Here is a 72089-nt window from a genome sequence, read left to right on the forward strand (position 1 = left end):
TGGCGCGGGTGTGAGCTGTCCCAGCCGATCCGTTGGCCGACGTCACCGCTATCATTCCGTGGCATGTCCCTGACCGCCGAATTCTCCCCTCTGCATACACCGCCACCATTCCTGTTAGACTATCGCTTCTCTCCGACTGGACGCTTCCCACGTGTCGATTTCCCATCTTTTCGACATAACCAAAGCCGTTCGGATCCAACGAGGCCATTGGACTGGTTGTGGTGGCCAGTTGAATGGCTACCCGATTTGTTCAATCCGTTCATTCTCACAGTCATGCACATTTAGAGTAATGCTTATGTAATTTGACGAAATAAGGTTAGGCACTTACCTGTGCGGCCATGGAAGTGGGTTTTCTCAGGCTTCAGGACGGGGAATGTTCGATCTGCTTGCTGCTGCTTCGTGCATGGGTGCTGGAGCTCCTCTTCCTTGGCTGCTGCTGGCTACGAGACCTTGAGACCTGATTTCCTGGTGGTGAATGCTGCATGCACCGGCTTCATGAGCTGCTGGTGTCTTCATGGTATGTTCTCTAGCCGGATCAGCTGCTACAGGATTCTTGTAGGACATCCTGTAGCTGTTTCTCCTCCTGGGGTGCATGCCGAAATAATTGAGTCACGTTCATAGGTGCAGGGTCCTGAGATCACCTTGATAGGTATAGTGTGCGAGCCTCTGCATGCTTTATTTCCCACTTAAAAAATTTTCTAAGAAAACAAAGCGCTGGTATGATTGTGCAGGTATATTCGACCATATGGCAGCAATGGTGGTGAAAGGAGGTGACACAAGTGGAGGATGGAGGAAAAGAGTGGTTGCATGCCTCCTCAACGGTCTTCAAGCTTCAAATTCCTCTTCATAATCGAACCTGGCCCGCGCAAAGGTTCTATAGGATGTTTCCTGTAGAAATACAGAACTTCCTGTAGAAAGTCTTGTAGCTTCCTGTAGAAGGCTAAACCATGACCAGATTGTGTCCAAACCTTGGAAGAAATGAGTGTTCATGGAGGGAGTGTATGTGAGGTTTCCTGGTAGCTTGATAGGGATCCTTGTCTTTGAGTTGAGAGGCCTCCTTTTTGCATTGTGTTCCTGCAACCTGCAACCATTTCCAGAGATTAAACCTGTTTTTTTTCTGTCTCTTCTTTTTTCTCTTTTTTCTTTTTTTTCTTCTTTTTTTTTTTTTAAGAGACAGCAGGGGCGCCTCAATGAGGTTTTCACCCCTACTATCTGCCTTGGGTGCCTCAGAAAGGTTTTCACCCCAGGATCTTTTTATTCCAATTCTTTTTCAGAGAGACAGCAGGGGCGCCTCAATGAGGTTTTCACCCCTACCATCTGCCTTGGGCGCCTCAGAGAGGTTTTCACCCAAGGATATTTTTTATTTGCAATTTTTTTTTTTTTTTTTTTTTTCTTAATGATGCTCAGCGTATGCCCAAAACAGAGGCAGAACCCTTCTCTATGACCAGCACCGATTTTTCCACAGTTTTGATGAACTCTTGCCTCGAAAGAGGTTTCCTGTAGATCTTTAGTCGATTCCCATTGACGAGCATTGGGATGGCTTCTTCATCAATGGTACTGATAAGGACAGAACCATTGTCATTACACTTCTCCACTACATATGGTCCTAGCCATCTTTTCCTCAACTTCCCCTTGAAATCCTTATGTCTGGAATCATACAACAGCGCCCAATCTCCCGGCTGGAACTGTTTTTCATTGAGGTGCTGGTCATGCCATATCTTCCTCTGAAGTTGAACCACTTCTGAGTGGAGAAGGGCCTGCATTCGGTGTTCATCTAACCCATTCAGCTGCAATAACCTTTCTTGTTGGGCATGGCTGAGATCTAGGTCCAGCGGAGCTGCCATCCTCAATGTTTTGTACTCGAACTCAATTGAAGGCAAAGATCTCTTCCCATAGACCAGCTCATAAGGTGTGAAGCCGGTTGTGGTCTTCCAAGTGGTGTTGTAAGCCCAAGTGGCCTCAACCAGGTGATCTGCCCAATCCTTAATGCTGCTGCTCACCACCTTAGTCAAAATCCCTTCTAATGCTCTATTGGTGACTTCCACCTGCCCATTTTCTTGAGGATGATAGGGGGTGGAAGTCCTATTCTTGATCTTGTGATGAGCGAGCAAGTCTTCAATTAAGTTGGAGGTGAACTGGCTTCCTTGATCGGTCACTAACTATCTTGGGTAGCCAAATTTGTAGAAGATGTTTTCTCTTAAAAACTCAGCCACCTTTTCTTCTGTCACTGCTTTGATTGCCTTGGTTTCTGCCCACTTTGTCAGATAGTTCGTGCACACAATGATGTAAGACCTTTTCCTTGAAGGAGGGTTGATAGGACCCACAAAATCCATACCCCACTTCTCAAATGGCTCAAGAGTCACTTGAGGTTGGAGAGGCATTTCGTCCCTTGGAGTCGGTTTCCCCATCCTTTGGCATCGGTCACATTGGCTGATATATCTTCTGACAACTTGATGAATTGTGGGCCAATAGTAGCCTGTCTATAGAATTTTGAAGGCAGTTCTCTTGGCTGCAAAATGTCCTCCAAAAGGCCCATCGTGATAGGTTAGGAGGATGTCAAAGACTTCCTCCTCCCTTACACAACGCCTTAAGATCTGATCGGGGCCAAGTTTGAACAGGTTACCCCCGATCCAAGTGAATGAGGCACTTTTCCTCACGATTCTGCTCTTTTCCTTTGAGGATATATGCGGAGGGAACTGTGCTGAGACCAGGTAGTTTGCTATGTCTGCAAACCAGGGAGAGAGTACTGAGATAGTGAAAAGATGTTCATCTGGCATCTGGTCATCCATTGTTCCTTCTTCACCTGCAGGTAAATCCAATCTAGACAAGGAGTTAGCAACGACATTTTCTTTACCTAGTTTGTCAACGATAGTCAAATCAAACTGCTGCAACAAAAGTAACCATCTAATAATACGAGCATTCACATCAGGTTTATTCATTAAATATCTAATTGCAGCATGATCAGTATGTTCAAATGTTTGATAGCCAGTGATGTAATGTCGGAACTTGTTTAGGGAACGAACCACGGCCAAGAATTCTTTCTCAGTTACAGTATAATTCATTTCTGCCTTGGATAAGTTTTTGCTGACAAAGTATATGGCATATGGAAGTTTTTGTTCAACTTGTCCTAAGGCTGCCCCTATGGCTTTGTTCGAGGCATCAGTGTGGATGTGGAAAGGTAGGGCCCAATTTGGACCTCTCAAGATAGGGGCAAACACCAACTTATCCTTTAATTCGTTCAGAGCCCTCTGACAGTCGTCAGTCCATTTAAACTCAACATCTTTTTCTAAGAGGCCGAACAATGGCGAGGCTAGCTTACTGAAGTCTTTAATGAATCTTCTATAATATCCTGCTAAGCCTAAGAAACTCCGAACATCTCTTACCTTCTGAGGAGGTGGAACCTTTTTGATGAGAGCAATTTTGTTAGGATCCACCTGTAATCCTTGGCGAGAGATGGTATGTCCTAGCACGGTCCCTTCAGTAATCAGGAATTCACATTTTTCAGGACTGAGGGACAGGTTCATCTCAATGCACTTGGTTAGAACCTTTCCCAGATTGGATAATGCTTCCTGGAAGTTGGACCCATAAGGAGTGAAGTCATCCATATAGATTTCCACCGAATCATGGACCAGCTCAGAAAAGATGCTCAATACTGCTCTCTGGAAAGTGGCAGGAGCGTTGCATAGCCCAAAGGGAAGGACTCGGTAAGAAAAGGTACCCCAAGGACAAGTGAAGGTGGTCTTATCTTGGTCTTCCAGGCTGATTTGGATCTGATTATACTCGCTAAACCCATCTAGGAAAGAGAAAAACTTCTTTCCTGCCAGTCCATCCAACACTTGATCTATGAAGGGCAGAGGGAAGTGGTCTTTCTTGGTGGCTTTGTTCAGTTCTCTGTAGTCCACACAGATTCTCCACTTCCCATTTTTCTTGGGAACCAACACCAGAGGGGAAACCCATTCGCTATCTGACATGGGGTAGATGAATCCTGCATCCAACAATTTTTGCAATTCTTCTTTGATAATGTCCTTAAGGGCTGGATTCATTCTCCTCTGAGGTTGCCTAACTGGTTTACAATCCTCTTTAATGTAGATGTGATGGGTACAGACCGAAGGATGGACTCCTTTCATCTCCTTATAGCTCCAAGCAAAAGCATCTAGATGACTGGCCAGCAAGCTACACAGCTCCTTTTCCTGGGAAGGAGATAGGGAGGAGTTGATCTTTAAAGTTCTCTCGGGGCCAAACTCCACATTCTTAACTCTCGGAGAGGTTGGATCAGTCACACAGAGGTCCACTAAGGTACTGGCTTGAGTATCCTCCACCAATTTCTCCAAGGACAATGCACTGGGAGGCGGATTCTGAATCAAGGTCTTAATCAAATCATCCTCGGTTTGAGGACCTCCCCTGGTGGTTTCTAAGGTGCACAAGGGTGCAGAGTACACCTCATCCTCTTCTCCTTCTTCCAACCAAAGTGGTAAGTCATGCTCTAACAGAGGTTGGGCAGGAGGGTATAGGACTAGCTTCTTGGACATAGGACCATTTTTTATGGTCATGTTTCCCGCTCGGCAGCTTTTGTAAGCATCCGCAGTGGATAACCAAGGCCTTCCCAAAATAAGGGGGTATCCAGTAAGCTTTGCCTTTGGTTGAAGAACTAAGAAGTCCGCAGGATACTCCCAAGAGTCAACAGAGACCAAGACATCCTCCACAATCCCTTCGGGAGTCATGGTGGAGCGATCTGCCAACTACAGGACTGTCGAGGTCTTCCTTAAGGAACCCTGGAGGTTGAGTTTGAGCATGGTGTCCCTGGCCATCACGTTAATGGCAGCCCCTAAATCAATCAAGGTGTGGGGTATGATGGTGCCATTGATGTGGACATCAACTACAGAACTCCCAAGATCCAAATACTTTGGACAAATTACTTGCCCCAACATAAGATCATACAGTTGTCCTATGACATTGATAGTTGAGGCATCTCTTTTTCGCCTGTCTGGGTGCCTGAAACACTTTTCCTTAACCAATTTGTTGTATATCGGTACATCTTTGATGGCCTGGAGAAGTGGTATTCTCACACACAACTGTTTGAGTTCTCCCTGAAGTTCATTCTCTTCTGGGTTGGGTTGTGTGGTTACTGTTAGTCTCTCAGGAAAGGGTGGAATGGCTTTGGGTTCACTTTCCTGTTTATCTTCCCCATCCTCTGGGGGAGGAGGTTGGCGATCTGGGAGAGTCTTCTCGGATCGCAGGTTGATCTCCTGGATCTCCACAGCATAGGTAGGGCATGTTGTTTCCCTAGTATATGCCTGCTGGGCCTGTCGGTTGTTGGGGTTCGGGTTCGGTTGAGCAGGCATTTGAGGTTGTCTTGGAGGAGCAGGAGGTAATGGTTGTGGTTGAGCTGGTGGTGGAGGAAAAATGGCGGGAGGAGTGTTGTACTGGGGCCTCCACCCCGGTTGAGGTGCATTCCGCTGAGGCTGTGGCTGGACATGTGAGTGAAATGAATGAGTAGTGGGTTGAGTATGGTATTGAGGTGGGTAAGACCATGGAGGAGGTGCAGACCAGGAAGGATGAGCAAGGGGACCCCAAGAAGGCATAGGAGCAGATTGGTTGGGGCTATAATAAGCTTGGGATGTCCCTTGCATCCCCTACTGGTAAGGTCTAGGTCCAAGCGACCTCCTTTGGTGGAGGAAGTAGAGAGGTTCAGTGGGTGCCTCAGTCCCTTGGTATATGGCTTTAAATCCTGGTAAGGTTGGGCATTGGTTTGTGGGGTGGTCCTCCTCACAAACGAAACATACCTCTACCGAGTGTAATGGACACTCATTCTTAGGGTGCTTCCTCGTACACCTAGGACAGAAGATGGCCAAAGCCCTCTCAGCTTCCTCTTTCTTTTGCTGGATTCAGAATGTATCAAGTTGCATGGCAATGGTCTGTCTCACCTCACTTTTGAGGTCCTCCAGCTGATTAGCAAACTCATGCTTGGAGAAAGTAGTACTAGCTGAAAGTGGGTTTCCCCTACCTCTTTTACGGGCTGCCCTAGAGTGGTTTCTAAACACAGTCTTTATATCCTCATAAGGTAGTTGGTAAATATCTCCTCCAGCTAGCATGTGAAGGGTATCTAGAAGGTCTTCAGGGACTCCTCGGAGCAGGACCAACTTGAGAGATTCAGGGTCAAGTGTGCACCTGGCCCGTTTATAGCTAAGTTGGAACCTTTCCTCGTAATCTTCTAAAGACTCATTGTTTCCCATGGTCATCCGAAAGATTTCTCCCTTGGCTTCCTTGGACCTACAGTAGTCCCGGTATTTGGTATTGAAAGCTTGTTGCATCTGAGCCCAAGTGGTGATACTGTTTCCAGGTAACCCCATGAACCAGCATAATGCTGCATCCTTGAGGGTAGAGGGAAAGAGTTTCAATTTTTTCTCATCTTCTGTATAATCATAGGTTCGACAAAGGATAGCAAACTCAAACATGAAGGTATCAGGGTCTTCAGTAGTCAATCCATGGAAGTGAGGTAAAGCGGAGGGGCTTATGTTTTTCATTTTCATGTCTCCATTGGTCTCTCGAATGGGAAAGGCACCTTCTATTCTCTCATCTTCTCTTCTACAGTTTCGGTTTTCATCCATGGCTTCAGATGGAGTGTTCTCTAAGTCTTCTTCTGTTATAGGATCTTCGTATATCTCAGGAGGTTCACCTATAAGTTCTTCTGGATCACTGTCACCAAAGAAGAGAGAAGGGTGACTCAGTGAAGTGGTGGGGGTGTTGGGTAAGAATTTTTCGGTTTTATCTCTGTTCCTACGAGGCATGAAACGGAGAGACTTTTGATTGCTTTTGTTTTTTTTTCTTCTGGTACCTGCAAAACTAAAATAGATTGAATTGCAACTAACTACCTTGCTGAAATGAAAATGCGGAATTGAAAGGAAAGCATGAAAGGACTAAGGACTAATCTATCTTGCTCAAATGAAATTGCAGGAATTAAATGCTAGTCTACGCTTGCTGAATTGAAATGCTAATCTACACTTGCAGAATTGAAATTGCGAAATTGAAATGCTAATCTATGAAAGCAGGAAATATCTACCTTACTTTTGTGGAAATGAAATGAAATAAACTAATTAGCAGAAGGTTGTAGGAGAAAATAGAAGAAAAGCAACAATCACCAATACTCTGACGCTTCCCCGGCAACGACGCCAAAAAGATGGTGGGCTCCAGTATTGCAGCAATAGTGCTGCAACTCCTGGGACTCCCGTCTTTACTTTTTATCAACCCGGTAGTTCGTAACAAACTTGGAAGCGACGGTGTTGTATGCACAAGTACTAGCTCTTGCTGTAGCTGTCACTTGGTCAGTTGGCACAAGTCTGCTAGGGGCTTAAGCCAACTTCTATGAGCTCTTAGAAGAAGCATTTTAACTAATGGATGAAAGCTAACTCAAAGGAAGCTAATCTACTTGCGGAAAGAAACTGAAAGCCAAAAGTAACGCAAACCCTAGCAAACCCTAATTCTACCAGCTAGTCCTACTGATGCAAAGGAAAGAATGCAAACTACTGAATGAGATGCCATTACTTCTATGAAGCTAAAATAAATGTGTCTATACTACCTCTATCTGAAGAAAACATCTTTTTGTATTTTTGAATAAGTTATTAGAATTATCATGCATGTGCTTTTAACTGGCTTTTTACTGTGCACGGGTGGATCAAGGAGGAGAAATTCTTGGGAAAGGTTGGGAAGGTTCAGAGATGGTCTAAGGAGTCCCTAACACCCTTCCAGAGAGTTTCACGGAGTTTGGCTATCAAGAAACCTCATTTGTGAGCTTCTACAGGAAGTATGCAGGGGTTCTACAAGATGTTTCAGGAATTTCTACAGGATGTTCAGAAATTTCTACAGGATGTTTAAGCATTGGATTTTGGAGGATGGGTGAGTGAGGGAAGATGCATGGATGGATATGGAGGTAGGATAGGGGTCTGAAGTGGCCCAGGGAGCGGTGGATGGAGTGGTGAGGAGGTGTAGATGGCTAAATTGGCTCAAAGAAAGCTGAAACAATGATTGCAAAAAAAGTTAGGGTGTACGTGGGCAAGAGGATAAATGTGAGATGAGGAACCTGGCTAGGAGATGGATCAGATGGCTCTGATGAAGCTTAGGTGGATGAGAGAGTGGAAGAGATGCCCTGCACAATGTACACTTAACCGAATCAACGAAATCCTACAAATAATCAAAGTCCTAGCTAATCTGATCTAACTGTCAGTGAGACAAATGAACAACATCTTTATTTGGAAAGAAAACCATGTACATCAATCATGCAAAGAAACATTTCAGAGATTTGAACCCATAACTAACTTCTGCAAATGAAAACAGTACACTAAGGATTGCATGGTCAAGCAAACTAGTGTTTTTGTTGGGGCAGCACTGTTTCTTCAATTCCAGCCCCTGATCCAATAAGGACGAGGTGAAACTGAGAGTGTTGTTGACCCTTTTCTTGGAGCTTCTTTCTGTTATTATCCTACCAATCTATTCTAAACATCTGAAGCAATTCTATTCATGACCAGTGACCTATTTAATCAACACAACTAAATCTGTCCAACAGAAATACGTTTCAAATGCATAAAAGGAAAACAACAATGCATAAAGGAAAGGTAACAGTACAAAGAAGGAGGCCCTAGGCTCTCAGGTTGGGCCCAACCCTGAGATCTATGGCTCCTATAGAAAACTCATAGTTGATATAAAATCGGACTGCTTCTCATTATCAAAAAATAGTCATAAGTCAAGAGTTATGCCAAAAATGGCTACAAGAGAACAAAATAGAGCTAGCAGCACTGTAGTGCAAAATATGCAAGAGTTTCCAAAAGTCCCTCACGAAGGCTGAGGCCTTAACATTTATACACCACGAGGGCCCTAGCTAGCCTCCTAAATCTATGAGACTTGGCTGCCCAAACTGTGAGTAGACAGCTCCTTCCAAAATCTGTTTGGCTGCCTTCTAGATCCGGTTTCGGTGGCCTTTGTAGCTCGGAGTTGGGGGTGAGGATCTCGAGGAAGGCTATTTAATGCCATAGACAACCCCCCTACGAATCCTCAAACCAAGCTTGGCTGTCTTCTTAGCCCATGATTGCTCGGTTTTGCTCCAACATGTGTCAAAAAACCTGAAATGAGCACGTGTTAGCCACCTAGGAAGAGTGACTACCCTTATTCGTACAAATGACATAAACATACTAAAAAATAATGCATAAGCTATGAAAAATGAAGGATTGAACAAGGATAATTAGGCCAAATGAGCCCAAAATGTTACCTAATTTGGGGCTCATCAGTGGCCCCTGTGGAAAGAAAACAACAACTGGGAGAGTTTTGGGTTGTGTTATATTCTTTCCATGACTAGCCCACTTAGTTAACCTGGGGGTTAGAAGGGGGGCGGAGCCCCTCCTTCGTTGCACCGATTGCGTAGCAGGGGGAGTCACAAGGGGTTTGAGGGGTGCAGGTAACCCCACTCTATGGGATCCGGGGTAGCGCCGCGGAAAATTTTGGTTTTGGACCCTATATTAGGTTGGGTGGACCTACCTATGGATTTGTGCATGATTTTTGCACATGGTTTTGGACGCGATGGTTTTTGGTCCATGGTTTTGGACGCGATGGTTTTCGGTCCATGGTATTGGATGCTTCGACATGTATAAATATGTAGTGTAACATTGAAAGGAATATAATGAAAAATCAATCTGCTAGTCCCAGTTTTGGGATCCAAGGGAAAATCTCTATGTATATGTGTTTTATGTGTAATGCTCTCGCATTGTTTATTTTCTTTGTTTTAGAATTCGTATGCAGGTAATTTCTGTACGGGGTTAAAACCTACAGATATCGATCGAGCACTTGAATGGATCGATTGAGCCATTGTTTTTTCCACCAAAACATAACCTATTTCACCAAAAAAATTAACCTAGCTCCATTCGGATGGTCCATTGTGATACATTGATATTGTAGGGGGGTGATAACTCTTATATAAAACGGTATCAAAGTAAGAAGAGCCTATGAAATGGGAGGAATAAAATAAAAATGAGGAAGCAAATGTTATGTTAATAGAGGATAAGATGATGTTGCATAAGGAAGATTTGTTGCTAGACTTGTTGGAAATGTAATTAGTTTCGGTCTTCATAATTGTTGTTGTACTCATTTCAATATGTATTTTATGTAACGAATAAGAGATGAAAAGAAAAAGTTATTATTTTAAAGCATAGGTTTCATGCTCATTATTGATGGTATTCTAGGTAAAAGCATGTTCGTCATGCTTCTAGGGTTTGTTAGGTCATAGGAGTCACTGTCATGAGTCAAGAAAGTCAACATCATGTTTATAAGACCCTTCTAGGAAAAATGTAATTAAATAAGGAATTATTTTTTAGTCTAGAAAGTCCTGGAAGCTCCAAAAGTACAAGTCGGCCCTGATAGCTTCAAGTCAGCATAAAGAAGGCAATTCAACCCCTTGGAAAGGCTATAAATACAAGTACTTTGACCCCATTTGTGACTCACTCACTCACAAATTCAATTTCAAGAAGGAAGTTGGATCTATAGGTGGGAAGCAAGAGAAAAAGACAGTGGAGGCCTAAAAGAAGAAAGGAAGGACGGAAATCTTGTGTTTGGGCTCTATCTCTCACACACATGCAAAGGATTAGGGTTTTTGCAGCTTCCAAGAAGGAAAAAAATGCAGGTTCGAGTTCCAGTATCAATTAGCTAGGAGAGAAAGATATTTTGGTTTGACTTCATTGATCTTGGAAGGAGATGCCTTGATCAAGGAAGAGTTCTTGAAGCATTGACTTAGATTTTCTACAACAACTACAGGGCTAAAGTTGTAGGTCAAAGAAATAGTATTAAAGTTGGAAAGTTGAAGTTGCAGTTTGAAGTTGGTTGGTGCTAGATTATGGAAAGACATGATTGGAAGGGCTGACTTGGTACTTAGAGGATGACTTGGGCTAGGGATTGGGTCTTTGCTGTCTCATTGAAGTAGATCCTATAAGAAGAGAATATTTTTTTGGGTTTTCCCATTGGAGGGGTTTTTTCCCTAGCTGAGAGCCTGATTTCTGTGTCCTCTGTTGCTACTATTTTTGTTCTTGATATTTGTTTGATAATAATATCTAAATAAATAACACAAGAAGACTAACTAAGTTCACAATCAAATATTAAGGTTAAGGAAAGTTGGAATTAATAGCTGCCACTTTGCATTTTTCCAACAAAACTAAGAGAAGGGGAAGAAAGTACCATTCATGAAGTGTTGGACATGGAAGTTGTAAGATGTAGGAACACGAGGAACCCATGACGAAAGAAATGGTTGAAGAATGAATAAACTAAAGAATGGTTGAGGCTACAATGCTCTTTAGCTTGACAACCCAATGATCTTTGAAATTAAGAAGAAGAAGGAATTAAGGCCCGTTTTTTAATATTTATGTAGAAAATGATTAATAAATAAAGAAATTAGGCTAAGCACATTGTTAGTGTTTTCTTCCTTTGAGTCTCCACATTTAATGTATCATGTTTATATGATGATATCATTATTTATTACAACAAATGATCTATCAATTGTAGTTGTCCATACTTAATTAACATGATTAAATGATATAGATCATACATGTTGTTGGGGTTTTGTATAACCATGGGATTCATAAAGACAATGTAGAAGTAATTTATTATAAAAAATTGACATGGTAGGAAATGGTTTCTCTTGCATCACTTTCTCATACCTACACACAACTAGCACTACCATTTCCTTAAAAGTTTTATATTAAATTACATTTGAAATTTTCAAGTCACATCATTAATTTTATTGAAGTAGTGGTTGAATTTCCTTGAATTTATGACATTTGTACTTAATTTAAAGAGATCATTTTCGTTTCTCTATTATTGCCTTTGAATTTTTCAACTTAGTTTTTTATAATTTTCTCACATTTATACCTAAATCTTTGATGATATAAAAAGTATATACTACTAAAGTGGCTATATATATAAAATGGTTGGTACATATTGATAGCTATAAAAACACTTACATCATGATGCATCTCAAATTGCCAAACTTAAAAAATTCATAAAAAATAAAGACACATCACCACTTATTCACCACTTATTCTTATAAAGACACATCAACACTTATATTTTGTTTTGAACAGAACAAATAAAGACACATCACCACTTATTCTTATAATTTTTTGGGGGAAGGTGAGGAGATATATATACATGCTCATCCATCCATTTATCATATTAAACCGATGGTTTTATTGTTATAAAATTAAAGATGTTATAAAATGTTATAGTGTCCCACACCCATTCATCTTTCCCTAATTTTATAAAAATATTGTTATTATAAAATGTTTTAGTGTCCCACACCAAAAGACCGGAAGCTTATGCGCATCTTTCCCTAATTTTTCCAACTCACGAAAAGACCAGAAGCTTACGCGCATTTATCTTTCCACTTTCTTTGAACTTACTCATCGCATTTTCTCAAATGGCATCTCTCATCATTTCAATCAAATTTTTAGCCACATGCCATTGTCTTTTCCCACTCTCACCACCCACCTAAGAGTCAACAGGTCGAGTCAATACGACAGTTTCCACGTTTTTACGGGCCGACCCAAGACCCTAGGAGTCAATAGGTCTTTCTATCTCCCACTCTATACAACAATTTCCGCATTTATCGCTGCAAGACGAGCAATCGATACCGCAACTTCTTCCTTCACCCCTCTCCTCTCCTCTCCCGCTCAATACGGCAATTTCTCTATCCCTTCCTTCCGTGTTATTGCGGCGGGGCTTCATGTAGCTATGACAGCTGCTCTCCTTATAAATATGTAGATATATCTAGCAACATAACTCACTCAACTTCGCAGGGTGTTTTGAGTTTATGAGACGGAGAAATGGATCCTAAAGGCATTGTTATTATGATGCTACCGTGCTTCCTATTCATGGTGGTCACTCTAACTGTAAGTACAACAGCTGTTAATTATTCACTCTCGAAAGTACACTCTCGTGCTCCCCATGTCTCCTGCCAAATTATGATGGGCAGATTGAGTAATGATTGGACTGATAATGGATGTGCTATGATGGACGAGAAAAGTGACAAATTCCGATCATCAATGGTCCGTCACTAGAAAAGGGATGTTGAAGCTCTTCTAGCTTTTAAAAGACACATCAAATCAGATCCATCTGGAAAGCTCTCCAACTGGACGGTGGAGAATTCAGAGGAGGTGTGCTCCTGGTGTGGTATTACCTGCAAGAAACACACCAAAAGAGTTGTCACCATAATACTTCCCGGAATCGATGATGACAGATTGGAAGGTGCCCTTTCTCCATCTCTAGGCAACCTCTCCTTATTTCACACACTGAATCTCTCTGGTAATAATTTTACAGACAGAAAATTGCAATAAATGTTCACAACATCCTCTGATGATGTCCATGTCCAACCCATGCCAAGGAACTGTTGTTGGGCACAAATTTCATCAAGTAGGTATGTGGACATAAAGAATCTTTCTTGTCCATCCTTAGGCAGACTCTAGTTAATAGACACATGAACATTCAGCTGAAGAGGCAACATGTCTGACCAATTGAAGGGCCTTCCTTCATTTGCCAACTGATCTAACATAATCACCCAACTCCATGGGAAGGTCTCTGTGATATCTCGACCATAGATACAACATGCGAAGATGACCAAGATTTGGTAAGCCTTTACCCAACGCTTAATGATATCTCTAGTATTCACATTACTGTTGGGATCAAGAACAGTGCGTCCATGTGATTCACCCACTGCGCAAGTTATATATCTGATGGTAGTCTTCCATCCTGAAGGTGTCAAGCTATGTTCCACTGGTATTGCTCAATGTCATTGTCTCGAGATCAATATGTGAGACAACCCAGTCAATGACATTCATGCATGGGAAGGTAGGGTACCTGCATGCAATCTTGTACAAGCCTAACTTGTTAATGTTGAAATAGACTTGTTGATCTTCCAGATCTTCCTTGAAACTGCCTGCAAATATGCCCTTTATTTCTTTCCATGTGATCTTCATGTCCTTTTCTATGAACAGTTGTGTGTCTACATAGATAGGAAAATTCATAGGCAGTTGTTCAACTACATCTCCTGTGCTACTCTCTACAATGTCCTTTGTTTTAGCTCTCTTGGAAACCATGATGCTTGTACTGCTGAGAGACTGCTCAACAACTGATGTACCTGGAGACAAAGAGAACACTCATGGCAAGAAAGTGTTAGTTTAAAAACACATAGCACTTCAAGCATCGATCATGCAACAATTTGGGTGACTGTTGGGTAAGATTTCACAGTAGTGACTCTTAGAGGTTGGGGACAGTCAGCTGGAACTATGCATTGCATAGTCCTAGCTTCCAGTGAGATGTTTGTTAAATGGACATGTGCAGAGCACAATCCAGTGAGGTTGATTGTGGACTCGAACTGTACAATACATAGTTCAGTCTGCCTATGTTGTTGGCTGGAACTACGCATTATGCAGTCTAAGTGGGAAAGACTCGGCACTGTCTCCCAGAACTGCACAGAGCCCAACTGGAGGCCAGTGACAGGAAGCTTCTATGCAATTCCTGGAGCCAAGGCAGAACCTTGAGGTCCAGGAATGCGTAGTGCATGCCGGGCAAAGCAAGATCTGAGCCAAGGAAATCCATATCTGCCCAAGGGTGACTTGAAAACGAGTAGATATGAATGTATGGGAAAATATGGTACATATATGATTGAATGGAAATGCATGCAATAAAACCAAGTGTAGGAATCAGTCAAACGGAAGAACAACAGAGCTCATGAAGAGAGTCTTCGCAACGTCGATCGTTAGTGCAGAAATAGGGTCATGCATGTGACACTAAGGAAATGCAATGAAAAACTTGAAACAACACTTCTACAAGTTAAAATAAGCTAAAACACCAGCATTCGTTCAGTAAAACATGCAAAACAACACTCAAACAAGGCAAGAAAAGAAAAATGATAGAAAAAGGAGCAAAAGACTTAAAAAGAAAAACTTACTCGAAAAAGATGCGTCGAAGGTTCCTAGATGCCTTGGGAATGCGAGAGCTCCAAGATCAAATGTATAGAATGAGCTTTGAGGTGTCATTTAAATAGATTTGATAGATTTAGGGTTTATGATATGCATGCCACAAATCTAGGAAAAAGTGACACTTGGCAAGAAGTTTCTAAAATCAACTTGAGTGTAACTCCCGCTTGCTAAAAATAGATCGTTATTTTATAGGGATGCATTTTGCTTTTTTCTTTTTTCTTTTTCGAGAAAGGTTGTCATGCATGCAAGGAAGAATTGTGAGTTCTGGAGGGAACTGAGCAACCTACTAACACATGCAGTGGATAACAGCTGAAGAATGATTCTACACAATTCCTAGGCTGAGTGGATCTGGCTGCCTCGCATGCTCTACGTAGTTTCTGAGCTGAAGACATGCTATCAGCTAGGTTTAAACAATTCCTAAGATAAAGCCCATTGTTGGGCTACTCTACACAATTACTGATAGTGGAGGAGGCTGCCCTCTAGGACTGCATAGTTTTCCAAGACATCACAAGAACCAAGTTAATACTAAGTCACAGGAGGTCAGCTTGTGGTCAGAAAACAAGACAAGTTAGAAAACACAAGCTGTAAAGCCAAAAATAAACTCAATTTAAAACACAAGTACCTAGGAAGTGCAAGACCAGCTGCTTAGGATTTTGGCAGGGAGGCTTCAAAATGAAGCTAAGGAAAAAAATTGGAGGGTGGTTGTAGCTGCTAAAACAAATGGTTATATGTATATATTATGGCAACAACTATGTATGACTCATCTTGTTTTTAGCTTTTTATGAATGGATAATGTATCTATGTCCTAATAAATGATAAGGCAATGAATGACATGAGGAAACAATGGTTCATGGCGATTCTTAGATAAGTATGAGATCCCTACACTTAATTCTGTTGTTTATGCCTCTAGGTTACATGTTGATGATATGTTTGACGAAATGCTTGTCATGGCTAGTAGGGGTCTGGATATGGTCTTGTTCAGTTTATTGCTTTGGCATCATTGTTTACCTGTACTTTTACCAATTTTAAGTTATCATTCCATTCTGGGTAGTGTTTTGGGCTCTGGGCTTGAAAAGGTGGCTCAAATCCCAAAATTTCTAGCCAAACCGAGCATTACCCTAGAGACTAACGCATTTGGCTAAGGGCTGGAGAGAATTATAACTCTCTTGGGTTGTGTCTAGGGAGTGTTACTCTGGCCTAAGTTGGTCAAAACCTCAGTAGGTCCCAGGGGCAAGTTGTCTAAGGTGCTTGTTTGGTTACTGTGGGTCCCGAGGCTCATGTTGGAGGTCTATGTGTTATGATTCCATCTATTCCACTTGCTTAAGGTCACATAGGAAGTTGAATCCCATCATAGTAGCCTCTTTCACATGTTTATCCTCAGTTGGCTAGTTACGTGGGTAGATGTTGGAGGAGGGTGTTATAGAGTGATATCAGAGCATGGTTCAACTCTCGGACTAGATGGGAAGTGTATTGATCATGCATGCATGTTATTTGCATGTGTGTCTCTTACACTTGCATAACATGTGCTTGTTGCATTTGCTTGATGATTGATTATGGTTGTAGTATGGTTATCATGGAGATAGTATGGTTATCATGGAGAATTTGATATTGATTTAGTGAAATGCGTTTTCATAAGTATGTGAATGACTGTATATGGATTATATGTCGCTTATATGTTGATTTTATGTCACCTACTTACATCCTTGTATGTTAGGTTACATTCTTAAATATTTTGATTACATGTATTAGTCTTGTAGGTTGATTACAAGAATTGGTCACTTATGCTTGACTACATGCATTTATGCGTAGGTGTAGTTGATCTAGCATTGCTTATGCATGTTGATAGTTGGATATGGAAATGTGTACAATGGAGTAATGGTCATTGTCATGCATGAGGTCATAGTATGCATTATTGATATGGCCTTGCATTGATGACTGGACCCTAGCTAGAGTGATGTTTATGTGTTGATACATTCATTTGTGTATGTCTATATGATGTTATGATTATGTTATACATGTATCATGCTGATTTGGTTATCTTGCAGATGAGGTAATCTCCCCGAGCTATACTAAGGTACGTTGGTTTATTGTGATTTGGTTGATCTGACATATTATGCCTTGTTGGAAGAAATACCAAATGGATAGCAAGATGGTTGACTACAAAGACTCTCCCTATGAATCTGAAGAGCAGTATGGTGTTGGGAATCCTTTTGATTTGGCAGTTACACTAAGAAGCTTAAAGAAGAGATAAGAAGTTGCAAGGAAGATAATGACTGAATCATATAGGCATAAGAGAAGCAAGTAAAGGTTAATGAAATACTTCTTCATATTTTATTAGACTTGCAGTGACAAGGGCTGCTTCGGATCAGCCATGGACTGGAACTAATGGGGCATATGGCAGTAGATCTCCTGGTAGACACAGGTCAGATAGATCTAACACAGTGAGAGATGGCATGCTTTGGACACTCTGGATAGGAGGGGTGATGAGTACATGTATTGTTCTATTTATGGTTCTAATAGACATCATGGTCATCATTGCTATCATCCTTATAGAAGGAATAATAGGGGATACTTTCCGGATGAATTCAAGAAAGCAAAACCACCTACTTTTGATGGAGATGTGAAGAAGCCGGAACAGGCAGAGGTTTGGATACTTGGAATGAACAAATTCTTTGAGTTGCATGAGTACATAGACAACATGAAGGCTAGAATAGCTATCTTCAGCTTGAAAGGTAAAGCAGACATCTGGTGGGAAGATGTTAAGCGGGTTAGAGACATCAGGACAGATGACTCTAGCTGGAGGGAGTTCAAGAGGCTTTTCAGGAAGAAGCACTTGTCAGAAAGGTACTATGATAGTAAGGAAAAAGAATTCTATGAGCTAAGGATGGGGTTAATGACAAAGGAAGAGTACACGACCATGTTTCTGGAACTATTGAGGTATGTACCGTATCTTACTCATGAGAAGGCTAAAGTTCAGAGATTTATTAGTGGTTTTCCATTAGCATTTAGAGATCAGATTGAGTATGATGAGCCTCAGTCACTTGAGGAAGTCATTGGGAAGTTGAATCATTGCTATGAATAATTGAAGCATAGAACTGAGATGTTATAAAATGTTTTAGTGTCCGACACCCATTCATCTTTCCCTAATTTTTCCAACTCACAAAAAGAACGAAAGCGTACGCACATTTATCTTTCTACTTTCTTCCAACTTACTCATTCCTCACTTTATCATAGAAATTCTTCCCCACTTTATCATGGAGATTCTTAACTTGCAAATTGATTTTGTTACAATACTATGGGCCAATACCATGACTCACTAATACCACATTGCCTAAAAAATCATAACTTATGTTGATATGACACATGTTAATATGACATTTTTTTATTAATCATTTTAATTAAAAGAGTTTGAGATAAATCTCAATCTTTATTTTGTGACTATTTTAAAATATTGTGGAAGTTAAAACCATATCATTCACTTAATAATTATTGACAGTTAAATTAAAATCTTCAAGTCTTATTCTGGATGATATCACCATAATTACACAAAAAAGTAACGAAATACCAATAATAAATTTGAAATTGAAAAAAATATTTAAAACAATGACATTATCCATAACTCAAACATGACATGAGTGCTTGAATCTTGTTTTTTTATGGTGGACATAGATTCAACACCACCAAAAATAGTTGGGCACTCAAAATCTTGAAACCATTGTAACCTAAATTTCCAAAAATTTGAATCAAACTTATGATCAAAATCATATTAAAATATCTATTATTTTTCTGACAAAAATAACACCTCATTATATTAAGATTCTTATTATAAAATGTTTTAGTGTCCCATCTCAGGCGCATCTTTCCCTAATTTTTCCAACTCACGAAAAGACTGGAAGCTTACCAGCATTTATCTTTCCACTTTCTTCGAACTTACTCATCGCATTTTCTAGAATGGCATCATCGTTTTAGTCAAATTTTTAGCCACACGCCATTGTCTTTTCCCACTCAATTTTTTAGCCGTCATTGTCTTTTCCCACTCTCAAATTTTTAGCCGTCATGATATTTCAAATTTTCAAAGTTTAAAATTTTTTTATAAAAAAATAATTAAATTATAATTTTATTTAAAATTATTATCATTAATTATAAAAAGGATTGATATATGAATTAAATATATATACATTTAAAAAATAGGCAACAAAATTCTTAACCATAGATATTGTCTTCCATTTTATCATGGGGAGTCTTAACTTGTAAATTCAGTTTGTTACAATACCATGGGCTAATACTATGGCTCACTAATACCACATTGCCCAAAAAGCCATATTGAGATTGATATGAAACATGTTAATATTCCCTTTTTTTATTAATCATTTTAATTAAAAGAGTAAATAGAATATAACTACTTTTGAGATAAATCACAATCTTTGTTTTATGACTATTTCAAAATATTTGTGGAAGTTAAAACTATATCACTCACTTAATAATTATTGATAATTAAATGAAAATTTTAAAGTCTTATTCTAAATGTATAGTGACAAAAAAATCAATCAAATACTAATATAAATTTAAAATTGATAAAAACATTTAAACTATGACATTATTCATTACTTAAACATGAGAATGTAAACAATGTACCATAATTATAAAAAAAAATCAAATATCAATTATAAATACCAATAATAAATTTAAAAGGGATAAAAACATTTAAACTATGACATTATTTATAACCTAAGCATGAAAATGTAAACGATGTGTCATGGTAGTCTGGACTGTGGCCATTTTTTTCAAAAAAATCTTGTTTTCCCACTCTGTCACGCCATTTCTGTTGACTTACTCACCACCGACCCAAGACGCCTAGGAATCTCCCGCTATATACGGCAGTTTCCGCGTTTTTACGCAATTTCTGCCTTTATCGCTGCTAGACCAGCAGTCACTACCACAACTTTCACCTCTCTTCTCCTCTCCCGGTCAATACGGCGGTTTCTTTATTCCTTCCTTCCATTTTATTGATGCGGGGCTTTATGTTATGATAGCGGTTTTTTATAAATATGTATATAAATATTAAGAATCAATATCATGGTTTATTTATATTACAGGTTTAAAAAATAATAATTTTATTTTATATGAGATATGTTTATATGTTTTTTTTTATTAATCAATCTTTATTTTATAGCTATTTTACAATATTTGTGGAAATTAAAATATATAGGTCACTTCATAATTATAGATAACTAAATTAAAATATTAAAGTCTTATTTTAAAATAAACATGACTATCATCATAATTACATCAAGCCCTCTTACCAGTATGGGGATATAAAAACGTAAACATATAAATGTAATGTTTAACATTTTTAATCTATGTTGGCCCTATTTAAAAATCAATCTAATTATTATTCTCTAAATACAATATAAATTTAAAATATAAAGAGGTTTACGAATAGCGAAAAAAGTATGGTAGATAAATAAAAATACAAATAAACTAGAGGTATGGTAAATAAATAAAAGCTCTTTTTATATTTAATCCAGACCTATGGTAAATAAATAAAAATAAAAATAAATTAGAAGTATGGTAAACAAATAAAACCTCTCTTTATATTTACGCCATAAGCCTCTTTATACTTACTAACATGCAAAAAAGAGGTTTTATTTAGGTGAAGCCTATGGATCAAATACCATGGGACAAATACTTATTAAGAGCATGGGCGAAAGACCATATTTATAAAAGAAGTATGGTAAATAAATAAATATAAAAGAGGTATAAATAGGTATGGTAAATAAATAAATATTAAAGAGGTATCGTAAATAAATAAAAATATATTAAATATGATTATAAATCAACATCAAATTATATATCAAGTCTTTGGGCCAAATGCCATGGTAAATAAAAGAGATGCCATAAATAAATAAAAATACAAATAAACAGGAGGTATGTTAAATAAATAAAACCTCTTTATACTTACTAGCACTCATAAAAGAAGTTCTATTTAGGTGGGTCAAATTATTATTAACACCATGCAAAAAAATATTAGTATTATTATTATTAAATCTAATATTCATATTAATATATTATAATATTAATATTATTAAATTTAATAACTTGGATTAATACAATATTAAATTTTCTATATTATAATATATATTAATATATCATGATATATATTAACTCTAGATATATATGGGAGGGAAGAACAAAGACATAAAGTGATAGAGGTGGAGAGATAGGGGGAGTGTCATGCCCCTATGCTGGGGGTAGTCTTTCAATGACGCATAGGCAGGTGCGGCACTGCTACACTTTTTCTCTTCATCAATATTCAAATGTACGAGTTACACCTAACCAAACACTTAATCAATTATTTACTTCAAGTGTTCTTATCGCAACGGAATAAACTCTTCAATTAATCATTCATCAATATAAATGCATAGTGGAAAATCATTCAACACATCATCATAAGTGGGAGGGGAAACTCCCAGAAATTAGAGTATGCTCGATATATATATATATATATATATATATATATATATATATATATATATATATATATATATATATATATATATATATATAATGTAATTAAATTGTACATGAAATCATACAATTCGGTGTTGCCAACAAGCCTTGGCCTGCACACCTTTACTTTACAAATCGTGCTTGCCGAGTTCGTGCCTCGTGCACGCCCAACCGAATACTGGACTGCCTCTCGACACAACCATGCCCACTGCACTTCTTCCTCAGCCTACCTGCACTCTCGTCCTTCCTCTGGCAGCTTACCTACACTTCTTAACCCCTTGGCACACCCATGTGCCTATCATGCAACATTGCATGACGTAATACAACTCGGCGCCCTACGCTCTTCACCCAGACTTGTATATCGCAGTGTGTCCGTGGGATAAGCGTGGTTTGAATAAAGAAGTACATGCATATTCTTGGTTAGTGCAGTTGGCTACAAGTACTAAGAAATGATTTCATCATTGGGTAAGAGTTTGTGCATTTGAGTTGAATGGTATGTTTACATCAACGCATATGAATGTACATCCATTGGGTTCGTACAATATGCTTCTAGGTATGGATTGGTTGTATCTTCACAGTACTAAGGTGGACTGCTATGATAGGGCTATTGAGTGCTTTGATGACAATGGAGAGTAGAGATTCTTGCATGATAAGAAGAAGGCGACACGGATTAGAATGGTTACAGGTATGTAGGCAAAGCACAATTATAGGAAAGGGTGTGTTGAGGATGTCGAAGTCTTGAACAAGTACCCAGTTTTACAACAGTTTCAGGATTTATTCCCAACAAATATCTCAGATTTATTGCCTCACAAGGAAGTGGAATTTTCTATTGAGTTGGTACCATGAGTAGCACCAGCATCAAAGGCACCGTACAGGATGAGCACTCTAGAGTTAGTGGAATTGAAGTTGCAGTTGAAGGAAATGCTTGACAAGGGATACATTAGGCCAAGTGTGTTGCCTTGGGGTGCACCAATGTTGTTTGTGAAGAATAAAGATGGTGCCCTCAAGTTATTCATCGATTATGGGCAGTTGAACAAGGTGATGATTAAGAATAGGTACTCTTTGTCGAGGATTGATGACTTGTTTGATCAGTTGAAGGGAGCAGCGTTGTTCTCAAAGATTAAGGGTTAGTTTTTAACCCTCGATCGAGCTATTTTTTTAGCACCCGGAGCTCGATCGAGCGCTTGAATGGATTGATTGAGCCATTGTTTTTTCCACCAAAACATAACCTATTTCACCAAAAAAATTAACCCAGCTCCATGCTTTTTCCCATAATTGATATTAATACATCACTTTATATAATTTACATGAATACATTAAAATAATTGTCGAGGCCACCTCAATATAATGATCTTCATCTATGTGTTTGCTGAGAAAATCCTTAGGTAGCATGTAGAATCCCAATGAGGCATCAATTAATGGCTCCTCATTGAATGTGGATGGATTGATAGGATTGCAGTAAGCAAGTTGATGCATGGGTGCAGTACTGTGACCGATTACATACCTTGGTATATCTCTTAAAGTGTTTGTTTGCATGGGTTTCCTTGTAACAATGGTTGTCATGCTATTCATTACATGAATGTTCTCTAGGGGGTGGGGGGTGGTGTTGCCACGTCACATCAAGTCATCGGTTGGTGGGGCAATAAAAACACAACCTCCCCCCCCCCCCCCCCTTTTCCACCTTAGTCACCCCATATGCAGATAGTAAATGTCTTATTTATTATTATTGAATAGTTGATTAATGTCAGTAAATTACATAGATCATAAATCTTAGGTTTCTATGTAATCATGTGATTCATGATGACTATATAGATGGGATGGTCCATTGTGATACATTGATATTGTAGGGGGGTGATAACTCTTATATAAAACAATATCAAAGTAAGAAGATCCTATGAAATGGGAAGAATAAAATAAAAATGAGGAAGCAAATGTTATGTTGTTAGAGGATAAGATGATGTTGCATAAGGAAGATTTGTTGCTAGACTTGTTGGAAATGTAACTAGTTTCAGTCTTCATAATTGTTGTTGTACTCATTTCAATATGTATTTTATGTAACGAATAAGAGAAGAAAAGAAATTATTATTTTAAAGCATAGGTTTCATTCTCATTATTGATGGTATTCTAGGTAAAAGCATGTTCGTCATGCTTCTAGGGTTTGTTAGGTCATAGGAGTCACTATCATGAGTCAAGAAAGTCAACATCATGTTTATAAGACCATTCTAGGAAAAATGTAATTAAATAAGGAATTATTTTTAGTCTAGAAAGTCTTGGAAACTCCAAAAGTACAAGTCGGCCCTGGCAGCGTCAAGTCAGCCTAAAGAAGGCAATTTAACCCCTTGGAAAGGCTATAAATACAAGTACTTCGACCCCATTTGTGACTCACTCACTCACAAGTTCGATTTCAAGAAGGAAGTTGGATCTATAGGTGGGAAGCAAGAGAAAAAGACAGCGGAGGCCTGAAAGAAGAAAGGAAGGACGGAAATCTTGTGTTTGGGCTATATCTCTCACACACATGCAAAGGATTAGGGTTTCTGCAACTTCCAAGAAGGGCAAAATTATAGGTTCGAGTTGCAGTATCAATTAGCTGGGAGAGAAAGATATTCTGGTTTGACTTCGTTGATCTTGGAAGGAGATGCCTTGATCAAGGAAGAGTTCTTGAAGCGTTGACTTAGATTTTCTACAACAGCTACAGGGCTAAAGTTGTAGGTCAAAGCAATAGTACTAAAGCTGGAAAGTCGAAGTTGCAGTTTGAAGTTGGTTGGTGCTAGATTATGGAAAGACATGACTGGAAGGGCTGACTTGGTACTTGGAGGAGGACTTGGTCTAGGGATTGGGTCTTTGCTATCTCATTTGAAGTAGATCCTATAAGAAGAGAATATTTTATTGGGTTTTCCCATTGGAGGGGTTTTTTCCCTAGCTGAGAGCCTGATTTCTGTGTCCTCTGTTCTACTATTTTTGTTCTTGATATTTGTTTGATAATAATATCTAAATAAATAACACAAGAAGATTAACTAAGTTTACAATCAAATATTAAGGTTAAGGAAAGTTGGAATAAATAGTTGCCACTTTGCATTTTTCCAACAAAACTAAGAGAAGGGGAGGAAAGTACCATTCATGAAGTGTTGGACATGGAAGTTGTAAGATGTAGGAACACGAGGAACCCATGACGAAAGAAATGGTTGAAGAATGAATAGACTAAAGAATGGTTGAGGCTACAATGCTCTTTAGCTTGACAACCCAATGATCTTTGAAATTAAGAAGAAGAAGGAATTAAGGCTCGCTTTTTAATATTTATGTAGAAAACGATTAATAAATAAAGAAATTAGGCTAAGCACATTGTTAGTGTTTTCTTCCTTTGAGTCTCCACATTTAACGTATCATGTTTATATGATGATATCACTATTTATTACAAAAAATGATCTATCAATTGTAGTTGTCCATACTTAATTAACATGATTAAATGATATAGATCATACATGTTGATGAAGTTTTGTATAACCATGGGATTCATAAAGACAATGTAGAAGTAATTTATTATAAAAAAGTGACATGGTAGGAAATGGTTTCTTTGCATCACTTTCTCATACCTACACACAATTATCACTACCATTTCCTTAAAAGTTTTATATTAAATTACATTTGAAATTTTCAAGTCACTTCATTAATTTTATTGAAGTAGTGGTTGAATTTCCTTGAATTTATGACATTTGTACTTAATTTAAAGAGATCATTTTCGTTTCTCTATTATTGCCTTTGAATTTTTCAACTCAGTTTTTTATAATTTTCTCACATTTATACCTAAATTTTTGATGATATAAAAAGTATATACTACTAAAATGGCTATATATATAAAATGGTTGGTACATATTGATAGCTATAAAAACACTTACATTATGATACATCTCAAATTGCCAAATTTAAAAAATTCATAAAAAATAACTAAATTACAATTTTATTTAAAAAAAAAAATCATTATAAAAAGAATTGGTATATGAGTTAAACATATATACATTTTAAAAAATAGGTAACAAAATTCTTAATCATGGATATTGTTCCCCACTTTATCATGGAGATTCTTAACTTGTAAATTGATTTTGTTACAATACTATGGGCCAATACCATGACTCACCAATACCACAATGGCTAAAAAATCATAACTTATATTAATATGACACATGTTAATATGACATTTTTTTATTAATCATTTTAATTAAAAGAGTTTGAGATAAATCTCAATCTTTATTTTGTGACTATTTTAAAATATCGTGGAAGTTAAAACTATACCATTCACTTAATAATTAAACTATGCTATTATAAACTAAATACACACCCTAAACCTAAGTTGTGAAATATATAACATTAAACAACTTCATTCACTTAAAGATCCAAGCTTACCTCTTTCAACCAATATTATTGTCTCAAGCTATCTAAAGAAAATTAATTAGCACATTAACAATTATTTAAAAATTCAAACAGAACAAGTTATTATAAGAGTAAAATAAAATAGAAGTGGAAAGCATTTTGTTTTGAACTAAACAAATAAAGACACATCACCACTTATTCTTATAATTTTTTTGAACTGAACTGAATATATATACATGCTCATCCATGCATTTATCATATTAAACTGATGGTTTTATTGTAAAAAGATTGTTATTATAAAATGTTTTAGTGTCCCACACCCATTCATCTTTCCACTTTCTTCGAACTTACTCATTGCATTGTCTCGAATGACATATATCATCGTTTCAGTCAAATTTTTAGCCACATGCCATTGTCTTTTCCCACTCTGTCACACCATTTCTCGTGACTTGTCACTCACCACCCACCCAAGACTCCTAGGACTCAATTTCTCGTGACTTGTCACTTACCACCCATTTCTCATGACTTGTCACTCACCACCCATTTCTCGTTACACCATTTCTGGTGGCTTGTCACTTGTCAAATTTTTGACTGGTCACTCACCACGGAGTCAATACGTCAAGTCAATATTAGCCACACGCCATTGTCATTTGCCACTCTCACCAAGGAGTTAATAGGTCGAATCAATACGGCACTTTCCGCGTTTTTATGGCCCGACCCAAGACGCCTAGGAGTCAATAGGTCTTTCTATGTCCCGCTCTATATGCCAATTTCCACGTTGACCAGTAGTCAATACCTCAACTTCTTCCTTCACCCCTCTCCTCTCCCGCTCAATACGACGATTTCTATATCCCTTCCTTCCGTGTTATTGCTGTGACATCCGCTCTCCTTATAAATATGTACATATGTCTAGCAACACAACTCACTCAACTTTGCACGGTGTTTTGAGTTTCTGAGACGGAGAAATGGATCCTAAAGGCGTTTTTATTGTGATGCTACCATGGTATTCATGTGAGCATAGACTATTTAAAGGGGAAATTCTATCATCTTAGATCCATCTTAATTCTGGGTCTACCAAGTGCTTAGAGGGATAAATATATTTCATCCCCCTAAGAGTGGTAGATGTGGAGTTAAGATGGATATAGGTTGGTTTTTATGATAATGAAGATATTAAATAGACTTAGGAAATTATATTGTAAAAACATCTTAAGGTGAATGGTTAAAGCATAGACATTGGATAAGTATATTTGTATACTTTTGTTTTAAACTGAAACAAATCCAGGGCTAAAAGGAATGGATTGCTTGCACTAGTCATCCTTCTATAACTTTCCAACATATGCTGGAGTAAACAGATTGTAATTTGGGTAATTTTTCTAATTGCAAATAGGAACATACTTGTGTATTGGCAGGGTGGTTACGAGGTCCCTAGAAGTGATGAATTTGAATTTTTCTTGGTTTTATATATAGTATTAGGTTTTTTCTCATGCTTTCTGTGAATGGCATGGGTGAATTTTATCCTACACCCACTAGGTTATTGATATGTAATTTCGGTAATTTTGATTTTAAAAAGTGATGAATTTGAATTTTTCTTGGTTTTATATATAGTATTAGGTTTTTTCTCATGCTTTCTGTGAATGGCACGGGTGAATTTTATCCTACACCCACTAGGTTATCGATATGTAATTTCGGTAATTTTGATTTCAAAAGATATTTTAAAGAAATGCAATGATTTCATTTGTGTATTCAATAAACACAAGATTTTATAATTGAGTAAAATATTCGCCATGCCTGGTGAGAGATTCGCCAAAAAATTATATATACATATCATATTATTGAGAAAATCGCCTTCCATTTTTCCTATATACCATGGAGATTCGCCCATTTATTATACATGTAAATTTAGGGGGGGTTCTTAAAATTTTCCCTGATCAAGCATGGGTGCACGATACTTGAAATCAAACCTACAAGAATGATACATGTAACCGGGCATATAATAATGTAACCAAACATAAAAGAATGTAACCAATACTACTACAATGATACATGTAAGTGACATAAATCGACATGTAACCAGTCATATACTCATGATGATGCATTCCACAACAAAACATCAAGTTTCAAATGACGAGATCACTTCAAGCATGAACAAAATCATGCAAATGCAACAAGCACATCGAATTCAAGTGTGAGAAAAACACATGAAATTAACATGCATGCATGACCAACACATAGCCCATCAAGTTTGAGGGGTGAGCCATGCTGTGATACCACTTTGTAACACCCTCTTCCCACATCTACCCAAGCAACTGGCCAGCCGGGGTAAAAATGCAACGAGAGGCCACTATGATATGACTCAACCTCCTAAGTCACGTTAAGGAAGTGCAACCGGTGGAAACACACCATAGAAACATTCAATATCAACTATAGGACTCTTAGGAACCAATCCAATACTCTAGACATCTTGCCCTTGGGTCCCACTGAAAGTTTGGACAACTTAAGCCTTGGTCGCTCTCATGTTGTAGGCATGACAACGTCAAGAAACTGAAATTCGCTTTCACAGGATTACCTGCTAGTGACCAGAGACTAAATTTGTCAATGATATGCCAACAACTCTGGGATTTGAGCCACTTTTTCAGGCCAAGAGCCCAGGTCACTGCCAAGAATTGAACCATCTCTTCATATCAGTAAAATAACATGGAAATAACAATACTAAAGAAAATACTTGTTGAAGACCTTCACTCGACCCCTACTAGCCATGACATGCATTTCGTCAAACATATCGTGAATATGTAATCTATAGGTGTAAATAAGAGTTTTCAGCATAGGGGTCTCATACCTAGCTAAGAATCGCTAAGAATCATTGATGCCTCAACACATCAATTGCCATTCCATCCATTAGGTCATAGATACATTAATAATTCAATTACAAGTAAAAACATGATGAGAGTCACACATGGCTACTATTATATAACACATACATAACCAACATAATAGGGACAAAAATATCAATGAAATCATAGTCATATATACCACATATAATCCAACATTATACCTCGCAGCTTCGCATTCCACTATTGGAATGGTGTTAGTCCAAGAAGATGAATTCGGAATGGAACATGTGATATATTATCTTAGTAGGACCTTAAACCCCACTAAGCTAAAATATTCGCATGTGGAGAAATTGGCCCTGGCAGCCGTTCAAGCTGTCCAGCGTTTTCGTCACTACATTCTTCTCCGTAAAACTACAGTTATTTCGGATTGCAACCCTATGATTTATATTTTGACTAAACGACTGCTAGGGGGCAAGTACTCTAAATGGATCGTTATCCTGCAAGAGTTCGACTTGGAGTTCGAGAAGTCCAAGTCTAAGAAATCCTTAGTTTTTGCGGAATTGATGTGTGATTTCCCGCATACTGACACAGAGACTGTGGCAGAGGAGTCCATCGCAGACGAATCTTTGTTTCTTATCAGTACTTTAGATCCATGGTATGGGGATATCATCATCTATCTCCAAACCCAAACCTTTCGGCCTGAAGCTTCAAAGTCGGAGCGTCGAAAAATTCGGTTTCAATCCCAGCAATACAAAATTATTGGAGATACACTTTATCGCCGGGGGCAGACTTGGTTTTTCGACGTTGTTTAACTCACGAAGAGGCTGAGAGAGTTTTGAATGATTGTCACTCTGGAGCATGTGGCGGTCATATGTGTGGGTATGCCACAGCTCAGAAGGTGTTGCGTGCTGGCTATTTCTGGCCGTCCATGTTTAAAGATTGTATCATTGCGGTCCGAAAATGCCACAACTGTCAAGTGTTTGATCGCAAGATGCACGCACCACCTGCTCCTCTCCATCCTATAATTTCCATTGGTCCTTTCGCCAAATGGGGTATCGATTTTATTACTTGTAACCCTCACTCGGCCGGGGGGCATGCTTATATCATCCTCGCGGTTGATTATTTTACTAAATGGGCCGAGGCGATGCCTACATTCGACGCAAGCGGCAAAACAACTGTAGTTTTCGTATTCAATCACATTATAACCAGGTTTGGTGTCCCGCAAGCGATCATCACTGACCATGGGAGCCATTTTCGAAACATCATGATGACTGAGCTTAGAAGCCAGCTTGGTTTGCGCCACGATAGCTCTACTCCTTATTATCCGCAAGCCAACGGTTTGGTTGAGTCTATCAACAAAGTTCTGGTTATCATGATCCGACAAATCATTAGTATTCATCGGTCAAATTGGCACAACATGTTATTTTCAGCGCTATGGGCATACCGAACTTCAGTGAAAACTTCAACAGGGTTCACTCCTTTCCAGCTAGTTTATGGCTTGGAAGCTGTGTTACCCATTGAATGCGAAATCCCATCACTTCAAATGGCTGTCAAATTACTCCCAGCTACTTCCGAAGAGGAGAAACGTTTATTATACTTAGCTCAATTAGATGAGACTCGATGTGACGCTGCATTGGCAATCGAGACTCACGCGAAGCGAATGAAAGCTCAGTATGATAGAAATGTGACCCCTCGAAGTTTTTCGGAGGGAGACCTAGTGCTATTATATGATCAAGCTAACGATAAGCTAGGTGCTGGAAAATTCGTTCCTATGTGGCATGGACCCTACATTGTAAAGCGAAAGCTAGCAAAAGGGGCCTATGAGCTGGTAGATTTTGATGGGGACTCTTTGGGTAAACCCAGAAATGGACTTCACCTAAAGAGGTATTATGCTTAAATGGTGGGTATGGAGAATTTTTAGTTAGGTTAGGTTTTCTTTCTAGCTAGTATGTTTGTTAGTTTAGATAGTATGCTTAGCTTAGAAAGTGTGTTTTTTCGTCGTTATTCTGGCTTATCTTGGTTTTACTTTTGATATTGCAGATGTCGACGCCTCTCCAAACGTACATTGGATTTTCCGATGGTGCTTGTCGTAGTACACGGAATATCTCTTCCGCAGCTTGGGTTATCTATTCGCCCTCTGACGAGTTAGTTTCTATGCATGGGGTGAGCCTCGGTCAAACAACGAACAACATTGCAGAATACAGTGCAGTGGTTGAATTGTTGTCTGAATCTATTTCATTTGGAATTCGACGTTTGATAGTGAGGTTAGATTCTGAACTCGTTGTATTACAGCTTAATAGAGTATATGCCATTAGAAATCCTGTGTTATTAAGGTTGTTTTTGAGAGTGCGTCTCTTGGAACGTGAATTTGATTACATTGAATATCAGCATATTCTAAGGTCTTTAAATACATTAGCAGATGCAATTGCTTCTCGAATGTTGGACAGACATTTGCGATAATCATGCAAGTAAATTTAAAAACATTTCATCACATATGTTAAAACAAGATAAGCCGGTAATAATGATATATATATATATATAGATAGGAGTGTGTCAAAATATACATCGTCTTCGATCATAGGTTGAAAAACACCTTATGATCGGCAAAAATGATAAGTACAAAAAACCAAAAATGTCATCTGTGTCTACAAAAGTGACTAGCCAATCACTGGTGGTGCTCTCTATACGAGACCACTGCCCGCGCTACCCTACACAGGAACCTCCTAAAAGGTCCTGGGACTGCGACCACATAGCGCTGAAGTTGAATAGGAATGTCATCTATGGTGGTGTCTGGTATACCCGCCGTCAGACTCTCTAGATCCTGTTCCAGCTCGGCTAAGGTCTCTGCGGCCGCATCCCGTGGGGCTGGTGTTGGTACTGCTGGTACTCTCCTCTCAAAAGCCCGGAGGTTGGCCGGACGCCGTGGACCTACATCTGCATTTTGGAAATTTGTGCTGTCAGTTTTGAGACGATATATAAAAAACAAAAAAATAGATAATTTAAGAACTTGTGAAAAATGAAATACCTCTGTCGTCCCGCTGTTCTCCCTGTGGAAGAACCATGTCCGGATCATTCCGAAAATCCATTCCGGCATAAGGAAAATCCTGAATAGCAAAGACCTGGCCCTCTAGCCAGTGAAAGTAACCATCAGGAAATCGAACAACTGTCGCGCCCTCATCAGCATGCCGGGCCATTACCGCAACACATCTCGTCAACTTAGGCTCCCGAGGAGCCCCAACTGGAACAGTAAGATGCTGGGGGATCAACATTGGAACTCTCTCTAGGGCAAAGCTCACAACTAAAGGCCCATATCCAAAGGTATTCAATTGTCCGTTCTTTGCCCTGGTTAGTTGGCCCTTCATATTGGCCAACACAGCATCGCACCAGTTGAAAATGGTGCCTCGGTAGCAATCTATTGCCATCCGCATTTGGGACCCGGTGGCAATGTGCAAGGCGGCTGCACCGCAAAGTCTGGTAACAGTAAAGGTTATCACCATAAGTTCAGGCAGGGATATATACTTGATTTCTATCCCTTTCTCCTGGTTCTGATTGTTGCACCACTCTAGCCGGAGGCTAGCAAGGGATTGGCCACCCGGCCTAGTCCCGGACAGAGTCAGTTGCTCGCCCCTATTAGGCAAGCCAGAGAGAAAATATATGTCGGAGGGCTCTATCTCGAGCTGGTTCTCTCCGATGTAGAAGCATTGATCCTGAATGTTCCACCTTTCAACCAGCCACTCAAGGAATGGCACCTGGCCCCTCATGCCAGGTATGGCCCAGTATTTGTACAGTCCGCATGCTTTTAACACATCAATAGAAGGTTGATGACCAATTTTGGCCAAATCAACGTCCTCGTGTTCTCTTTCTCTCCAATCTAGCATGGTGACTGCCCTACACACCAAAAAACAATAGTTAGAATTCATAAAATAAAATTTGGTTGGTTGAAATTGGAGTTTGGGGTTTCAAAATGCGTGTTTCACGGGGTATGCACCCCGCGTTCAGAACACAGAGCGGTGGTACGCAGTGGGTCTGAAGGCGGGCTGCGTACCCCGACCTTTTTCCTGTATACGAAAAAGGTCGGGGTACGCAGGTCGCCCATGGGGCACCTGCGTACCCCGAGAAACATATCCTAAAACCCTAAACCCCCTAAAAAATCAAACTAAAACTTGAAATGAAATTCTAAACGGATGAAATTGAAGAGGAGGATGTTGTGGAATACCTGAAAGAGATGGCGCTCGATTCTGACGGTCAGATTCTCTGCAATGTCCACGGGAAGTTTTCTTGTCAAAAGCCCTTTTCTCAACCTCAACAGTAAAATGGTAAAAATGACATGGTAAAAAGTCTTTTTATCGGTTTTTTGGATAAATGAATACTAAGTTTGTTTATTTTTCACCATGGAAAGATGTTTTTCAATGTATTTTTGCCTATCTTAAACAGGTATGAGTAATGTGTCGTTTTTGTGCAGGATAAAAGGATTTAGAGGGAAAATTGTCATTTTTCACGAACCAAAACGTCAGAGTCATCTTTTAAGCCCTTTTCTGACTCCTAAAACATGAAAAGATTGCCGAGCGTTTCTTTTACACTCGTTAAAATGGAATTAAAAGACGGTCCCCTTATAGCTCTTTTCTGACCGTAAAAAACAGGAAAAGATTGCCGGGTTTTTGTCGTTTCAAACTCGATACGGAAATAAAACGACGTGTCCTTGATCGCTTTTTACTTTTCAGGTCAGTGGCACTAATCATGAAAGTACTCCTTGGTCGCAAGATCAAGCGGTTCTCCCAGGTATTATTTTATACTTTTTCGGGCTTGGGGGACACAAATTTACGAAAAAGTTCAACCTGGAGTCTTCTTAAGTTTTTCAGACTCTCTAAAATTGAAAAATGTCGAGTTTCTCCTATACTGGGCTCGTTAAAATTTCACAGTAAAGGGCCTGTTCAATTACAAATAGGAATGAACCACTCCTTCCTAGGGTTCGCATCAAAACTAGGTTGGACTCATCCGAAGGATGAGCTTATAATCAAGCGTATGTTATCCTCCTCAAGCTTGTAAAAAATAAAGAGGTACTTGCCAGAAATGGTGGGGGAAAAGAGAGAAGAATGAGCCTATTTGTTATCCTTTGTCTCAGAAGAAACCTTATTACCACTCTTGAACACGACACTTTTCATTCACTTGGGTTGGGAGATCCTTTGCCTCACAGTTGATCAAACCACATTGAAAGTCTTCAGCCGGGTTTTGGGGATTAACTTTGAGTCATTCGTTACCAAGCCATCTGTTGTGTCGTTATGTGTTCAAGAGGTCTGCAAACAAAACTTTCATCTGCAAAAATACTTGTCATCCATTTGACCATCCCTGAGTCAGTCCTTACAACAACATTTCTTCAACTTGAACAATGATTTCGTGTTGTGGGCTTGCCTGCAACGGGTCGCTTTCTATCGACATCAGCACATTATCTAGAGAGATGACTTAGAAATCATCAGTACCTTGAAGTCTGCATGCATCAATGGCAGGTTTCTCGCCTTTGACGTCAGTTTACATCATTGACTTTCGATCGAAGGATTCCGTGAAATGTTCGACATCAACTCATTCATTCACATCTCATGGATTGTACTGGGTACTTTGAGAACCATTGACATTACTGGTGGTCTCTCTCACACTTGTTAACAGTTTACATCATCGACTGGTAATCAAGTGGTTTCTACCATGTTCGACATCAACTCATTTATTCGCATGGCTAGAATCGTACCAATTCGGGAAGTAGAAATGAAGACCCTGGATCTAGTTCCCACCATCCAGGCTGCGAGGAGTTTTGTATTCATTATATAGTAGACCAATTAGAAATAGATGGCTGCGTCCATAATGTGTCTACAAAAGTCTATGATTATGATGTACTGCAAGATCATTCCTGTATCAAAGTAGTCAGTCTGTTAGTTAAAGTTTTGATCTGAGTATGGGAATGCCTACCTCAGCGATGATATAATCTTATACATGTATTTTGTGTTGAAAATTGCAGGTTCTGACCAGGCTCTCCATGAGATAATCCTTGAAATGATAAAGCGCCTCACCCTTCCTAGATAATACAGGTCCTTGGAGTTATTGAGGTATATCCTTTGTCTTAAGAAGGAGAAACCTAAGATTCAGAGATTCATCATTGGGTTGTCGGTAACATTCAAGGACAAGATTTATATTAATGAGCCTAGATCTTTGGAGGAAGCCATAAAAAATTTAAAGTGCGGTTATGAGAAATCGAAATATATGTATGAATCCAAATAGGAGTGGAATGGTAATGACAATAAAAAGGGAAAGTGGGATAAGAAGCGAGGAAGATTACTGGATACAAGCAACAAAGAGAACGTAGTATCACACAAGAGGTTCAATACAACTAACAAAGGGCAAGGATTTTAGTTTGAGGAGTAGAACAAGGGTGATGGCAAGAAGACTTTATAGTATTGGATTGGTGGCCAAGAACATCACATAAGAGATTGTGTGCAACATTAGGGTGGAATACTGCAGATTTACAGTGCTCAAGAAGCACAGACAGTTGGGGATGTTGGACAAAGTATTCCTCAAATTTATGCATCTTTGGATAATAATGAGATTGATCAGCATGCATATATTATTGAGATGGAAGGTAAGCTTTATAATCAAGTTGTTTCTATTTTGATTGACCCTAGATATAACTATAGTTATATCAGTCCTAACCTGGTGGATAAGAGTGGTTTGAATAAAGAAGTACATGCATATTCTTGGTTAGTGAAGTTAGCTACAAGTACTAAGAAATGATTTCAACATTGGGTAAGAGTTTGTGCATTTGAGCTGAATGGTATGTCTACATCAACGCATATGAATGTACTTCCATTGGGTTCGTACAGTATGCTTCTAGGTATGGATTGGTTTTATCTTCACAGCACTAAGGTGGACTGCTATGATAAGGCTACTAAATGCTTTGATGACAATGGAGAGTAGAGATTCTTGCACGATAAGAATAAGGCGACACGAGTTAGAATGGTTACAACTATGTAGGCAAAGCACAATTGTAGGAAAGGGTGTGTCTTATTTGCGGTGCATATTTCCAGTGACAGAGGTAAGGATGTTGAGGATGTTGAGGTCTTGAACAGGTACCCAGTTTTACAATAGTTTTGGGATTTATTCCCATCAAATATCTCAAATTTATTGCCTCACAGGGAAGTGGAATTTTCTATTGAGTTGGTACCAAGTGTAGCACCAACATCAAAGGCACTATACAAGATGAGCACTCTAGAGTTAGTGAAATTAAAGTTGCACGCCATTGTCTTTTCCCACTCTGTCACGCCATTTCTCGTGACTTGTCACTCACCACCCACCTAGGACTCAATAGGTCGAGTTACTTTATCAATAGGTCGAGTTACTTTATATCTCCCGCTCTATACCGCACTTTCCGCGTTTTTATGGCCCCACCCATGACGCTATATCTCCCGCTCTATACGCTAAGACCAGGAGTCAATAGGTCTTTCTTCCTCCAAGAACTTCTTCCTTCACCCCTCTCCTCTCCTCTCCTCTCCCGTGTTTATCGCTCAATACTTCTTCCTTCCGTGTTATTGTTGTGAGAGCCGCTCTCCTCTCCTTATAAATATGTACATATGTCTAGCAGCACAACTCACTCAACTTTGCACGGCGTTTTGAGTTTCTGAGACGGAGAAATGGATCCTAAAGGCGTTGTTATTGTGATGCTACCGTGCTTACTATTCATGGTGGCCACTCTAACTGTAAGTGCAGCAGCTGTTAATTTGAGTAATGATCAGACCGATTCTGCTTCTTCTTCTTCGGAAAAACTGCATTTGAACAAATTATGTATAGAGACAAACACTAGCACAACAAAGAGATTTTGCAATACGTATTCTTAGGGCGTCCTGTGATGTTGATTTCTCTTATGTTGATAGTTGCTTGTGTCATTCTTTTACTTGATTGATTAAATTCTTCTTTTGCTTGTTATTATTATGTTATTCATCATCAAACAAATACCAAAACATGAAGATCATCAAAGGAAAATACACACCAAATGTAGGCTATAAGTCAAGGCTAAAATCTCTCTACAGAGGAAAACCTAAACAAATGTCTTATTTTCTTCAGGAACCAAAAGAAATGAGACAACCAAGACCTTTTGACTAATAGTATGATCTCCTCCAATCCACCAACTCAACTTCCAAAGAATACTAGTCAATATCTCAAAAGTCAACACGAATGCATCTCCAATATCCAAGTCAAATGTAGTTTCGGCCTCTTCTACAACTTCTGAAGTTCTCGGCCTATATCTTTAGTCCTATAACTTCACACATTTTCTTTAGTCATTCCACACTTGTGGATAGACCAAGAATAAATTTTAATCCTCTTCCACTTCGCTAGCCTTGTTTATTCTTGTAATGGAGTAGACCTTCCTTTCTAAGCATTTCACACTTCTTTCTTCCTTAAATTGCAGATTGAATTACTTCACAAGATTGATGTCATACTAGGTCGAAATATCTGCTTATATATAACCTTTTGTGGGGTCAAATCATCTTTAATGGATCCAACTTGCTTGATGAGGAAGCTGAGTTGCTTGATGAGGAAGATGACTTGGTGGAGGAGGAAATAGACACATTTTGATACACATATATTTTTCTTTGTTTAACATAGAGAGCCCAAGAATGGTCTATACATCGACAATAACTTATGAATCAACCCTATAAGCCTTCATTGGAGGCTTTAACTAGAAACATAAATACATAAAGCATGAAACCCATGCTTACAAATAAGTTTTCTTTTACAATAAATTTTCATTTTTCTTTCATTTGACAAATATATTACATCATGACCGAGTACAATTATGAAGACTGATACTAGTTACATTTCTCAACACTGCCTCGTAACTAGGGAGGTATTCATAATTGTTCAACTGGTACTAGGTTGATCTCAATTTCAAATGTTCTTAGAAAGAGTACAACAACATACATAATGCTTGGGATACCAACACTACCAAGGTATCCTCTCAACACAGACTAAGGTGTCATCTAGGAAATTGCCACTATAGGTACCATCAGGCTACAACAATGGTATCCATCCAACAAGATATGGATACCATCTAGTCCTCCATGCCTTGACACCAACCCTTACAGGGATCCAGGTATCAATACTAAACCTGAGCTCCACACGATACCCTCCCTCTGGGATCTAGACGTCAACTGAGATCTCAATATTAACTAGGCCATGCTATCCTCACAAGTACCATCATACAGGCAGTTTTATGGTACTTCATCTCTCCTCTCAACCAAATTAGTGATATCCATCATTCTGAGCATGCTCCCAAAATAAACTAACTTCTTGTTGGGAAGAGATTTCATCAACACATCAACTACTTGTTCATTTTTGGCATGTACAATGGCTTCATGACCCCAACCAATATCAAAATTCTATTGTATATGTTCTTGTATGCTAGCACAAAACTTTGGGGTCTTCCACTATTCTGATGTTGCTTAGGTCATCGTATTTTCACGAAATATTTCTTCTTCAACTTCTCCAACAACACCAAACTTAGCCTCAACACTTTTCCAAAACATCCAATTCTTGTTCACAACTTCATCAATAAAAAATTTATTAATCATGAATACAACTCATGAATTACCCTTGGAAGCCCTGATTGGATAAATGCTCTGGAAGCCCTATAATAACTTGGGTTGAGTTACTAGTCCTGGAAGCCTTGGTTGGACAAATGCTCTGGAAGCCTATGGTGGGTTGAGTTACTAGTCCTGGAAGCCTTGGTTAGACAAATGCTCTAGAATCCTAGTGGCAGTTGTGGGTTGAGTTTCTAGTACTGGAAGCCCTCGTCAGAACAAATGCTCTGGAAGCCCTGGAAGGCTTGGATGGAGACCAATCTAATGATAGCGTTGTGATGTGTGACCGTGAGGTGGAATCTATGTTTCATGGGTTTAGGTGGATGACTTATGGAAGCCCTGGATGAGTTTTAATTGACGTGTTTAATGAGATCCCACATTCATGCTTCGAATATGGCCTGAGGGTGAATAGATGAAGAGAGATTTGGCTCAGCCATTCTACGGTCGGGTGTAACGTGGTAGTTCCATCTCCAGTTGGTTCATTTCATTCATTAATGAGAAATTCATTCCCTTGATTTGCATGTGTAAATGTACTGATGTATATGTGGATTTGGATGGCTGATATGTTTATGGTATTTCTGTTCTTATTATGTTGGTTATATATATATGTTGTAGCAACATCTGTGTATGGCTCTTAACATTTTTTTATTTGTTTATGAATTGATAATGTCTCTATGTCCTAATAAATTATAAGGTAGTGAATGACATCAGAAAACGATGGTCCATGGTGATTCTCATATAAGTATGAGATCCCTTCACTTAATCCTATTGTTTGCACCTGTATGTTACATATTGATGATATGTTTGATGAAATGCCCGTCATGGCTAGTAGGGGTCTAGATATAGTCTTTTTTAGTTTATTTCTTTGGCATAATTGTTTACCTGTACTTTTACCGATTTTAAGTTATCATTCCATTCTGGGCAATTTTCTGGGCTTTGGGCCTGAAAAGGTGGCTCAAATCCTGGAATTGTTGGCTAAACAAAGCATTACCTTAGAGACTAACGCATTTGGCTAAGGGATGGAAACCATTATAACTCTCCTGGGTTATGTCTAGGGACTTTTACTCGGGCCTAAGTTGGTCAAAACCTTACCAAGCCCCAGGGGTATGATATCTAAGGTGTGTGTTTGGTTCCTGCGGGTTCTAAGGTTAATGTTGGAGGTCTATGTCTTTCATTTTGTCGACTCCACTTACTTAAGGTCACATAGGAGGTTGAATACCATCATATTAGCCTCTTGTTGCATGTTTACCCCTGGTTGGCTAGTTAGGGTGTTACAATCCTGCTTTTGCTTCCTTGGTCCTTGGTTTCCTTCCTTGCTCCAAAGCTAGAGTTCTCCAAAAAAACTCTAAGTGACCAAGAGTGAGAGAGAGAGAGAGAGAGAGAGAGAGAGAGAATAATGAGAGAGCTCCAAACTTGAACTAACAAAAGGTTAGCAAATATCTTGCCCACTGATCCTCATAAGCCTTTTATGAATGAGACCTCTAATTTCTTCATTTTCCATTATTTTCCTTCAATTGCCTCTTCACATGCAACCTGTGACTTTTCACCTTACTTTTCTCCTAATTTCCTTTATTTTCATAAATAAATGTGTCAGAAATTCCTTTTTTCCTTTTAATGTGTTTTCCTTAGGCTTTTCCAATTTCCTTAGCCAAAAACACACATCCAGTGATGCCCACTAGGATATCTTTGCCCAAAATTCAACTTAGAATAAGTGTCCCTTAATTGTGGTCCTATTTTTCCTTTATTAACTTTCATTACATGAACTTTTCACTAGGCCTATTACATAACCCTCCCCCTTGGGGAAAACCATCCTTAATGTTAAACCACACCATGACCTCAGAAAAACCATTGAAAAGAAAACATATTGTCCATGGAGCTTTACAACTTAGCTTGTTGCAGTATTTACAATGAATGATCTACTCAAAAGAAAGACATCATGACAATATAACAACCATACCGCTTATTGGAGCTTTATAACTTAGCTCATGGTGGTATTTACATCCATATACATATACCAAAGCATTAACATAACATATGCCAAATATATACCAACATAAAACCAAAAATTATTTGCCTCAACTGAAAAACAATAAAGGATACATGGCCTACATCTAATCCGTCATCTCCCATGTAGATTATTCAAGCCCAAAGTGCTTCCACTACAATTTAACTTGCTCTATGGCTCTGTTCCTGAGCATGAGATGCTTCCACTGCAATATGCACTGAGGCTCTGGCTGGAACTCTCTTTCGTACTCCACCTACAATACAGACCAATCAATAACAAGATCGAAACCCTTTATATACTTCTTAAGCATTGAAATATGAAAAATATCATGGAGTTTCATTGTTGGAGGTAGTGCAAGTCGATATGACACTAGTCCAATCCTGTCAAGGATCTCAAAAGGCTCGTAATACCATGGTGCCAAATTGGCACATAATCCAATCCTTAATGAGATTTTCTTGGGCTTGATGCACAAATACACATGCTCCCCAAAATAAAAGTCCTTGAATACCATGTCTCGATATGCATAACTCTTATGTCTATCATGTGATTCCTTTAGATTCTTTTTTATAACCTGCATTTCCTGCTCCATGCCTACCAACATATCTGGCCCAATAAATACCCTGTTCACTGGATCACTCCATACAATGCCTTGAAAGGACACATCTTCAATGACTCCTGATAACTAGTATTGTATATGAACTCAACCAATGGAAGATACTCCTCCCATTTCCTCTATTGGTGCATCACATACATCCTCAGAATATCCTCCAAGATCCTGTTGAGCATCTTTGTCTGTCCATTTGTCTGCGGATGAAAAGTTGTGTTGAAGGACAACTCTGTATCGAAGCCTGCAAATAGCTCCTTCCAAAACTTGGAAGTGAATTTTTCATCCCTGCCTGACACAATCTTCCTTTGAACACCATGCAATATCACTATCTCTCTGATGAACACCTATGCTACCTCACTGGCTGAATATGTAGTCTTCACTAGAATGAAGTGAGATAACTTGCTCAACCTGTCAACCACAACCATAATAGAATCATGCTTCCTTACTGTCCTCATAAGACCTTTGATGAAATCCATGGAAATGACCTCCCATTTCCATTTCAGAATCATTATAGGTTGTAGTACACCACCTAGATGCTTGCATTCATCCTTTACCTAATGGAAATCTAAACAAATAGCCATGAACTCTACCACTTCCTTCTTCAGATTTAGCGAATAATAGAACTTCTTCACTGTTGTCAATGTCTTTTGTTATCCTAGATGACCTGAGTATGGCTTGGTGTAAACTCCCTCAAGATAAGCTTCATGAGCTCACTGCAATTTGACACATAGATCTTGTCTCTAAATCTCACCAACCCATCTACCGTGAGATGATAGTTTGCATCCTAATAATCTATACATGTACCGGTACCTGTACCTGTATATGTGTCTGCACATGTACCTATACCTGTACCTATTCTCTGTTTTAACCTGTGCATGATCTCCATGTACTTGTCATCTCGTTGTCCTGCCTGTAAGATCCTATCTTGTAACTTTGTCCCATAAGATCTTATAACTACTATATGATTTACCTGTACCTTCCTACTAAGAGCATGTGCAACATAGTTCTCCTTCCCTTTGATGTATTTGATCTCGAAATCGAACTCAATAAGGGTAGCCAACCATCTGGCTTGCCTGGCATTTAGATTTGGCTGGTCAAACAAATACCTCAAACTACTGTGATTGCTCATCAATGTAAATCTTCTACCTAGAAGATAGTGTCTCAACATCTTACATGGATGTATAATCACTATTCGATCAAGAACATGTGTTGGATAGTTTTTCTCGTGATCATTCAATTTCCATGACTCATAGCACACTACCTGTCCTTCTTTCATGAGAAATTCACCAAGTCCTCTCTTGCAAGAATTTGTACACACTACAAACTCCTTGTTCAGATCCACAATCTTTAGCACTGGCGCATGTGTCAAAACTACTTAAGCTGCTCAAAACGAGCCTCACACTCCTCTACCCATTCAAACTTCTTACTTTTCCTTTGCAATGATGTGATAGGATATGAAATGCATAGAAGTTCCTGATGAATCTCCTGTAGTAACTTGCCAATCCCATGAATGATCTCACCTCATCAACATTCTTAGGAGCTTCCCACTCTATGATGGCCCTTATCTTTTCTGGATCAACTACTATGTTGTCTTTGCAGACAACATGCCCCAAGGAATGTACCTCAGTGTGAAATAAGTTGAATTTGCTAAGTTTAGCATACAACTGATGTTCTTTTAGCAATCTCAACACTACTTCTAAATGCTCGACATGTTCTTCCTCATTCTTAGAATATACCAGTATGTCATCAATGAATACAATAACAAACTACCCTAGATAAGGACGCAACACACTATTCATCAAACATATAAATGTAGTTGGAGCATTAGTCAAATTGAATGGAAAAACAACAAACTCATGATGCCCATACCTAGTCCTGAATGCAGTCTTGAAGATATCCTCTTCCTTGATGTGTAACTAATGGTATCTTGATCTCAAGTTGATCATAAAGAACATTTATGCTCCCTTCAACTGATCAAACAAATCATCAATCCTCGACAAAGGGTACTTGTTCTTGATCATTACCTTGTTTAGCTTCCTGTAATTAATGCACAATCTAAGAGTACCATATTTATTCTTTACGAACAACACTGGTGTGCCCCAAGGTGATACACTAGATCTGATGTATCCTTTATCAAGCATCTCTTTTAACTGCAACTTCAACTCTACAAACTCAGGTGTGCTCATCCTATAATGTGGTTTTCATGTTGGAGCTACCCGTGGCACCAACTCAATAGGAAAATATACCTCCCTATGAGGTGGAAACCCTGTAATGTCCTCCAGGAATACATACTAAAACTTCTATAAAACTAGGTACATGCTTAACACATCTACATCCTCAACCTCCTTAAATTTATCACTAGAGATGTACACTACAAACATCACACGACCTTTTCTACAACTACGCTTAGCCTGAATAGCGGTAACCATCCTCACTGATGTAGTCTCCTTCTTTCCCTGCAAAGTCCTCTATTCCCCACCATCATCCACACACTCAATGGACTGGTCAAATCAATCCACTCTAGTTATTTGAAGGTATATCCAATGCATACCCAAAAGCATACTATACGATCCTAAGGGAAATACATTCAAATGTGTTGTTGTAGGCATACCATTTAACTCAAATGTGCAAACTATTACCCAATGGTTAAATCACTACTTTTTACCTGTAGCCAACCATAACAACCAATGTTTTTCATGCACTTCTTTTCTCAAACCACACTTATCCACCGGGTCAAGATAACTATAGTTAGATCTAGGATCAATTAATATAGAAACAACTTGATCACAAAACTTACCGTCCATCTCAATGATCGATGTTTAATGATTTGCCTATCTGTTTTCCACAACAACATAGATCTAAGGAATGCTATGACCAACATCACCAACTGTATGTGCCTCCTGAGCACTATAGATCTGGGGTCTACCACCACTCTGATACTGCGGACAATCCCTCTTACGATGATCCTTACCACATATCCAACACTGCAATGGTTCCCTACCACCGCCTCTAGCCTGCTACTCTCCATGTCCCTTCTCAGTTGTATTGAACCTCTTGTAAGGAACTACATTTTATTTCTCACTTTCATCTTGCGGCCTTCCTCTCTTTGGTGGCCATTTTCCTTTAGCTTTGTCATTTCTTTTCAAGTCATGTTTAGGCTCAAATTTGCACTTCGACTTCTCATAAAAATGTTTCAACTTTCGGATGGCCTCCTCTGATGATTTAGGCTCATCAAACTCAATCTTGTCTCTGTACGCTACTGGAAGTCCACTGATGAATCCCTGAACCTTGGCCTTCTCCTCCTTGAGGTAAGGCACATATCTTAACAACTCCAAAAATCTGCTAGAATACTCCTCATATTTCATAGAACCCATCCACAACTCATAAAACACATTAGCTTTGTCATTAAAGTACCTCTCTGACAAGTACTTCTTCTTGAAGATCCTTTCAAATGCATGCCAAGTCAAATCCCTCTCATGTATACCTTTTAAATTCTTCACGTCTTCCCCCCAAATATCACTTTACCTTTGAGACTGAAAGTGGCGATCTTTGCTTTCATGTTTTCTGAATAATCATGCAATCAGAATAATTTCTTCATACCAAGAAATCGTGCTTTTGCATCCTAGGATTTCTTCATCTCTCCATCAAAGGTAGGTGGATTTGCTTTCTTAAACTCATCTGGAAGGTATCCCCTATCACTCCCCCAGTCTATCACCTCTCCTACTTGGAGTGTCCAACAACTTGCCATCTCTCACTGTGTCAGATCTATCTGACTTGCATCCACCAAGAGACTCACTTCCATACGCCCCATTAGTTTTTTCCTCCTATCCATGGCTTATATGTAGTGGCCCTTATTGTTGCAATTCTAACAAACTCTAAAGAAGTATTGCATTAAAATTTGCTTGTTTCTCTTGTGTCTGCATGATTTTGTCATTGTCTGCTTTGCAACTCCTTATTTCTTCCTTCAGGATTCTCAATGTGTTTGCCCAGTTAGAATAGTTCCCCACACCATGCTACCCATATGATTCATAGGGATATTCTATGTAGTCTACCACCTTGTTATCCATTTGATCTCTTTTCTGCAAGGCATACTATGTCAACTAAACCAAATCACAATAAACCAATGTACCTTAGCATAATTTGAGGAGGATATCTTTTCTATAAGATCATCAAATCAGTGTGATACATGTATAACATAAACATAATTACATATAGACATCTATTAAATAAGTGCATCAACACATAAATATCACTCTAATTAGGGTCCATTTATGAATGCAAGGCCATATCAACAATGCATGCTATGACCTCATGTATGACAAAAACCATTACTCCAATGTGCACATTGTCACATGGAACTATCAACATGCATAAGAAATTCCTAATCAATTACACATATGCATGAACGCATGTAGTCGAGTAGAAGAGATCGATTCTTGTAACCAACCTACAAGACATATACATGTAATCAAACAATTAAGAATGTAACCTAACATACAAGGATGTAATCAAGTTGCATATAAGCATGTAATCAATCATATACTTCTAACCATTCATTCCACAAAATCAACATCAAGTTCCTCATGAAAACCTTACTACAATCATGATCAATCATTATGCAATGCAACAAGCACATGGAATGCAAGAGTAAGAGACACACATGCAACTAACATGCATGCATGACCAAGCACCTTCACCCAAGGAGAGCACATCCACGCTTTGATACCAATATGTAACACCCCCTCCTCCCAAGTTTATCCAAGCAATTGTCCATACAGGGTAAACATGCGATGAGAGATGCCACTAGAAGGTATTCAAACTCCTTGGTGACCTTAAGGAAATGGAATCGACGGAACACATCAACCAAACCCATCTACATCAGCAACAACACCCACAGAAGACATGTCAACCACTCAAACATCTTGTTCCTAAGTCCCACTAATGTTTTAAGCCTTTTAACCCTAGTTCACTCTCATGATATAGGTATGACAACATCCAAAACCAAAAGTGACTCTCACAAGCCTATGTGCCAACATCCATGGACTCTTTTCAGTAGACTTGTGCTAGTGTCCTCGAGATTTGAGCCACTTTTCTAGCCCAGAATCCCGGCCTTTGACCAGAAATTGTTATAAACTCCAGAATCCATCAAAGTCATGAGGCAATACTAATAAATCAAAATCAACCTCATGATTAGGCCTCAACATCCCCAACCAACATTAACATTCTGTCAAACACTTGGCATCAATGCAACCTACAGTTTTATGATATAAGATGGAGCATGAATGACTGGAAACACTTATGAAATATAACCAGAAGGATCACCACCTTCTCCGTTGAACTGTTATAACATCAATTAGGTTTTACATCCATCATTTTAGTAATTACAAGTAAATACATGAAATAACCATGATCTGAACTAGTCATATAACCATGCTTATAACTAACATAAAACCATATAAATATTAGAGATATGACAACCATTAAATCCACATATGAACAAGTGCAAAAGTAAGAGAACTTAACTTTTATTAATCATAGGAAAATCCACCAGGTTTGGGACTTCCATGTACCACCCGACCGTAGACATGGCTGAACCAAAACTCTCTTTCATCCTGTCACCCCTGTGCCATATTCCAAGCATGAATGTGGTATCTCATAAAACAACCAATCCAATAACAACTAAGGGAATCTAGAGGTTAAACCACCTCCACCCTCATCAAACCGTAATCACACCAAAACCAGTCCTTCGATCATAATCGAACCAAACTTGGAATTCCATCAGAATCCATCACTATCCTTAAGGAATTTTTCGTCTCCTTGTCTCTCTAGCTTTACTGCAATCAAATCCTGGATCACTAGGACCTAAACCGAGACCAGTCTATCAGGCTTTACTACAATCCAAACCCATATCACTAGGCCCTAAACCAAGACTTCTCCCTCAAGCTTTACTATTTATCTAGCCAAAATTGGTCAAGGGATTCCTAGGCCTTTGGGAATGAAACTTGAGACCACGTCTGCCCTGGATTTTGAAATCCATCTAGCAAACCAACGCTCAAAAATTGAAGTAGACATCCCAACACCATGTAATACAAAAAAAGGAAAGGCTAGGCTAAAATCCACTATCATAACTTAGAAAAACCATACCACTAACAACAAGAGAACCATACACCAACATGCAAAGTCATGCATGTCCAAACGAGCTACAAAATCACACATGGAAAAGGTTACGTGCAAGTATTCCTGTTGAAGCTGTTGATGGGCCTATAAATTAGACATAAATTAAGGCCCATCTAGCCATCCTTCAACACAATAAACCTCTCTTTTTTCATTATATAATGTAATTTTAACTTTAATATGTTCATTAGGAAGGTTTATGGATAATTTCATATTTGTACCTAATATTATTTATTTTTGTAGAATATTGTGAGAACATTAGGCAGATTATGAAGATTTAGAGGAGGAGATAATTTAGGGACTTTCTCCCTACCATAGCAGGATCAATATTGGATAATAAATCAACAAGGTATTCTAAAATTATTGCACAAATTTTGGAGCTCCAATGATTGAGAAAATCTAGGAATGTGTTCCCTGTCATTTAATGCATATTCCTAGTGTTGGGAAACAGATCCACTATTTGAGGGATTTTGGAGGGGATATATTCCTCCTTTCATGGATAAATCTTCCTAATCATTTTGTATAAGTACCAATTCAAATTTGCCTCTAGGGGTTGGTTTTTCTTAGTCTTCTTATGGAGAACATTTGTATTTTTGCAACTCCACTTTCATTTCTTGCTCGGATGTAATTTTATTTATGGAAATAATAAATATTGGTACCATTTTCATGTTCTAAATTTTGGTCTCCTTCATAGGACTCTGATTTTCCTTGGGCTTTTCCATCCCAATATCCTCAGAGCCCTTTTGTATAATTTAATTCTCTTCTTTTTGTTTTTTATTCACATGCATCTCTTGTTCTTGTTTTTTCCTATTTGTGCATTTGGTATTAATTATTTCTTGTTGTAGGATTAGGTTAAATGGTTGAAGTAAGTTATTTTGCGAGATCACAGGTATGCTTTAACATTTGGAACAACTTTGGAAGGTCATAGTAATCATTTAGCTACTTGGATTAGTTTGTTTATTCCCAAATATAAATTTTTGGAAGTCCCTTGTGGCAAATAGTAGTATTTTTCTGCTATCTTTTAGAACATGCTAATGAGATTCAATTGAGTTGATTCCACTTGAATTAGATCATAAAAATATTGAAGTTAATAGGAAAGACCATGCCATTTCATTTTCACTTAATTAGGTTAGGAATTTGATAGATTAACTAGCTCACTAGTTCTCGAATTTCTAGATTTTAGACTAGTAATTTTCTACTATTTTTTAGCATGTGTTAGTAGCAATATTTTTGAGTGATTCCAGTTGGAATGGAGACCTAAAACATGCTATTCAATAAAAAAAATTGTCCCATCGAATTTGGATTTGGTTTACTTGGTCATTCAGTCAATTATATCTTCCAGTAGCAAATCTCGTAACTTCTTGTAGGAGCACCTGTAACTTCCTGTACCACTCTTCCAGCATGTATATACTTGCCCAAATTTTCTCAAAAATATTGGCTTTTGTCTCTTAGGGTTGAATCATAACCCCTAGGCTCTAAATCCATGATTATTCAAGACTAAAAACCACTTAGGAATTGCCTTTTTACCCTTGCAAAACATCTCAACAATTTGGGTTAATGGATAGATTTATGAATTGGATAATACAATAATGATTTTCTTGATTGTCAAATCCAATGAACTCTGTCAATGGATCTAAAATCTTTGAAATGAAATGATTGATATTTAGTTAATTATCTTTAATTTATGTAATTATAATAAGTTTTCTTTCTTGTAATAGGTTAAGGTTTCCATTTCGAGCATTTCCATTACAACAATTAATTTAGGATTTGATTTCATTACATTCACTCCATTCATGACAGTGAAAGAAGGACACATTGTATGTTGCACATATAGTGTCGATACCTCTTAAGTTTGTACGAACCCTAGGTTGATAATTAAAGTTGGTAGCCATGGGAGTTGCAACATTCTTGTTGCAATACTGAGGCTCATCACTTTTTGGCATTGTATTTGAGGAGGTGTCAAAGTATGCATTGTTTTCTTCCCTAGTTGATTCATTTCTTTTTAATTTCTACAAAAACAAAAATTGCATTAGGTATATTTCATTTCAATAACATAAAATTGCATTGCATTAGCATTCCTATTCAAAAAAATAATCTCCAACACCGACCCCACCCCCCCCCCCCCCCCATTGATCACATGGTGTAGTAAGAGCCACATCACCATTCATTTTTACACATAGAAGAAGAAGAGGTGACAGAGGAGGTAGGAGAAATGGATGGAGATGATGACAATGAGGAATGTCCTCTTGGATTTCCCATTCAAGATATTGATGTTAGTGTGCACATGAAAAACATCCCTCCATCTTTTCTTCCAAACTTCCATGGTATGAGGTTAGAGGATCTGGAAACCTTTCTCTTTAAACATGAAATTGTTTTTAAATCTTATGGTTACATATTAAACACTCAAAATTTGAGATTGTTTCCAGAAACATTGAAAGATAGAGCTCTTAAATGGTTCATGAGTTTAGGGACTAATTCAATAAGATCATGGACTGATATGAAAAATATATTTCTAGAAAAATATGAAGATCGTGATCTTAAGGAAGAAATCTTTAGAATGAATAAAAAAGAAGATGAGAGCCTTGATGATATAATAGAGATATTCATGTATAATGTTAAGAGGGAAAAATTACATCATTTAGGATATCACACACTAAAAACCCTCCTACTTAGAACAATTAGGGATGATTGGATTGATATTCTTGATCTCATTAGTAGAGGTGATGTATACCAATTATCATTTGAAGAAGTTTGTGAAACATGCAAACACATATCAAGAGGAAGGGAAAGAGTAAGTAAATAAGCTTCAAGATCAATAAGTCAAGCTAAACATGGAAATTTATTTGATGACTTTAAAACAGAAATTATTAGCATTCTAAGTGAACAAGTAGAAATGTTAAGAGCGAAAGATGAGGAAAAAGAAGGTGCTGATATTTTTGTTGTCCATGTAGAATCACATTCAATTAAATATTGCCCATCATTACCAAGGTTGAAGGAAGTTTACCAAGAGGACAATGGAGCAAGTCAATCACAAAATAAACTATGTTATGTAGCTCCAAGAGGACGATGGAAGCCTAGTCAACCTGGTATGATGCAAGAGCCTAATTCACAATTTCAAGGTCATGCACATCCATCTCAAAGTAATTGGAACACACCCTTTCCTTGGAAACTTTGGCCATATCAACCCCAAAACCAATCTTAGCAACAAGGTTGGCAAGGACCTTATGAGAGAAATCCACAATATCCACAATATTATCCTCAATACCCTCCATAACCAACTTCATTGTATCCCTACCATCTGCCTCCACCACAACCACAACCTCAACCACATCCATCTCAAAGATCACTCCCGCTCAACTCCCTGTACTACCATTTCAAAAACCACACAAGGAAGTAGCTTAGCCTAGTTACAATGTTGAGGCACAACACTTCCAAACATATCTTCTTGATCTAAATGGTATTCATCTTAGATCAAGAAAGGTATTGCAAAAAAGATTCTATTGATGTGATTGAAGGACAACATCCAGAAGAAGAAGATTCAAATGAGGAGACCAAAGGATTAGGGGTTGAACTTGAAGGAGAGAAGGCATCACAATTAGATATTAAGGGACTTACGTCATGTTCACCATTAGATCCTCTATTTGTTCAAGAGAATAATCAACAAAAAGAAGAAAATATGAATTTCATGGAAGAAGAAGACATCCAAGATGATCCAAATTAGCAAGTGCACCAGGGGCCTCATGACTATATTGAAATATGGTTCCATACAATCATTAATTTGCAACAACATACTCTTCTTCAACCATTCCTAATCTCATCTCAGTCAAAGCATTTGATCTCTTACATTCAGGTACATGTCAAAGAATATGTTTTGAGCCTACACATGATTTTATTTGTCATCCAGTTATGCAAGTGGCTCCATTGGAAGTATTCCTACACATTGTATGTTGCACATATAGTGTTGATACCTCTTAGGTTTGTACGAACCCCAAGTTGATAATTAAAGTTCGTCGCCTTGGGAGTTGCAACACTCTTGTTGCAATACTGAGGTTCATCAACTATTTGATCCTACTTTTCCTTCCTTGATCTTTTATTTTCTTCCTTTCACTTTGCTTGCTTTTCCTTCCTTGCTCCTAAGCTAGAGGGCTCCAAGTGACCAAGAGTGAGAGAGAGAGAGAGAATAATGAGAGAGCTCCAAACTTGAGCTGACAAAAGGTTTGAAAAAATATTGCCCACTCATCCTCATAAGCCCATTTATGAATGAGGCCTCTAATTTCTTCATTTTCCATTATTTTCCTTCAATTTCCTCCTCACATGCAACCTATGAATTTTCACCTTACTTTTTTCATAATTTCCTTTCATAAATAAATGTGCTAAAAATGTCTTTTTTCCTTTTAATGCCTTTATTTTAGCCCTTGCCAATTTCCTTAGCCAAAAACACACAGCCATTTATGCCCACTAGGATATCTTTGCCCAACATTCAACTTGAAATAAGCGTCCCTTAACCGTGGTCTCGTTTTTCCTTTATTAAATTTTATTACATGAACTTTTCACTAGGGTTGTTACAGTAGGGAACTTTTGTGTAGGGAAAACAATGGCCAACTTGCATAGGTACATGTATTGGTCCAAGATGCAAGAATAGGTAGCTAGGTTCACAAGAGGATACATGCTTCATTGTACCAAGCTTAGTAATAGGAAACAACGTCTAGATCATCCCACTACTACATGTAGTAATAAATTTTGATAAAATAGAATGATAGTTTGGCTAAATTGGTTGTAGAATCGAAAATTATAAGAATTAATTCGTTTATTAATTTTAAACCAGGCTCACGTTTGTCAGTATTGCAATGAGATATCTCCACATTGTCATAATTATGATGATATCCTCTGTATCGTAGTAAGGAAGACGATATTCGACAACTATCACATTATAAACAAAAATCCCCTTTTTGACCAATAATTTCTATTCATTGAGATATTAATCGAATGGTCAGTCACTTTTGACTAGTCAATTTTGACTTTGTCAACTATCGTCAAAATTTTGATGGTATGTAAATTTATAAATATGTTTCTCTTAAGAGACGTTGCGACAATTTCACTATAACTACAATGGTTCTAAAAGGTTATAAGGTCTTTTTGTTAAAAAGAAATATTTTTCCTTATTATATATTTCAATTACATTACAAAATATAATAGATCTAGTACACCACTCGTTTTATAACATAATCATCTCATAACTTTTTAGTAGGGAAAAATGTAAAAAAAAATTTACTATGGAAAAAAATCAAGGGGATGATGGGAGATGTTATTTCCCTTATTCTAAATGTGTGGGCTTACATCACGTAAGAGTTTTAAAAGAAACAACTAAAATACATTGTAGGGAAGCATGGGCACATTGAAGGAGGGATTGAAGGAATATCATTCCTTGGTTAGCTATATATTCATTATTTATTGTGTTTATATTAATCACATTTGTAAAATTTTATATTGTTATAACTTTTTTTTTTTTTATGCAGACTAATCTTGTATGATGCTACGTAATTATAAAATCAAGCTACCCCCTAGTCAGTGTTCAAATGCCCCAAGTAGTAGTAGAAATGATGTTGTACAAGATGAGGAACATGGAGAAATTATCGAAGATCAGGTTAATGATCCTATGGAAGAAGTAGACAATAATAACATAGTTCAAGATGATGGGACAAATGAATTGATCCAAGACTTGTTCGCTCGACTAGTCAATTATTAGGATGAGGAAAATGATGATAATATTCTTGATGAAACTCTGTTAGAAAGGAAATAACACCACTTTACCAAGGCTCAAGACAAAATATTCTCTCTTCTACATGATTGTTGGTGAGCTTAAAAGGGTTAAATAATAGTTTCTCAAACACTTGTATGACACATATCCTAAGGTATGTAATATGTTTTATCACATATTATACATAAAGGTTTATTTTTTCCCTTTCTTTGTGTTAATTAATGTGTAAAATAAGAATCAAATATTTACGGTTAATATTACTTACACTAACTAGTGATTTTTTATGTTATAGATTTCTTGGTGAAATTATGTTACCATCGCCATATATTTTACCTTACTGAGATTTATATGCCATTATGAAATAAATCAGAGTGGGGTATCAAGCTATAGATGCAGGCTCTAATGATCACATTTTATATTATGGAAAACATGCTTCAAAAAAAGGTTCCCATAATGTTAGAGCAGTAGATATCGAACCCAATCAAATAACAAAAAAGGTGCCTCAAAAGGTTCTTTTCCATTTTTCCAATAATTCCACATTTGCAGTGATTGTTCATGTACAAAAGCATAGCACAGTTTATGGATTACCATGCACAAAAGAGAAGTGGAGAGGGTGTTCTTCAAATGCCTACAGATGGTTATGATTTAGGGAAATTGAGGGAAAATGCTCGCTTTATAAAGATGAAGCTCATAATGTTAGGATTTCATTGGCAGTTGATGGTTTTAATCCATTTGGAGATCTCAAGTCCATTTACTCAATGTGGCCAATTTTTGTTATAAAAAATAACCTTCCTCCTTAGATTTCAATAAAGAGGGAGCACATAATGTTGACAATGATTGTTATATGTATTTCTTTACAGTAACTTTTCAAATGCAACATTTTCATTTCTCTTGTGTGTTTCGTAATGTGTTATATTTGTTTATTTTCTCATATATATACATATCATGGTAGTAATTATATCTAATTTAAAACAATTAGGTAACCACCAAGTTAAACATATGAATGTATATATCAAGCCTCTTATGAACGAGTTACTAAAGTTATGGGTCAACATCACTATGCATGACATCTATAAACCAATAAGGTAGAGGAAATTTCAATTCCATGGAATACTTGTATGAACAATTCATGATGCTCCAGGACTAACACATTTTGGTGGTAATGTTCCAATATTTCACTTTAATAATATATAATTATTTGAAGATACAACGCATGTTTTTTAAATAATTGCTTTATATAATTGACATTAATACATTAAAGGAACTATGGAATCCACCTCAAGATAATGAGCTTCATCTCTATGTTTGCTAATAAAAGCATTAGGTAGCATGTAGAATCCCAATGAGGCATCAATTAATGGCTCGTCATTGAATATGGATGGATTGATAGGATTGCAGTGAGCCATTTGATACATGGGTGCAGTACTGTGACCCATTACATACTTTGGAATATCTCTTAAATTGTTTGTTTGCATGGGTTTCCTTGTAACGGTGGTTGTCATGTTATGCATTACATGAATGTTCTTTAGGGGGGTGCGGTGTTGCCATGTACAATTGAATCATGGGTTGGTGGGGAAATGCAAAGAGGACCCCCGCCCCCATTTTTCCACCTTAGTCTCCCCATCTGCAGATAGTAAATGACCTATTTATTATTGTTGGATAGTTGATTAATGTCAGTAAATTACACAAGTCATAAATGTTGGGTTTTTAAGTAATCATATGATTCATGACAACTATATAGATGAGATGGTCCATTGTGAGACTTTGATATTGTAGTGGGGTGCTAATTCTTGCATAAAATGGTATTAATGTAAGAAGAGCCTATGAAATGGGAAGAAGAAAATAAAAATGAGGAAGATAATATTATGTTAGTAGAGGATAAGACGGTGTTGCATAAGGAAACTTTTTTGCTAAACTTGTTGGAAATATAACTAGTTCCAGTGTTCATAATTGTTGTTGTACTCATTTCAACATGTATTCTATGTAACAAATAAGAGAAGAGAAGAAAAATTTATTATTTTAAATCATGGGTTTCATGCTCATTATTGATGGTATTGTACGTAAAAGCATGTTTGTTATTCTTCTAGGGTTTTTTTAGGTCATATGAGTTATTGTCATGAGTCAAGAAAGTCAAAATCATGTTTATAAGACCTTTCCGGGAAAGATGTAATTGGATAAAGAATTATTTTGAGCCTAGAAAATCCAGGAAACTCCAAAAGTACAATTCAGACCTAGCAGCTTTAGGTCAGCCTAAAGGAAGCAATTCAACCCTTTAGAAAAGCTATAAATACAAGCACTTCGACCTCATTTGTGTCTCACTCACTCACAAGTTCAATTTCAAGAAGGAAGTTCGACCTGTAGCTGGGAAGCAGGAGAAAAAGATAGGAAAGGTCTAAAAGAAGAAAGGAAGGAAGGAGATCTTGTTTTTGGGCTCACTCTTTCACACACATGTGAAGGATTAGGGTTTATACAACTTCCAAGAAGGTTGAAATCGCAGGTCTGAGTTGTAGTATCAAGTAGCTATGAGAGAAAGAAATTTTGTTTTAACTTGGTTGACCTTGGAAGACTTCTTGAAGGGTTGAGTTAGATTTTCTACAACATCTACAGGGCTCAAATTGTAGGTCAAAGTAGTAGTACTGAAGCTGGAAAGTCTAAGTTTCAATGTGAAGTTGGTTGAGGTTGGATCAGGGAAAGACTTGACTAGAAAGGTTGACTTGGTACTTGGAGGAGGATTTTTTCTAGGGATTGGCTCTTTGTTGTCTCTTTTGAAGCAAATTCTATAAGAAGAGAAGATTTTTCCGATTTTCCCATTTGAGGGTTTTTTTTCCCTCGTTGAGAGCCTAATTTATGTGTCCTCTGTTGCTACTATTTTTTTTCTTGATATTTTTTTGATGAAAAGATCTCAATAAAGAACACAATAATACTAACTAAATTCACAAGAAAACATTAAGGTTAAGAAAAATTGGAATTAATAGCTGCCACTTTGTATTTTTCCAACAAAACTAAGAGAAGAGGAATAAAGTACCATTCATGAAGTGTTGACATGGAAGTTGTAAGATGTAGGAATAAGAAGAACCCATGAAGAAATGAATGGTTGAAGAATGAAGAGACTAACTAATTGTTGAGGCTACAATGCTCTTTGGCTTGACAACCCAATGATCTTTGAAATTTAGAGGAAGAGGGAATTAAGGCTAGTTTTGTAATATTTATGTAGAAAATGAATAATAAATAAAGAAAAGAGACTAAGCAAATTGTTAGTGATTTTTTCCTTTGAGTCTCCACATTTAATTTATCATACTTATAGGATGATGTCATTATTTATTACAACCAATGATCTATCAATTTTTGTTGCGCATACTTAATTAACATAATTAAATGATATAGGTCATACATGTTGTTGGGGTTTTGTATAATTTATCATGTTTATATGATGATATCATAAGTTATTGCAGCAAATTATCTATCGATTTGTTGTGCATACTTAATTAACATCATTAAATGATATAGGTCATACACGTTGTTGGGGTTTTGTATAATCATGGGATTCATGAAGACAATTTGTTGTGCATACTTAATTTACATCATTAAATGATATAGGTCATACAAGTTGTTGGGGTTTTGTATAATCATGGGATTCATGAAGACTATGTAGAAGTGGCTCATTATAAAAAAATTGACATTGTAGAAAATGGTTTTTCTTGTATCACTTTCTCACACCTACACACAATTAGTACTACAATTTCCTTAAAAGTTTTATATTAAACTACATTTGAAATTTTCAAGTTATTTCATAAATTTTATTGAAGTAATGGTTGATTTTCCTTGAATTTCTCACATTTATACTTAATTTAATGACATTATTTTCGTTTCTTTATTATTGCCTTTGAATTTTTCAACTCATTTCAGAAAAAAATTATAATAATAATTTTTTTAGTTTTTTCTATAATTTTCTCACGTCTATACCTAAATCTATACCCAAATTTATGATGACATAAAAAATATTACTACTAACCCGACTATATATATAAAATGGTTGGTACACATTGATAACCATCAAAACACTTACATCATGATATCTCAAATTTCCAAAGTTAAAAAATATGGTAAATAAATAAATATAGAAAAGGTATAAAGAAGTATGGTAAACAAATAAATATAAAAGAGGTATCGTAAATAAATAAAAATATATTAAATATGACTATAAATCAATATCTAATTATATATCAAGCCTTTGGACCAAATACCATGGTAAATAAAAGAGATACAATAAATAAATAAAAATACAAATACACGAGAGATATGTTAAATAAATAAAACTTCTTTTTGTATTTACTCCACAAACCTCTTTATCATACATATTTGTTTTGTTGTAATCATAAACAAACATTATACAATTAAAGATGTTATAAACTTGATATGTTATGATTTATCTTTCTCTAATTTCTACAACTCACGAGTTTTAATCTCCGACACCTCATTTATCTTCCTCTAATTTTTCCAACTCACAAAAAGACCGGAAGCATCTGCTGTTATTGTCCTTTTCAAAATTTTCCAATTTACTCAATTTGTTACCCACTCAGAGCATCTATATCAAGATTCTCCCTTTTCTTTTTCCCACTCTATCACTCACCACCGTCCCAAGATGAGCATAAGTCAATACATCCACTTCCGCGTCCATCGGTGCCCTAGGACAACGAGCAGTCAATAGGGCAACTTCATTCACCTTTCTAGTCGGCTCATTTATATCTCTCTGTTAGAAGGGGTACATCTGGGGGTATGTGAATCCATCTCTGGTGCCAATATTCTTAAATGCTCTATCCGATCCCATCCTTTTCTAGATGCGGAAGTACTCTCTTCATTGATTTATCTGGCTTTTTCCCACTTATTGAATAAGCCTTGTTGTACTTTGTCTGATTGGTCTATCCTGGGAAATCTTGTTTTGGTCCTTGGGATCTCGGTTGCAGTCCTTTGATATGGATTTTCCGTCTGACAACTCTGTGGCTTCTGCACTGGTGCACGCCACCTTGGAGGTGGAGAAAACCCATGTCAGCCAAAATGCCAATGCTGAATGGGCTGCCTCGCTGTACTCGGATATTTTTCCTGCTTCTCAGAAGGACCTGTCTCTCAAAGGCGATGACTCTTCTTCTCTCCCGAAATGTAAACATAATCGGCCGATTAAATCTTCCCCTCCACTTGAAGCCATCAACTTGGACGGGACACTGCTACTTGACAGGATTTCTAGTTTGCAGAAGCGAGCCTTAGTGGGTCGATGGCATTTCCCGGCGATGGATGAGTCACAATTTCGAACCTAGATAGTGGAAAAATGGGCTCCTCTACTTGGCTACTCCCCCACCATTGTTAGGCTCATGAATGACTGGTTCAGCTTCCATTTCCTCCGGGAGTGGGATCTTGAGATTATCTTCACTAAGCCTTGGGTCCGGGACCGAAGCTTTCTGGCTCTTTACAGGTGGTACTTAGGATTTAATCCGCTCAAGAGCACCCCTCTCAACAATTACATCTGGCTCAAACTACCTGGTCTTCCCATCGAGCTATGGAACAAAGAATCAATTGAAAAAATTGGCAACGTTGTCGGAAGATTCATATATGTGGATACCAAATGCATAGGCGCAAAGGACAAACGTGTTGCATGGGTCCTCATTGAGAGGGGTTTTAGAGGTGGCTTCCCTGAATCGATTGAACTTAACTGGGATTCGTTAAAAGTCCATCAGCAGCTAGATTATTGGGGAGTTCCATTTAGGTGCTCTGTGTGTCATAGGACCGTCCACCTTCATTCACTATGTCCGCGTAGACAACCTCATAAACACAGTCATAAGAACATGCTGAAGAGGAATGCTGATATTTCAACAATAAGTGCACATCCGACTCTGCCTCTTAGTGTCGATCCTTTTCGGGGCCCGCTCAATCTAAAATCCTGGTCCTCTCCAAGTAAAGGCTCGCCCAGGGATAGACCCTCTGGTCCCTTGCGCCCCCGCTCATTATCAGTTGGACCACATGGTCGGGATAGTGGGTCTGATGCTTGCTATCCCCAGGATGCTTCCTCGCCCAAGTGCCCTCTGCGGCCTCTCCTTGATCCGCTCGCATCTCATCAGTGCTTCTCTTTGCCCCATCATCCTCCTGAACCCTCTCTGGACATAGCCATTCCCCTTCCTCCCCCGATTGACAAATCTTCCTTGGCGGGGCCATCACATTCCATTCTATATGTCTCTTCCTCTACTTTGTCCCCTGCTGCATCCCCTTCCCTCCACGCTAAGGAACCTTCTCCTGTTCATCAAGAAGATCCTAAAGGAAAGGCTATTCCGGAATCTAATTCTCCATTTTACCCGCCATCTTCCTCTGAAAAAAACTCTATCGATTGTGATATTGATCTGCTCATGAAACGGGCCTCATTAAACTTAAAGCCCCTCATCATACACAAACCCGACCGTTCTCCTTCCACGGTCATTAGTCCAAAATCCACCGATAACGTTACTGTTCGTCGCAAAGATAAGCGGGGAAGTAGACACTTTAGAGGGAGAATGGGGAAAAAGGATTCGACTTCCAGGGACCTCAATCTCATTGATATTCCGGTGTCAGAAATTGCTTCAAATGATTTCACTGCAAAAGGGCCTCTTAGAGCTAGTCGGCCATCTGAAGGACGAAATGAATAACATCTTGTCTATGAATATCTGGGGCCTAGGAGCAGACCCTAAGTTTTTGGCTCTAAAGGACCTCTTTAGATCTACAAAGTCCAGATTGCTTTTGATTCAGGAAACAATGCATGATTGTTCCCAGACCATTTCTTATTTTAGAAGAATGTTCCCTACTTGGCATATGGTGGCCACTGATGCTGTAGGTTTGTCTGGGGGGCTGGCTGTCCTATGGGATCCCACTTGGGTCAAAGCAGTTGCGTTCCAATGTTTTGCAGGCATTCTTATATTAGCCTATTTTCGTAATTTTTTAGATCCTGTGCACATTTTAAATATATATGCTCCACATAGACATCGCTTTCCATTCTAGGAAAAACTTCTAGCATCTGAACTTTTTGATATGGACTCCCTGTTGATTGGTGGTGATTTTAACAGTACCTTATGCAGCGATGATATTTGGGGAAATGGAAGGAGAACGGACCCGATTGGACAGATGATTCGTAATGCCATGATCCAGAATAATTTTGTAGACATACAACCGGATGGTAAAGGGCCCACTTGGGATAATGGGCGGTCCAATGATGATTACTTGGCTAAAAGACTAGACAGATATATCCTCCATGAAAAATTGATTGATAGATTCGGCCTGCCGCAAATGAAAATCATCCCTTCGCACATCTCTGATCACCGCCCGATATATATTCAATGGAACAATGAGGTAATCAAACTGGGATACCCATTCAAATTCAACCGAACGTGGTTATCCGATGAGCATTTTAACCACTTTGTAAAAGAGTCGTGGTAGCCACAAGCTGGATCGATTCGGCGAAATTCATCGGATTTTGTTTCCCGCATGGCTAAACTGCGTAACAAGGTTAAATTGTGGCAACGGGAAAAAATAGAACGCAACAGAAAGGACCTGAAAGATATTGATAAAGATCTACAACTCTTGTCCTCCCATTTTAAAAGGGATGCCATTCCCTCACAAATTCGTAGACAGATCTGGGATCTTGAAAAAAGGAAACAAAAAATTCTAACAGAGGAGGAATCTACGTGGCGACTGAAGAGCCGAGCCATTTGGCTCAAGGAGGGTGATAAAAACACCAAGTTTTTCCACAGGTTCGCCAATAAGAGGAGATAGAAAAACATGATCTGGGAAATTAAAGATGAAGTTGGAAGATCTTTTTTCTCTCAAGAGGACATATCGCGAGAAGCAGTTAATTTTTTCAGCAGGGCATACAGTAGAGAGATTGGTAGTCATATTGAAGACATTCGATGGGGCATTGAGCTGTACCCCACCATGTTCGATGAAAGTCAAAATGAAGCCCTCTTTTCAGAAGTCACGGAGGAGGAATTGCTGGCGACATTGAAATCCTTTCAGAAGGATAAATGCCCAGGGCTGGACGGGTGGACTGTTGATTTCTTCATCCATTTCTTCGACTTGTTCAAGGACGACATCCTAAATATGGTTGAAGAATCCAGACTTAATGGATACATTAACCACCGCATCACATCCACTTACATTGCTCTGATTCCAAAAAAATCTCACTCGGCATGCTTCTCTGAATACCGACCTATATCTTTATGCAATGTTCTATACAAGACGATCTCTAAAATTATTGCCATCTGGATTAGGAATGTGTTATCCATGCATCTCTCCCCTGAACAACATGGCTTTCTAAAGGACCGGAACATCATGGACGCTGTGGCCCTTACCCAAGAAGCTCTGCACTCAATGCATTCAAAGAATCTGGAAGCTGCCTTATTAAAAATAGATTTAAAAAGGGCGTATGATAACGTGGACTGGGGTTATATCCGCTGTCTTCTTGCCAAGATTGGACTCAACCACAGGTGTTCAAGGTGGATTATGGTGTGTGTGGAGGAGGTAAATTATGTTGTTTTGATTAATGGCTTCCCCACCCCTTTTTTTAAAGCTGCCAGGGGCCTTAGACAAGGCTGCTCCTTGTCTCCTCTCCTTTTCATTCTGATTATGGATTCTCTTAGCCTACATATCAAGAAGGCGGTTCATATAAATACCTGTCGGCCTCTTCCTATATGCAAAGGGATAAACATATCCCACAATTTTTTTGTCGACGACATCCTTATTGCGGCTATCCTGTGCAGAGCAACTTGGTTGTGCTTACATTATATCCTGGTCAGATTTCAAGCTGCTTCTGGTATGACAGTTAATGAAGGGAAATCCTCCTTCCATGTGGAGGATATAAATGGAAATTTGATCCAATTCCTCTCTCGTATGTTTAACATCCAAGCCATCCCTCTCAGGCACGGTATAAAGTATTTAGGTTTCAATCTGAAAGCTGTGGGGTACCGGGTTATGGATTGGACCTGGATTGATGACCGATTCTACAAGAAAATAACAGCATGGGAGCATCGGTGTTTAACAAAAGGCGGATGCATGACCCTGACACAATCTGTTCTTGTCTAGATAATGGTTTATTGGGCACACCTGTTCATCATTCCATCCACTATTATAAAGAACATGAACAAGATGATCGCTAATTTTATATGGGGATGTGACAAGGATCAACACAAATTCCATCTAACAAAAATATCAGCGCTGATGCGGCCTAAGCAAATGGGAGGATGGCGCATTCTAGACATTGCCCAATTCAGTAAAGAACTTCTATGCAAATCTATGTGGAGGGAAATTATGGGGGATTCATTATGGAGTTCGGCCATCCGTGCAAAATGTATGAAAAACATGGATATATCATTTTGGATCAGGGAAAACACCATTTGATCCCCATATGGATCTTCCATTTGGAGAGGATTTAGGAAACTGGAGCCATTCTTCAGACAAAACCTTATTTGGAGATTTCAAACGGGAGCTAAAATTATGATCGACAGGGATGTATTTGCTGGTGGGGCAGGTAAAATATAGATCTCCCTAGACCTGATGAGAGCTTTACATAGCCGGGGCATCTTTTTCTGGGCCAGCACCATTAAAACCTGGGATGGAGCCATCCCCGTATGGAAAACTGCATACAAACTCCAGCTCCAACAGGAAATGGTGGTACAATGGAATAACATCATAACAGAGCTAGGACATGGTATTTATCGCTCTGCGGTTAAATATTATCTTATATGGAAGGGTATGGATGGATTTGCGACGGCGAAGGCAAAACATATATATCTACAGTTCAAGAATTCCGAGGAAGACAATTCTTGAGAGATATTCCCCCCTATTTTTTGGAAATCCGGATGCCCCACAAAGATCATCATCTTCGCATGGTTGGTTTTCAACAACAGGAACCTCACATGGGATAATCTGCAAAAACGGAATTGGCATGGGCCTGCAATCTGCCCTCTGTGCATGGAAAACTCGGAATATAACCTGCATATTTTCCTCACCTGCCCCCAGGTGCTTCCCATATGGCAGAACATCGCAACTCAATACGGTTTTGCCCTATATTCCTTCTCTTCGGTTTCTGAAGCTTTCAAGAAATGGAGCAATATGAATAAGGAACGGAGAGCCATTCCCTTATTGGTCATTTGGGCTATTTGGAAGTGGCGCAACGACAGAATATTCAGGTCAAAGAAGGATACAAATGATTCGGTGGTCGCTTCAATTATATCTCTTTACAACTCCCTTGGTCTGGATGGTAAGAATAGGATCTCTTATGGTAGGAGCCTAATGACATATTCAAAGAGATTTAGAAATGAAGGAGATCCCCTGATAACGTTCTCCGCGATCCCCCCATGCACCTTCTTCAATGGCGCAGCCCAACTGGGAATATGTGCATGCGGTGTCTTCATCAGGACTGCAAAGGATCATGCCACTGAAATCAACGGGAATGTAGGTTTGGGATCCAACAATAAAGCTAAAGCAGTGGCATTAATGGGACTCCTTTCTTTCTGCAATTTTCTTAATATCCCGAATTTGAAAATCTATGGAGATTCGAAGCTTATCATTGATCATGTTTTGCAAAAGCACAATATAGAAAACTTTCACCTTGCTGGATGGTTGGACAGGATTGCAATGATGTGGAACAGCAGGCGAGACTATTCCATCTCCCACATTGACAGGGACCAAAATAATGAAGCCGATTCACTATCTAAAATGGGTCTTTCAGCTCCCCAAGGCATATGGTGGATGCAGATTAGAACAGACAGCCACTGCTTCCAGGTCCAGGATTTTTGTTTTCAGGATATATGATTCTCAATACAGTCAATTTTTGGTATGTTTTTTCTTATTTTCACACAATAGGTTAACTCTCTGTTAAGGTATGCGCTCATCAAGTTTTTGTTATTTTGCAAGTCCTATTGATTCCATACCCAATGTAACTATCTCAATATAGGTTGCATACGGTCCATATTTTTAGTCATCTGTATAGAATGTGCCAAATCCCCGTCAGTCATATTTCTCCGACAATATATCTGAGATAATGCACTTGTATTTTGTTTCCTCCTATGAATACAATTATACAGTTTTTTTCGTGCTGAAAAAAAAACTTCATTCACCTTTCATTCCGCAATTTCCGTGTCTATCGCTGCAAGACCACCAGGAGCTTTCAACTTTTTATCTCCCATTTTATACGGCGATTTTAGTTTCTCTTGCTCCAAAAACTATGGCCCCTAATTTTTCTAACAAAATACGCACATTTATCTCTCTATTATAGCCCTTTCCAATTCTTACAATTAGAAGTTTGTTATGATAAATGAAATGATGTTATAAAGTTGATATTATATGATTAAAAATGTTTTACTATCCGACACTCATTTATCTTTCCCTAATTTTTCCGACTTACGAAAAGACCGGAAGTGTACGCACATTTATCTCTCTATTATAATCCTTTCCAATTTTTTTCCAATTTACTTGGATCATTTCAATCAAATTTGTTAAATATTAATTTGTTACCCACTCACAAAATTTGTCTCAAGATGCTCCCTTTTATTTTTACCACTCGGGCACGGCATCTCTGCTGAATTTTCACTCACCACCACCCCAAGATGACCAGGAGTCAAAATCACGGCCCTAGGTCGAGCGACAATGAAGAGGGAAAATTCATTGGAGTCGAGGTAGAGAAATTGTTCGGAAGGTCAAAAGTGACTTGAATCTGGTCAAAAAAATAAAAAAAAATTGTGGAGGCCATGTTTGAATCATGTTTTTGATGGTGAAAATAGATTCAGCACTATTAAAAGCTTCCAAGGCACCTAAAATCTTGAAGTTTGACAACTATAACTTGGATTTACAAAAATCCTTGCCAATTTTTTTTTTTAAATATGGCCAGAATTTCCATAACCTTCAAAGAAAAAACACAGTCTCCAGGGGCACCTAAAATCTTGAAGTTACAAAATGCTGTAACTTCATTACACAATGCTGTAACTTGGATTTACAAAAATCCTTGCCAATTTTTTTCAAAATATGGCCGAAATTTCCATAACTTTTAAAGCAAAAAAACAGTCTCGTTAGACTATGACAAATTCATTACACAATGTTGTAACTTGAATTTACAAAAATCCTTGCCTTTTTTTTTCAAAATATGGCTGGAATTTCCATAACTTAGCAAAAAAACAGTCTCGTTACACTATGGAAAATTCATTACACAATGTTGTAACTTGGATTTACAAAAATCCTTGCCAAGTTTTTGTCAAAATATGGCCGGAATTTCCATAACTTTCAGAACAAAAAAGAAGTTTAGTTAGACCATGGAAAATTCATTACACAACTCGCTCTCGCTGCAAAAACAACTGCAACTAGACGAGCAAGAGTCATTTCCAGGCCATGGCCCCATTTATCTTCCCCTCTTATTGTCCACTACCCCATTTATGTTTCCTTATTATTATCTTTACAATTATCATTTCTCCAATTTATCTCTCCTTACCAGTTTAGATCCATCTTAACTCTCCGATCTATCAAGAGAGCAGGAGGGATCATGTAACACCCCAAATTCCATTAGAAAAGAAAACACTTAGAATTACTATTAATTACTTTACTTTGAATCTGGTAATTTTTTAGGCTCGTTAAGAACCTAATGAAATTTTGATACACTCTTAAAAGAATTTTTTATTATTTTTATGATTAATGTTTTAATCTTGAAAGGAAAACTCATGGGAAGACCCACAAGATTTCCCAATTTCCAGACGGTTGAGAAGGACAGTTATTTTCCTACCACTTAGAGATTTAAAGGAAAATCTCGAAGAGGAGGAGGTTTCTCTTGTTCTTTTTGGTTGGAAGAAGTTTAGAGGAGGATACTCATTGGAGGCAAGATTCTTCCCTAAGAGTGAATTCCTGAGCTAGTTAGGACAAGTGGAAGGCTCTAAGTCGAATAGAAGACTGTAAATCCTCGCTAGGATAACTGTAAATTCTCGCTAGGATAAGTGAAGCCTTGATTTCAGTGGACAATTGAATGTCAGCACAACTATAAACTCTTGAAGCAGTTATTAACCACAATCCCTGTATTGAAGATAGCGAACCTTGAGAAGGAATTTATTGTATGCATGAATGTTTGTCAAGAGGGAGTTGGTGGTGTGCTGATACAGTAAGGAAAAGTGATAGCTTATAAATCACGTAAGCTGAAGGATCATGAATAGAGGTATCCAACGTATGATCTAGAGTTGATAGTAGTGGTGCATGCCCTGAAAATGTGGTGGCATTATTCATTAGGAAAATTGTTTCTCTTAGTGATAGACCATAGCAGTTTAACAAGTTTCTTTAAGAAACCCAATTTAAACGCACAACAAGCAAGGTGAACTACCTTCTTGAGCAAATTTGATTTCAACATCAAACATTTGAAAGGAAAGGAAAATCGGGTGGCGGATTCCTTACGTAGGAAATTGCATCACGTATATGAAATATCATTCAACCATATAGAAATTAATTTCTCAAATCAAATTAGAGAAGTTGTTATGAAAGACCCCGAATATGAATTCCTGTGGGAGTAAGCTAAGAAAATACATGATTCTGGAGAACAAACTAATTATAGAATAAATAAAGACCAGTTGTTGACTTTTACAGGGAGGATTTATATGCCAAATCAAAAAACTATTAGGCAATATATGTTAGATGAATTTCAGAGGAGTCCATATATGGCACATCCGGTCTATCAAAAGTTATTTTCTACAATTAAAAAGGGTTATTTTTTGGCTGGGTATGAGAAGAGATATCATAGAATACCTAGCTAAATTCTTAGAATGTCAGCTGGTTAAGGTGGAACATTAGCATCTAGCTGTTCTGCTTCACCCACTTCCTATTCCTAAGTGGAAATGGGATACAATTACGTTGGATTTTATAATAGGTTTTCCTAGATTTAGGAAACAAAACAATTCCATCATGGTGGTGGTGGAAAAGTTAAGAAAAACAATTCATTTTATTCTTGTCAAATCCACTTATAAAATTGTAGAAATTGTTGATATATTCATGAAATAAAATTTTAGATTACATGGACTTCCTAAAGTAGTGATATTCAACAAATATGTTAAATTCATCTCTGCACTTTGGAAAGCCTTATTTTATGGTTTTGGAACTGAAATTTAGTTTCGCACTACATATCACACAAACTGACGGGAAAATTTAACGAGTAAATCAAGTCTTGGAAGACATGTTAAGGATGTATGCAATGCAACAACCAAGTGGGAAGAGTACCTTCACTTAGTTGAATTTGCATAAAACAACAACTACCATGAATCTCTAAATATGGGCCCATTTGGAGTACTATATGGAAAAAGGTGTAGAACACCAACTAACTGGAGCAGTCCTGAGGATGAGTTAATAATGTGGCCAAATACATTAATAGAAATGGAGGAGACAATGAGAAAGCTACGAAAAAATTTAAAAGTTGCTCAGGATAGAAAAAAAGCTTATGCTGATACAAAAGGAACATATAGAGAATTTCATGTTGGTGATCATGTATATGTGAGAGTGAAGCCTAAAAAGAGTTCCTTAAGATGGGGTGTTGTACGAAGTTAGCTCCTCGCTACTGTGGACCCTTTAAAATTTTGGAAAGAATAGGTCCAGTAGCTTATCAACTTGCATTACCCAGTCACATATGAGTCCACAATGTATTTCATGTCTTATTGTTAAAAAAATCTATATATGACACAAGACACATCATTAACTTATACATAATTGATGTTATAGGTTGAGCCACATGAAGAGTTTCTGAGAGAAATAATGTTATGGAGGTGAGCTATCACCCAAGTTAAATTGCAGTTGAAGCAGTTTAGCTCAGAGGAAGCTACTTGGGAATATGAAAGCTTTGTACAACAATCTTATCCTTGTTTTCTTCAAGATTGGGTCAACATCGAGGATGGTGTTATGCGTAAAGGGGGGAGATGTAACACCCCAAGTTGCATTTGAAAAAAAACAGTTAGAATTATTGTTAATTACTTTACTTTAAATTTGGTAATTTTTTAGGTTGGTTAAGAACCTAATGAAATTTTGATACAATCTTAAAAGAAGTTTATTATTATTTTATGATTAATGTTTTAATCTAGAAAGGAAAACTCACAGGAAGACCCACAAGATTTCCCAATTTCCAGACGATTGGGAAGGGCAGTTGTTCTCCTACCACTTATATATTTAAAGGAAAATCTCGGAGAGGAGGAGGTTTCTCTTGTTCTTTTTGGCTGAAAGGAGTTTAGAGGAGGATACTCATTGGAGGCAGGGTACTGCCCTAAGAGTTAATTCCTGAGCTGGTTAGGACAAGTGGAAGGCTCTAAGTCGAATAGAAGATTGTAAGTTCTCACTAGGCTAAGTGAAGCTCTAATGCAAATTAATTTACCAGAAGGACTCTCAGTTTAACAAACTCTCTGGAAATTGGGAGAGATAGGGGGGAGAAATTGATGTAATAGTCATTCTCCTTGATAGGGAGGAGTGGTCTTCCTGAACGAGTTTTCCGGAACAGATTATCAGGATGCAGATAAGTACTGAAACTGCCCTACTATTTATTTTTATATGTCTGTGTAAGAGGAAGTTTCCGACTAAATAATTATGGATATGGAAAAGGTTTGGTAGACTCTATTGGAATTTTTTATTTGTCAACATTCAGTAAAGAACTAATGGAAGAATGCTTTTTAGGAAAAATGTTTCGAACAACTAATTGATTATTTGTACATATTGTTTTCGAAAAAGAAATATGTGATTAAGACAGTTATAGAAAAAGAAAATGATTAAATATATGTAGAATGTCTTGTTTGGAATTACAGTCAGGGTTAGGTGGTCACCCTATAGAAGTAAGTAATAAGAGGACAAAGAAACAATTGAAAAAGTAATTTTCCAGAATTAAACATCAAAAGGGAAAATAATATGTATAGCTGAAGCACTGGGTAACCTAGAGTGGTGACTAGGTGACCAGGTTTTTGTAAATTATGACTTTGATTAAGGAATCAGGTTAGTTCATGAAGCTAAACAGTTCACTAGCTGCTAGGAACAACCTCGGGACTTTTAAAAGGGTAAACAATCAAGATATACAAATAGATGAACTGAAATTGCAAACAATACCGTAGAAAAGTCTTGAAATATGCAACATATAACCATTTGATACACTACTACAAATAGTTGTAATTATTTAAAACATGCAACTTTCAATTCAATACAGTAAACAAATGAACTTCATAAAATCGCTGGAAATTAATTACCAACAAGATAATAAATGTGTATATTCACTTGAACGCCTAGAGAGAAATATCGTAGTTACTATAGAAAAATCTACCATCTTTCTCTTCTGATCCAGAAGAGCTGGACCTTAGTAATCAGACGATGAGTGTTCTTTTTACAGTTACATGAATTTGTTAACAAAATATATTAAAAACTAATGGAACTTTTAATAGAATAATTTAGGTGTCAAGATATCAGGGAACTAGCTTATTTCAAGAACCTGTAGGACATAAAAGTGAAGAAAATTTATCATATCTACGCAATGAAAAAGAAACAACAAAGTAGAACTTTTAGATAGTTTTGTACAAGAATTCATATTCCCTTGCCATATCTTGCAGAGAGGAAATTATCATTCATGCGTTACAGGTTATTGCTGCATAATTAACATTTTTAAGAAAAATCAAACCAATGTAAATAGTGAGAACGATATCTGCTCCTAGATCATATTACTGCCCAAGGAAAATGTAATAGAAATATCTTTGTACATAAGATATTGTTGGGTAATTATAGCAGAAAATGAGACCTCATAATTTACAGAACTCGATATAACAGAAACACATTTGACAATGTTATTATCGGTATAGACCCTAACTTCTAACTCAGACCAGACAAGCTATATCACTATCAAACGCTAGGGCTGGCTAATCAAAATTTTATTCATAAATTGGATGGATTCATAAAACAAACAATGAAACCCTAGCCATGAACTTTATACAAGCCAATGAGGAAGAAAATTTGGGTAAGTTAACATTGCCATGTAGGATAACCTGGTACAATAAAGAGCAGGGGAGATAATGTGATCGTTGTGAAAATTCCTTGATAGCCAAAAACAATTGGAACCCATAACCATTTACCTACAAATAAATAAAGGTGCAAGTTAATTGAAGTCTTAGCTTCAAACCTGGTAATAAGGAAGAATGTAAAACACAGTAAAGAACTGGTGTTGGTTCTCACCTATCAAGGGTAGCTAGCCTTAGTGTAGTGACACAAGAAAAATCCATAGGAGAATAGGTAAGGACGCTGATAAAAATGGTTGAAATCTTCAATAAGGATAATCGAAGAACTCTGTTGTGAGTACCTGTGCCCTAAGACCAACCAAGACTAGTGAACAACCTGTCATGGATGTCAGGCGCTGAACCTACAATCACCAATGTATGGTGAGCAAGGGATATAAAAAAAATACCTGCTAAACAAGTTATGGTGTTGATGGTCTTGGCTTAGAAAAACTCAGAGAAATTTTTTTTGTACATGTGGCAAACAATTCTCAAGCATTATCAAAACCCTATAGGAGATAGGTTGTAGAGCTTCGAGCGGTTTCGATGAGAATGGGGAATTTCGGTCGAGGCTAGGGAGGCAGTCAGTTACCTCAACCATCCCGGAACAACCTCCACTGTTAGATTCACTCCTTCGATATATATGGCCCATATTAGGGCAAGCAACCCTAGCAACGAGATTGAGATGGATCGTCATTAATATAGTAGGTACCCCTCACAGCATGTCAATGATCTATAGATTGTCATGATGTGTTGGTATGGGCTAGATTAAATTTGTTGCCAAAACAATTATAACATATACACATTATAGGTAATACATGTGAATACCAATCATTAAATATGCACAAACCTTAGACCTGTAGATCTGTTTGGTGTGAGGCATATGAGAACCTAAAAATTAATGAGGGAAATTTAATCAATTGCATATTTTTGGAAACTTTACAGATAACCTAAATACTAGACTCCTATTGATGTTTATCATGATGGAATTCAATTTATAAACATTTATGGTTGATTAAGCAATAAAGCGATAAATAAGGAATAAATAAATTGTTTTATTTTACTAAGTTTTAATTTCTCCATATGAGTAGTATTAGAAGGGATGTACATGTTACAAATCAAATATCTCAAGGTGAAAACCTCTTTTTTGAGTGCAAAAATTGAAGAAAGGTTTGCACCTTAATAGATTTTATCCTTGACGGAGCTTTATAGATTCGTAGTTCAGATGGATCTAGGTTGGTTTATTTATTAATTTTATTTTTATTTCTATATAATTTTACTGAGTCAAAATGGTTTAATTAATAATTTTATTTTCCATTTTTATGTAATTTGAGCTAGTCAAAATGTTTAGATAACATAATATAACTAGACATTACAACAAATCTTCCATATTAGGGTGGAAAGTGTTTCTTGGCCCAATATTGTAATAGAATTAAATTTTAAAAAAAATATTTATAAAATATTTTGATTGTGAAATGTGAATGGATTTTTGGCATGTGGTATTGATGACCCATGGTATGGTATGGTATGGTTGGTAATATCCATGGTTAAAAGTCTTGTTAACTGTAAATATTATTTTGATTGTAAGTCTGCAAGATCAACAAATCAACATGATACATGTATAACATAATCATGACAACATATAGAAACATAAAACATAATTTTATGAAACCAGTTCACAAAAACATAGAAAAGATAGATCAATGCCTTAGAATTCAACCTCTTCAAGGGGGCAACCTCCTTTACATTACAAAAATGAAAAATTCTTGGATGATTCGAAAGAAAAAGCCTCCTTTCTATATATAGGATTCTAAGAGGTCACAATATAACCAAGCCAACCTAACAATAATAATATGAAGGCACAAAAATAAAAATAGAGGGATTCTATGGGGCATAATAATAAAATATGGGGACAATAGGGGAACAACAATAACAATAAGGGATACGATGACAATAGTAATGGGGGAATCACTAATATTATAGGGACCTAACATGCCCCTCTCTTTCAAAAATGTGTTGTCCTCAATGCTTGAGTAGTTTTGGATGCTTCTGTATAAAATTCTCATCCTCCCATGTGGAACCTTCAACGCGTAAGTTATTCCACTTGATGAGATACTCTGAAATTGATTGATTTCGTAGTTGTTGAGTTCTTGTTTCTTTGACTGCTTCAGG

Source organism: Pinus tabuliformis, chromosome 2_1 (assembly GCF_031772625.1).
Source record: "Pinus tabuliformis cultivar Carrire ecotype Pingquan chromosome 2_1, CPIR1, whole genome shotgun sequence".
Lineage (NCBI taxonomy): Eukaryota > Viridiplantae > Streptophyta > Pinopsida > Pinales > Pinaceae > Pinus > Pinus tabuliformis.